At 44.5% G+C, this 72089-nt stretch overlaps 1 protein-coding gene across 4 annotated transcripts; it reads left to right on the top strand.

The window, feature by feature from the left end:
* Positions 1-40190: 40190 nt before the first annotated feature.
* Positions 40191-71858, top strand: CNMD (chondromodulin; the record flags this gene model as incomplete). 4 transcript variants are annotated; one of them, XM_080689648.1, is made up of 7 exons in its annotated part: positions 40191-40265; positions 40677-40814; positions 48609-48749; positions 55656-55769; positions 61042-61195; positions 66435-66601; positions 71646-71858. In XM_080689648.1, the coding sequence occupies 7 exons, from the start codon at positions 40194-40196 to the stop codon at positions 71856-71858; spliced, it is 999 nt and encodes a 332-aa protein (XP_080545774.1). The 4 variants fall into 4 exon arrangements, with proteins under 4 accessions (XP_080545774.1, XP_080545771.1, XP_080545773.1 ...); XM_080689645.1 differs by having other exon boundaries at positions 40194-40265; positions 66423-66601; XM_080689647.1 differs by lacking the exon at positions 48609-48749 and having other exon boundaries at positions 40194-40265.
* Positions 71859-72089: the final 231 nt, after the last annotated feature.

Here is a 72089-nt window from a genome sequence, read left to right as displayed (position 1 = left end):
TTAAAACAGGAAAGAACCTTTAAAAGTTAGCCAACAGCCGGGCATGGTGGCGCACACTTGTAATCCCTGTGCTTGGGAGGCTGAGACAGGAGGATCGCACAGGTTCGAAGCCAGCCTCAGCTACTTAGTGAGGCTCTCAGCAACTTAGTGAGACCCTGTTTCCAAATGAAATATAAGATAGGTCTGAGAGTATAGCCTGGAGGTAGAAAGCCTCTGGGTTCCACCTCCAGTACCACACACACACACAAAAATGTTAGCCAACAGAGATTAATACCCACAGCATATAATGAACTCCCTACAACTCAACAACAACAAAACCAGCTCAATTAGAAAGTGGGCAAAGACTTGAATAAACATTTCTCCAAAGAACATACAGATGACCAGTAAGCACATGAAAGAATAAATGGTAATCATTAAAGAAATGCAGACCAAAACCACAACGAGCCACCCACTCACACCCATCAGAATGGCTATTATCAGCAGGGCCTGGTGGTACATTCCTATAACCCCAGCCACTCCGGAGATGGAGACAGAAAGATTACAGGTTCAAGGCCAGCCTGGGCAACTTAGCAACATCCTGTCTCAAAGTAAAAAATAAAAAGGGCTGGAGATATAACTCAGAGGCAGAGCACTTTCTAGCATGTGTGTGGACCTGGGTTCAATCCCCAGCATCATATACACAAAAAAGAATGGTTATAAAACTGGACCTGGTGGCATGTATCTATAGTCCCAGATATTTGACTAAAGCAGGAAGATCACTTAAGCCTAGAAGTTTGAGACCAGCGTAGACAATATAGTGAGACCCCCCCTCATAAAATTAAATCAAATAAATTAAAAATACAAAAAAAACAAGTGTTGGAGAAGATGAGGAGAAACTGGAACCCTTATGCTTTGCCACTAAGAATATAAAATGGTGCAACCACTATGGAAAACAGTATGACAGACAGTTCCTCAAAAAGTGAAATATAAGCCGGGCGTGGTGGGGCACACTTGTAATCCCAGCATTCGGGAGGCTGAGACCGGAGGATCACAGTTCGTGGACAGCCTCAGCTACTTAGTGAGGCCCTCTGCAACTCAGTGAGACCTGGTTTCAAAATAAAGAATAAAAAATAGGGCAGGGGGTGTAGCTCGGAGGTCGAACACCCCCTGGGTTTCATCCCCAGACCCGAAAAAAAAAAAAAGTGAAATATAGAAATGATCCAGCAGTTCCACTTCTGGGTATATACACAGAAGAAATGAAAGCAAGATCTCAGTGCTATAGTGTTTCTGGCAGCATTATTTCACAAGAACCTGAATATAAAAAATAACCTCAATGTCCATTTAGGGATGTTACAGTAGTCTGAGATGTTCTCCAAAGACTCAAATGCTTTGGAGTTATTCTCACCAATGCTCAGCTTGGTGCTATTGGAAGGTGGTATAAACGTTAAGAGGTGAGGCCTAGTGATAGATCTTCTAACATTGTAGGATAAGCCCTTGAAGGGATACCCGCACCCACCCCTTCTTTCTTCTCTTCCTTTCTTTCAGGTCCCAGCCACAAGGCAAACAGCTTTGCTACTCACTGTTGCTGTGATGTGTTGCCGTAAAGCAATAGGTCTAACCAATTATGAACTGAAACCTTCAAAGCCAGGAGCCAAAATAAACCTTTTCTCTTTATAAGCTGATTGCCTCAGCTATGTGTTACAGTAACAGAAAGCTGACTAACACAACGGATGGATGGGTAAGCAAAATATGATAAACATGATGCAATTTTAAAAAACCAAACATGATAAAATTACATACAAAATGAAATATTATTCAGCCTTAAAACAAGAATACCATTCTGACACATGCTTCAACATGGATAAACTTAGAAGACATTATACAAAGTGAAATGTGAAATAAGCCAGACATGAAAGACCCAAAACTGCATGAATCTACCTATATAAAATACCTTCAGTAAGTAGTCAAATTCACAAATCAGAATGTAGAAGGGCAGTTTCCAGGAGCAGAGGAGGAAAGAGACCAGGGTGATCATACACCATATCTCGCCAGGCAGCTTAAGTACTGCTCGTGGTGGGGGCTGCGTCTGGCCCATGTAAGGACAGAAAAGCCCTTAATGGCTTCAGAAGGGCCCTAGACAGAGACAGGCTCAGGCTGCTGGAAGTTAGTCTCTTGTGCTAAAGTACTGAGGTTGAGATCAGAGTGATGTATCAGTACGTTAGCAGCTTCGGCAACATCAGTGTTTCCAAACTCCGGTGACCACCGAGGGCTTCCTCCTTTATTTCCTAACACTTAAAAATAGCCTGTAAATTTTTGGGAAGCTAGACAATATCTAAGTTACCTCTGGTTCTAATGTCCTAATGTCCTCTGATTTAAGTGACTTAAAATATAAATTGCAGCCAGACAGGGTGGTGCATGCCTATATCCCAGTACTTGGGAGGCTGAGACAAGAGGATCAAAGGTTTGAGGCCAGCAACTTAAAAAGATTCAAAATAAAATAATAACAAGAGTAAAGGGTTATAGCTCAGAGAAAGAATGCCCCTGGGTTCATTCCCCACTACTACTACTACTACTAATAATAATAATAATAATAATAATAATAATAATCTTGTAATGCCTGTTCAGAGCTGAATTGTCTGTATTTCTCAGCCCTGTGCCTGCTCTTCTCTCCCCCACCCCTACTTCATGATAGGCAAGGCTGGCCTCCTGCCAGGGCTGGTGGGGAGACAGACTGTCCAGGCCTGGACAGATCCTTGCCCTGTGCTCCCATGCCTCTCTGCCTCAGTTCCATGGGTCTGTGTGTTAGGCTTTGCCTCAGAGGTGAACACACACCATCTATGGAGCACTGGCAATCTCTTCTTAAGCATGCATGTGCCTTTAGAAAGGAGAGGTCTCCTTAGCAATCAGAGAGATGCAAATCAAACTACCCTGAGATTTCACCTAACTCCAATTAAAATGGCAATCATTAAAAATACAAACAACGACAAATGCTGGCAAGGATGTGGAGAAGTGAGAACTCTAATACATTGTTGGTAGGATTGCAAATTAGTGCAACCACTTTGGAAAATAGTATGGAGGATCTTCAGAAAAACAGGAATGAATTTACCATATGATCCAGCAATACCGCCCCTGAGTATCTACCCAAAATGATGGAAACCAAACTACCAGACTAAGGCATGCATATCTACGCTCATAGCCGAACAATTGGCAATTGCCAAACTATGGAACCAGCCAAAATGTCTATCAACAGATGGATGGGTTACAAAACTATGGGATATGTACACAATGGAATTTTACTCAGCCACAAAGAAGAACCAAATTACATCATTTGCAGGAAAATTGATGGTACTGGAGAACACTATGCCAAGTGAGACTAGACAGTGACAATCACAAAAAGTAAAAAAAATCAGACGTTCTCCCTAGTATGCAGAAGCTAGGGAGAAAAAGGATCATAGGAGGAACTCTGGATGAGGAAGGAGAAACCATAGATGAGCAAATAAGGGACCTAACTGAGGGGAAGAGGAAACTCCCTATGTACATGATGCACATCACAAACATACCAATCACCAAGCCAAACATGAGAAGGAGGGAGGGGAGGGAGTGAGGGAGGGGGAACTGAGGAAGGGCTAAATGAGTGATGTGTGCATGTATGCCTCTACCATCTCGTATCCCATTAAGATGTATGACAGCAATGCACCAAAAAAAGAAAGAAAGAAAGAAAAAGAGAGAGGTCTTGTCTTGGTTCCTAGGTTTGCATACTGGAGGGTTTTTTTTTTTCCAACAGCAAACTAACCACCTGAAATATTTTATTGTACTAAAAAAAAAAAAAAAAAAAAAAAAAAACCTCTTACAGGGCATGGTGGCGCATACCTGTAATCCCAGTACTTGGGAGGCTAAGATAGGAGGATCGCAGGTTCAAGGCCAGCCTCAGCAAGTAGCGAGACTCTCATCAACCGAGCAAGACCCTGTTTAAAAATAAAAATTTTAAAAATAGGGGTGGGGGTGTAGCTCAGAGGTAGAATGCCCCTGCGTTCAATCCTCAGAACTGTCACAAAAGAGAGGGGGGTGGAGGGAAGGAGGGGGAGAGAGAGAGAGAGAGAGAGACAGAGAGAGAGAGAGAGAGAGAGAGAGAGAGAGAGAGAGAGAGAGAGAGAGAGAGAGAAAGAGAGGGAGAGAGAGAGCTCTTAGGGCTGGGGGTGTAGCTCAGAGATAGAATGCCCCTGGGTTAAATCCTGAGAGAGAGAGAGAGAGAGAGAGAGAGAGAGAGAGAGAGAGAGAGAGAGAGAACGAACTGTTAGGGTTGGTTGGGGGTGTAGTTTAGTAGTAGAGTGCTTGCCTGTCATGTTCAAGGCCCTGGGCTCTATCCCCAGGACCACCAAAAAGAAAGAGAGAACTGTTATCTGAGACTTTGGCTAATTGCAGGCCTGAAACTACACAAGTCTAATACCACACATGTTTTGTTTGGGTTTTGATTTTGGTTTTGGTTTTTGTAGGACTGACATCACACCTGTTTATAATGAAAAAAAGAAAGAAGGAAAAATTCTTAGCCAAGAAACTTGGGCAATCTCTCTAGACAAATGGGCTGTCACTGGTTGGTTGGTTGGTTGGTACCTGAGATGGAACCCAGAATCATTCTCCCTTCGAGCTATACCCTCAACCCTATTTTACTTTTTATTTTGAAACAGGGTCTCACTAAGTTATAGAGGACCTTGCTAAGTCACTGAGGCTGGCCACAAACCTACAATCCTCCTGTCTCAGCCTCCTAAGTACTGGGATTACAGTCATAAGCCTTAAAGAATTCATAGGCTGACAGTCAGGCCCATGCAGCCTAGCCATCAGCCTTTTCTCTCAGAGCCTGGCAGTTTGAAAGATTCCTTTGGGTGGAAAAAAATTACGCTGGCCTCGGTTCAAGCCTTCTCACTCTCTTTAGCTGACAAGTCTTAAAAAGAAATCAAGAACCAGAAAGAATCAGAGGTTTGCCTATTTTTCCTCCGTCAGATGCTGTACGACTTCTTGAATTCATCTTGAAGTTCCATTTTCAATCTTTTTCTCTCTGCACAAACATATCAATAACTGTCCCATTATACACATACCCGAACTATATTTACCAAATGTGAGTATAAATTATCCTGCAAAATCGTATTAACACTGCGAATAAATAGATATTCCTGTGAGACAGGAAGCCGCCGGCCGCCCATTCTAAATCCCAGTGTCAATGTGAAATCGATGCAAGTTACAGCCAAGAGCCTGGCACGGTGCTGAGTGTGGAAGAAAAGAAGGCTGGACTCCACGACTCCACTGCTTTTGTAGACAGGAAGAGGTCAGAAGCCGGAAACTTCTTATGCTTCACCTCAGGCCGAAATGAGGCTGAAGCCCTGAGTTCGAGTTAACAGTTCAGGAGACAGAAGACGAACTTGTTACACAACCAAGGTTGAAACAAGGACGTTAAATGGTGCAACCAGGAGCCGGCGTGGTGGCGCACGCTTGTCATCCCAGCCTTTGGGAGGCTGAGACAGGAGGATCGCAGTTCGCACACAGCCTCAGCTACTACTTAGTGAGGCCCTTTGCAACTCAGTGAGACCCTGTTTCAAAATAAAGAATAAAAAATAGGGCGGGGGGGGGGGGTAGCTCCGAGGTAGGATGCCCCTGGGTTCATCCCTAGTACTGCAAAAAAAAAATGGCAGTGTGCAACAGAGCTGATGGGCTATAGAGTCGAATGCCGTAAGGAAGTAGAATTTTGTCTTATAAAAAAAAAAAATCAAAGACAGCCAGGCATGGTGGCACTTACTGGTAATCCCAGCATTTGGGAGGCTGAGACAAGAGGATCACGGCGGTTCGTGAACAGCCTCAGCTACTTAGTGAGACCCTTTGCAACTCAGTGAGACCCTGTTTCAAAATAGAGAATAAGAAATATGGCTGCGCATGTAACTCAGAGATAGAATGCCCCTTGTTTCCATTCCCAGTACCGCAAAAAATAAACAAAGTTCCCCAGAGCCCTATCCTCCAATATATATTATTAGTTTAGTTTAGACATTTTCTATATCTCTGCTTTTATTTCTTCATTTTGTTTCAAAGAAAATCTAGTCATACAGCCTGTATCATTTTACAACCTGTTCCATGTCTTGTTCACTTAACCTTATAAACAGCTGGGTGCAGTGGCTCATGCCTCTAATCCCAGGAATTTGGAAGTCTGAGGCAGGAAGATCACAAGTTTGAGGTCAGCTTGGGCTACTGTCTCAAAATAAAAAGGGCTGGGGGTCTAGCTCAGTGATAGAGCATCCCTGGGTTCAACTCCCAATACTGCAAAAACAAAATAAAAACTTCATACAAAGGTGCATCACGTAAGGTCAGGAATGTATTATGAGAAATGTGTCATTACAATTTCATCATTGTTCAAACGCCAGAGAGTGTACGTACACAAACTAAGATGGCCATGATATTCCTAGTCGATATAATCTCACAGTACCAGAGTAGTATATGACCAAAATACTCTATTGACCAAAATACCATTATTTGGTTCATAGTCGAGTGTATCTTGAACGTCTCATTATTTTTCAAATTGCTGAATGTTATTCTATTGTGAGGAAGTATTGCAATTTATTTCACCCTTCTCTGTGAATCAACAGTTAGGTGGTTTGTACTTCTTGCCATTTCAAACAAAACTGCAGTTGCCGGACATGGTGGCGCACGCTGGTAATCCCCGCGCTTGGGAGGCTGAGACAGGAGGATCGCACAGGTTCGAAGCCAGCCTCAGCCACTTAGTGAGGCTCTCAGCAACTTAGTGAGACCCTGTTTCCAAATAAAGTATAAAATAGGTCTAGGAGTATAGCCCGGAGGTAGAAAACCCCTGGGTTCCACCCCCAGTACCATAAAAAAAAAAAACTGCAGTTAATATCCTTGAACTTAGACCCTTTACATCCTTACATCCTTTTCTAGTTTAAAATCTTAAGAGAGGACCTGCCTCAGCCTCCCAAGTACTGGGCTTATAAACATGATCCACCATGCTCAGCTTGGTTTCAAAGGTAAAATAAAATAAAATAAAATCTTAAGAGAGGAACCATTCAAGCTGGATGTGGTCGCACAAGCTTATAATCCCAGTATTTGGGAGACTGAGATGGGAGGATCTCGGGTTCAAGAACAGCCTCATCATGTAGTGAGACTCTCATCAACCTAGTGAGACCCTGTTTCAAAATAAAGAATGAAATAGGGCTGGGAGTGTAGCTCTGGGGTAGAATGCCCCCGGGTGCAATCCCAGTACCACACACACACACACAAAGAGGAAGCATTCTATCAAAAGATGCGAACATTTAGCATCTAACAAATACTGCCACAGTAGAGGACATCGATTTTTAACTTGGCCTTAAGGATCAGGAGAAAAAGAGAGAACAGGATTTTCTGAGAAGGAGCATAAGACAGTGAGAGTATGTGGCAAGCTTATTCCCATCACCCACAGTACAGGACAGTGGCAGATGAGGTTTAAAAAATGTAGCTTGGGGGCTGTGTTTGGAAACCTCCAGACCTCCACAACCCTCATCGCAACTCAGTTCTTCCCTGGATCTCCGATCGTGCCAAGGACAGTGGATGTGACTGTAAACCATGTTGGCGGTAGAGGAAGAGGGAGCACGTGTGTGTTCTTACCATCTAACCCAGAGCCCTCTGCATAGGACTGGCCCTTGGCTGCCCACCCAAAATGAGACAGCTGGCACTTGACCCCACCTCCAAAAGTCACTACGAGTGAGGCCTTCTTTGGGCCTCAAGAGACAGGAGGGGTCATCCAACTCCACGCTCCTTAGGACTGTCAGGGAAGGAACAAGGCCTTGCCAAGAGCCCAGCTCACCGGCTCTTGTGGTTTTAATTACCAGGTGACAGGCTGTCTTCAATACCTCTCCCTCTCAATGACAGTGGCTTAACCCCTCTCGGTGGAGGAACAATCAGAGACCTCAGCGTTGTGGTTCAAATGTAAAAGGTAGATGGTACCTCTGCCTTACAGGGTTGTTATGGGGATTCAAGGTGAGATAGGTAAAGAGCGGCACAACTTACTTGGACTAAGAATAATAATAATACTGCTGAGCCAGGGATGGTGGTGCACAATTGTGATCTCAGTACTTCGGAGGCTAAGACAGGAAGATCACAGTTTTATGGCCAAATTCAGCTACTTAGTGAGGCCCTTTGCAACCTGGTGAGACCATTTTTCAAAGTAAAAAATAAAAAAATAGGACTGGGGGGTAGAATGCCCCTGGGTTCAATCCCCAGTATCACAAAAAATAATTATGATGATGATAATGATGGTGTTGATATTGTCATAAATGCCCTTTCACTGAAACAGTTACACACACATGTCTCTTCCATGGTCTTCATAGGGCGTTAATTTCCTGCGCTCCTTAAAGTAGCTGACAGAACCAAAGCCCACAACAGATAGCCATTTAACAATAAGAGAGCAGACAGTACTTAAGGTGAGCAGCAGTAGTTTGGAAATCAAGGAGGTTGTGCTGGGAACCGAAGTGGAGGAAATGGCTGGGGGGATGATGGGAATAGAATTAATAGGGGCAAGTGGCAGCTTACTGAGGCCCTGTGTTGGAGGAAGGCTTTGTTTTGGTGTGGTTTTGTTTTCTGTAGAGGGTCTTCCCTTAAATTTTGAGGTGAAGTGTTAAAAAAGAAAGGAATACCCTCAGATGCAGAGGAGAATTTGAGAGACAAACAGTGTGTGGAGAGCAGCAGTGCCCAAACTTAAGGAACCCAAGCCCTGCGGGTCTATGAAGGCTTCTCAAAGGGTAAGTGGGCTCCGGTGGGTCTGGGGGTGTGTCAATTCCACAGCCTAATTTCCATGCATGAATCAGCCTGAGGATGTATCTAAGGCCAGTGTCCTGGAGCTTTCCCTCCACCTCCCCCCCAAGGGCTCAGCCCCATTGCTAGCTATTTCATTGTTGTTGTTTTTGTTTAAACCACTTTTCAGTCATATATTTTTTATATTGAGGCACAATTTTGGCCAGAGGAGACTCTTACAAGACTCTAGTAAGGGAAAGCAAGGAAAAGTTATTATCTGTAAATGTCAAGAAACCAGAAGAGGTTTTCTGACATTCTGTGTGTGATGAGAGATAGCTAGATAGGAACTTTTATTACACTCTGTCTGATCAGCGTATCGGAAGGGATTCAACCACACGGGCTGCATTCTGTAATCGATGATAAGTTGTCAAGAATGTTTTTTTAAATGAATTGCTTAGGCTAGATTGTGCCTGGAGAAAAATGGCCCTGTATTCAGAAAATCTTTTTTTTTTTTCAGAGAGAGAGGCAATTTTAGTAGCTAAATATTTGAATGTGGTTAAATATTTATAGATTCACAATGTTAAATATTCAGGTTACCTCTGGTAGGCAGATATTTCTTATCAGTCATAGACTTACAGATCCACGTACTTCTCATTACCTGCTTCTTCAGTTAATCTTGTAAGTCCTTCCAAGTGATCTAATTGCTCCAGTAACCAGGACATTTTTATCAGTTCTTGTTAGTTAAAAGATTCCACCTCCAATGCACCATACCTCACGCTGGAGAAAATTTGGAACAGGTGCCTTTTCTTTTTCTTGGTTCCTTGTCCACCTCTCCTTGCCTACACCATCATGACCACCATCATGATGTCCAGCTCTAGTCCTGAGCTCTCTGCGGCTCATTTCTTCTGTCCTCTTTGTCTTAGCCCATTCTGGATTTTATAGCAAAATGCCATAAACTGGGTAGCTAATAAAGAACAAAAACTTATTTCTAACAGTCCGGGAGGCTGCCGTGGTCCAAGGTCACGGCTCCCACAGATTTGGTGGCTGGTGAGAGCCTGTACCCTGGTTCATAGATGGTGTTGCTCACAGTGTCCTCAAGCAGAAGAAGGAGCAAGACAGCTTTCTGTGGTCTCTTTTTAAGGTCGCTAATCCCACTTTTAGGGCTCTACCTTCATGACTTAAGAGCATCCAAAAAGCCCCACTTCCTAATAGTTTCGGGTGGGGATTTCAGCATTTGAATTACAGACACAACCATTCAGACCATAATACTCCTGCTCTCCTGCCCATCTGCAAAAGGAAGAGACAGGCTGTCCCTGTGGGTCTACTTTCTCTGTAGGAGGCAGAGGATAAAATTAGGGACTCTGGGGTTGTCTTCTTATGAATCCTACAGTTGGGACCCAAAGCAATAGGACTGAGAGATTGGTCGTTCACTTAATCACCTTATTTGATCATATGTGACCTGGATGAGCCCAAGCCTAGCCCTTCATTCTTCCTCACTGCTCATCCCCTCTCCCAGAGACAAATCAAGATGAGAGGCATATAGGGTTTGCAGGACACACACAGCTGTCAGCTCAAGTCCCTGAAGCCCCTGAAACTACCCCGTTCCTTCATCTGTCTCTCAGTTCTGCAAACCATGTCCTTCCAATTATTCTCCTTGTTGACTAGCCTAACTTGTGTAGGATTTCTGTCCATACATCATACACTGTGAACGTGTATGTAACATGTGAACTTCCATTGCTGTATCATCACACTGGTAGAAGATCCAGGAGTCTCAGTTCTATTTTTCCACAAGATGACGTCATGGCCCCTGTGATGGGTACTACCTGCCAGGAATGCACAGATGGGCCAGCTGCTCCATCACCAAAGTCATGGGAGTCACTGGGCTCATGAGATGCTATCCCAGGAGGGCACCCATTACTAAGTATGACAACTGTCATTAGAAAGGGACAAAGTACTTGCTACAGTGCTCAAGGTGGAGCACCATGTCACTGTAGAAGCAGGGGGGGGGGGATTCATGACTGAGGATGCATTTTGTGGGGAATTGTGTTCCAACAGGCGGTGATCAGGACATGGGACATTCTGACCAGTGAGTCAGGAAAAGCCAGAACAGAGGAACACAGGACAAGCCTGCAGGACATGACCCCCAATCTGGCTGAAGCATCATGCGTATGAAAGTGTGTGTGAAAGCAAATACGGCAGGGGAAGCTTTGGCTACACAATGGGGGGGGGGGGCTGTCTGAGCCAAAAGAGGGCTGTCTTCATTTGCTAAACAATGGGAAAATAGCATAAATTGTATCTGAGTCGGGATGACTCGATCTGAGATATAGCTCAAAAAGATTAATCCATAGCATTATGTGGGATGATTTTAAAGGCAGAGAGAAAACAGACACAATAAGCTTGGGCAGGAGATAATAAAATAGGACAGGGGAGATGGGAGGGAGGAAATTGACAGACGGAAGAGATTCAAGCAGAGGTAGAAAACTGACATGATTTGACAACTCTAAGTGAGAAATCCTTCTCAAACGTGTATCATTCGTACTTGGTGTTACTAAGGGTAGTCAAGATCTGCAGGCCATCTGTCATTAGCGCTAATTAGCAAGTCCAATTTTATCCCTATTTAAAGCAGGCTGTCAGAAATTCAGAGATCCCCACGTTCATAGGACTGTGCAATAAGGGAATATTGTAGGACTGAGCATTACCAGGATCAGTCACCTACTTAGGACAATGCTTGGGACCAAAGCAGTCTCTTGTACCCCAATATATTCCAAGCAGAACACTCTGGCAGGTACATGAGTCATCACCATGTTCATGAGCTGTTCATCCTAGGACCCAGCTCAGGTAGAGACAATGAATAATATATATATATATATATATATATATATATATATATATAGAGAGAGAGAGAGAGAGAGAGAGACATTATATATATATATATATATATATATATATAGGATTGAAGCCAGGGGCATCCAAGCTACACCCCTGGCCCTTTCTATTTTTTATTTTGAAACAGGATCTTGCTAAATCTTGCTGAGGTTGGCCTCAAACCTGTGATCCTCCTGTCTCAGCCTTCCAAGTGCTTGGATTACAGGCCTGTGCCATTGCACCCAGCCAGAGAATAATCGTTAGAGGACAAACAGTAGGGTTGTCCATTTCTTATTACCTGCATCCCTAGCACCCAGAACGGAGCCTGGCACGTATGGAGACACAGCTAACTGATGACTTAACCATAGAATGAGTTACCAGATTTCTAGAGTATCCATGTGCTGTCAGCAGGCCGCAGCAGACGCCGTCCCTCCACCAGATTCAGATTCCTGCACATTCTGAAGGGCCCCAGAGAAGCCGAGCTGAGAGGTGGTGGAGCATGACCTTCCCTCCAAAAGAGAGGAGGGAAGCAGGGGCCAGGAAAGAAGGATGCGAGAGGAGGGCCTCGCAGAGACAAGATTCCACGGAGAAGGTTATAATGCATGTTCTCTCAAGGGCAGACAGAAGATCCAAATGTATATAATGATCATTTTTTAATTTAAGTCAGTAAAGCATTTGGGAGTGTCAACAGCAGGAACAACTCTCACAATCAAATAACATTCAAGGCGCCCGCCACAGCAACTGCTTATGTCTCAACACTTGTTTTCTTCCTTATCATCCCTCTGTTGCTTTAAGCCACGATTTGATGAATCTCAGTGCCAGAAATAAAAAACAAAACTTATTAAACTTATGCTGTCAGACTGCTGTGATTTTACTTTGGCATGCTTCCAGCTATTTATAAACAATGTCCTCCCAATCCTTGGACCCCCAGCTTGCAAGTGACACCTTGCTTGGGTCCTTCTGCTTCTTTCTTGTACACACAGACACCTCTCATATAATATTGGGGTCCACAATGGTTCAAAGAGAAGACTCTCTTAACGATTCTCTCACTAGGTATGGATTGTCATTACATATGTGTGAAACATTTTGAGACTGAACAAGTACAGCAATCAGAATTCTGCTGCCCCACACCTCAGGAGAAGCCCCTGAGAACATGAGAAGGGGAATGGAGAGAGATGCTGTATATACACTCAAGCAAAAAGCCTCGTTGTCTATTGGATTATGGTCTAGTCAATCATCTTGTCCCAGTAGATGAGCTGAATGGAAGAAACTGAGGAACTCCCAGGAGATCCTCTGTAACCTTAGAGGGTGGGAAGTCTGGAACCTCCCAGACTTCTTCAAATGAGAGTAGGCAGTTATGAAAGGGTGATTGCGCCCTCTCTGGGGACCAGGCACCCCCACCCCAAGCCTTTGTCTCTGTGACTGACTAAACTAAGCCCACTCAAACGTGGAACCAGCCTGAGGAAGGAGCAGGTGAGCATGCCTCTGGGAAACGATGCCAGGCAATGCTGGGGAATGGAACAAGACGTTCAGGAGCCCAGCAACAGCAGCAAACTAGATGGTGGTGCAGCTTTAGAGAGAACGGGATGAGCAATGACTCTAATGACATTCAGCCCCCCACCCCCACCCTTACGTCTTGTGTGTTTGGCTTAGATTTTTTTTTTCCAATGCATTTCCTAGTAATGATGTAGGATAGAAGAAATAAATACGTAGAAGGGAGACAGACAAGAAGGAAAAGTAAAATATAACTTTAATAAATAAGAACCTGATGCTAAAGTACCTCAACGTTTACTCTCCAAACCAGTTCTCTTTCCCCAGCCTGTTTCCCAAATTTCTGGGGAATCTGTAGATCCTAGAATTAACTGAAAGAAACTCAGTAATTGCCCCCTGCACTGTTAACAAGACAGATATGAAACCTCTAATTTAGAATGCTCTCCAGTTTATCAGTTGATCAGATAATAATGATCTTGATCAGCCTGAAGACCCTAAGGATGAACAGACCACCAGAAACTGCCTCTGAACTACGGGACTGAGGTCATCCTTGCCTACCTCCCCCTACCCACCCCTCACAAAAGCCCCCAATAAGAGGAGGCCTAAATCCCCAAAGGCATCTCCTCCTTCTCTCTCTCCTTCTCTCTCCTTCTCTCTCTCTCTCTCTCTCTCTCTCTCTCTCTCTCTCTCTCTCTCTCTCTTTTGATAACCCATATGCTTCCTTGAATGTGTATTTCCTACTTTCCTAAATAAACCTCTGTCCACATCTCTGACTGGTACGTGCTGAAATTCTTTTCCAAAACTGGTGGCACATGCTTGTAATCCCCTCGCTTGAGAGGCGGAGACAGGAGGATCACGCAGGTTTGAAGCCAGCCGTGCTGGCTTAAGAGACCCTGTTTCCAAAAATAAAAGAGTATAAAATAGGTCTGGGAGTGTAGCCCCGAGATAGAAGGGCTTCCAGGAACCCCAGTACCACCAAAAAAAAATCCTCTTGAAATTCTTTTCCATCACATTTGCCAAAGGACCCTGCATACGCTGTTTCCTGAGTCAAGGAATCAATCATCCCTCTTGACAGGAAGATTCCTTTGGGAAAAGTCCAACCTCACTTCTTCTGACCTAGGGGCAGCAGAAGTGAGGTTGGATGCAGGTATATGGACCAACATGGCGCCCTGCCCCACCTCGCCCTGCAGCAGCTCCAGTGGAAGGGAAGAAAGCAGACAGGAGAAGGGTAGGTAGGCAGGAAAGAGAGAAATGTGAAAAGAGCTTAGGGACCTTGGAGCTCCTTCTCACCCTCGTTCATTCCCTGAGCCTCGAGCCTTCGCTGGCTACACTCAAGAGAGTGGGCTGCAGACTGTGGACAGAGGAGAAATGAGGAGCAGAGTCTGCACTCAGAAACGGGCTCAAGGACTCTCCTCACTCTGCCACACTCAATTGTGGGACCTCGACTATCTCTAGCCTCTTTTTCTTTTTTTCATTTGTCAAAAAAGGTTTCTCTGTTTTCATTTTTTTGGGGGTTGTTACCGTTGTTTGTTAGTTTTGTATTGTTTTGTTTTGTTTTTGTGTGATAGAGGATTGAGCCTAAGGGCGTTCTACCTCCAAGCTACACCCTCAGCCCTTTTTTAGTTTTTGTTTTGAAACAGGGTCTCCCTAGGTTGCTGAGAGTCTCATTAAACTGTGGAGGCTCGGAGGCTCTCAGTAACTTAGTGAGATGCTGTTTCCAAATAAAATATAAAATAGATCTGGGAGTATAGTCTAGAGGTAGAAAGCCCCTGGCTTCTATCCCCAGTAATGTATGCACATGCACACACACACACACACACACACACACACACACACACACACAAACACGATTGCAGAGGTTGGCTTAAAACCTGTGATCCTCCTATTTCAGACTCTCAAGTACTAGGGTTATAGGCATGAGCCTTCATGCCCAGCTGAGTTTTTATTTGTACATTACAGTTGAGTAGGATTTTGCTGTTCCGTCATCCCATCACCCCTAGCACTCCTGGGAAAGCATTCCTCCTCCTCCAGGGAACAACCCTTCCTCCCACGCCTTCCCCATGAGGTCTGAATGGACACCTTTTCACATGAAGTTGACGACAGTGCCCATCAAGTGCCACTGCCGGGTAAACGCCAGGCATATAGTATATCCTCTGTCAGGTCCATCGCTGCTCTGTGTCCTAAGCAAGTCCCCGGCACTCTTCAAAAAGAGCAGGGAATGCAGATGTTGGGTCCCTGGCTCCAGTCCTTCTATGGCTTGGCTCTCTGATTTGATTGTGGTTTTTGTCACATGCAGCCATAAGAATCCTGTATGGGTCAGAAGGGGGGTATTTAGAGTGACAGAGCCTAAATCGGAACTGGCTGAGTTAAAGTCAGTACAGTTGTTGAACACAGGTCTGCAAATTCTTTGACAGGCCTCCCAATCATCAAAAGGTAGAATCTCTCCTTCCTCCTCTTGAAATAAGGCAGATTTTGGCAACTGTCTGGATGAGGAGAATATGGTAGAAACGATACTGTATGGTGTCTGAGGTCAGGAAAGAAAAAGCCATAGATTTTAGCCAGTTTCTCACTCCGGAAGTCTTCAGTCACATGGAAGAGATTCAGATACCTCCAGCACTTTGGAGGCTGGGACAAGAGGATCGCAGATTCAAAGCCAGCCTCAGCAACTAGTGAAGCCCTCTGCAACTTGGTGAGACCTTGTTTCAAAAAGATAAAAACTAGCTGGGTATGGTGGCACACGCTTGTAATCCCAGCATTCGGGAGGCTGAGACAGGAAGATCGTGGTTCGTGACCAGCCTCAGCTACTTAGTGAGGCCCTTTGCAACTCAGTGAGACCAGGTTTCAAAATAAAGAATAACAAAATAGGGCTGGGGGTGTAGGTTGGAGGTAGAATGCCACTGAGTTTCATCCCCAGTACCACACACACACACACACACACACACACACACACACACACACAAAGGTAAAAACTAAGAGGGCTGGGATTGTAGCTCAGAGAGAGAATGATGTTCCTGGGTTTAATCTCCAGTATTAAAGGAACGGAAAGAGGAAGGGAGGGAGGTAGAAAGGAAGGAAGGAAATTCAGATCCCTGAGGATGCCAGATGCAGAGACCATAGAGTGAGAGTTCCTGAGGAGCCCAGCAGCTAGAGGCCTCCCAACCCAGGACCTTGCTGGGATAAAGAAGCTTTTGAGAGGATCCAGGCCTTGTCTCATCTGTGACAATGAATGAGAATACCCAGCATCATGAGCAAAGCACAGTTGTCTATGTGTTAGCCACCATGTGGGTGCTTTGTGGTGCTGCACCAGATAACCAGAGGAACAGGCAAGAGGTTGGTCAAGGCCCCTCTGCTCTGACAGCTACCTTTGATAGGAAGTGATTACCTGCCACATCTAGGAACTCAACCCACTGAGACAGAGCTTCAGGGACTTGGGCAAGGTGAAGACAACTTAATGTATCATACTGCTTATAAGTTGCAGCATCATAAGAAGCTCTTCCTGGAATGGATGAAAAGAAATGGACCTCGCCAAAGATGTAGAGCGGTGTATAGTCATTGAATATGACTTCGGAACATTTCAAAAAGCTGTGGAGATAAGATATGTGTGATTTTTCCCCCCATGGGATATTTGTATTGAATTGGATGAGACATTTCTAGAAATGTCTTGCAGAGAAAGAGAGTATTCACACTTAGGTACTGATTAACCAAGGTGTGGGCTGTAATGGATTTGTTTTTCTTATTACCCAGTGTTCCTGTCTTCTAGCAAAAGCAATCCTTTACCCCCTTAGGTTCTCCTTTAAGACATCCATCCATCCCTCTCCACTCTTTCATTATAAGATTTAAAACCGGGTGTGGTGGCACACTCCTGTAATCCCAGTACTTGGGAGGCTGAGCCAGGAGGATCTCAGATTCGAAGCCAGCCTCAGCAGCTTAGCAAGACCTTGTTTCAAAATAAAAGAGAAAAAGGGCTGGGGGGTGTAGCTTGGCAGCAGAATGCCCTGGGTTCAATCCTCTGTACCAAAGAGAAAAAAAGGCCTGAAGCTGACAGCATTTTCTAACATCCTGCATCACATGTCAGGCTGGGTCAGGAGGTATAAACCTGGCCCAAGGGGGCCACCCAAGGTCCCCGGCACTGTCAGTACCTGAATGGGATACAACAATGGAGAGGGAAGAGACGGCTTGAATCTGGAAAGAAATAAGACAGAATCTGATGGTGGAAATAGTCCTAGCCTCATGAAGAATAAAGCCAGCACACAGGGAAAAGAGTTGGTGGGAGCCCAGGAAAGCCGGTCTGGACCTGGAGCCCCGGGCTTGTCACCATTGATTTACACAGCCAAAATCCAGGGCCAGAGCTGTTTGATGCGATCATGTGCAATTGAAAGAATCTTTTAACACAGTTGCAAGGACAGAGAGAGTACCCAATAAATGCTTTTCACACCTGCTCACACCTGCTGTGCTTCCAGGAAGGAGGAAAGTCACCTATGTGTGAAAAAATGTTCAAAGCCACACTCCATTGGGGCTCAGTGGACCACAAAGCCTGCTCACCCCATGGCCTCCTGGGAAGCCTGTAAGATGGAAGAATGGTCAAACCCACCCCAGCCCCTCCCCACCGTAAGACTCTTTTAGGGATGAAGCTGGTGCCTGTATGTTGTTAAAAATTTCACGGGTGGGCTTCTGATAAAGTAAACACAAGCATTTATCTTCATCTCCTTCTAAAGCCCAATAAAATGACAGCAAAAGAATTAATGAGCTAAAAATACCCGAAAGCAGAAAGAACGGGAGGAAAGCCAAGAGCAGATGAGAAATGGCCTCGATATTCTGTACTGTGGAAACTACGTCCAAGAGTGAACCAAGAGCACCGAGTCTCAATGGCTGCAGAGGGGAACACATTCACATCCAGGCACTGAGTGGCCAGGGTGAGGGCTGGAAGGGATTATCTCTTTACCCAGCATTCCTCCCCTCATCTGAAAACAATCCTTCCTTCATCCTCTCCATTTCTTTGCTCCTTCACTGGAAGATCTGAAGTTGCCACCACCTTGCAATATTCTTGAAGGCAGAGGCTCAGGGTAGGGCTGAAAACAGATTGGTCAAAAGCCAGCAGTGTGTGCCTGGGTGAACATCTCACCACCTAGCCAGGCAGTGCCCTTCCCCCGCAGGCACGGGAGGAGGGTCACTCTGCAGATCAAAGAGCCAGGTGCTGGAATCTGGGACTTAGAGGTGAAGACAAAATTAAATGCCTCTAAAAACAAGAGAATCAAGGGCAATACTGCAGGCTGTGTGGACAGAAACCCTGTCCCTGAGAGCTGGAATTAAATTTAAACCCTTAAGACAAGAGTTTAAATAAGAATCTTCTCAAAGAAAACTGAAGTCCCAAGAGAAAGACATGTACGTGTCTTCAACTAAAAGCTAAATCCCCATCCCTTGAGCACTTCTGCTCATAGTCCTGCCCAGGCATATTAGCCTCAGGCTGGCTTTTCAGGGCCTCACACATATATATGAAAGAGAGTCAAGGGTGCCTATCACAGGAAGGGAAACTGCTTCAGGAAGAGATGCAACCAACGCACAAGACAAAGAAGGCTGGAGGAAATAAAGACAATGCAGAGAGTAGAAGGAAAATTCTCTACAAGATGCAATTAATATCCCCATGGATATAAGAAGATAATACCTCGGTGAAATAAAATGCTATTTCTAAGAACCATTTGAGAACAAGAAATGTTATAACAGAATAAAAAAAAGAAGATACAAATGTGAAAAGCTCACAGAAATTAAAATTCTTTTAATGGAGAATAAAAGATAAAAGATGAATGACCATTCAAAAATTATTCCAAGAAGTAGAAGCATAGAGAAAGAAATTGTCCAAAGCAAAAAGTATAAGAAAAATTCTTGGAACAGAGGACGTGTATTTCCCTTTTATGATGGTAAGAGGCAGGAAACTTCATCTTAACTCCCCCCAATCAATCATTGGGTAACTATTCATTTTATCTGTAAAATGCTTACATTCATAGGAAATACGTGGAGATAATAAAATAGCTTCTACTTGCTGAAGGCTTACTCTATGCCAGGTACTTGCTGTGTTTTTTATATTTCATTTAATCTTCATGATTGTCTTAGAAACCAGGTACTATTTTTTTCCTACTTGGAGATGAAAAAGCTAACATCAAAGAAGGAAAGTAGGGTATATTCATTTGAATTGCCCCCTTGTGCCACTCTTGGGTACAGGGCTGTAACTATCTCCTGTATTTCTATCTTTTTAATAAACTTCTTTAAAAAAAAAAAAAAAGAAGGAAAGTAATTTGGGGGCTATGACTCAACGTAAGACTGCCTGTGCCCCTAATCATTGTGCTTTCTGACTCTTTTTTATGTTAACACAACTGCATATGTGTCTGTACACACACACACGTGCACAGACACGTACACACAATCTTTGCTTTGTGCCCTTCCTTACTCTAATGTGCTGGAGAGCTGCTAACAGGGTCTGTTATTTGCTTTGCTGTTGCTGTTGTTATTATTTTACTTCTCAAAAAGACTTGGTCCTTTGTGCCACTTCATATTTTCAATTCTTAACTAAATTGGCCATTTTCTGCTTTTCATTTGGGAGTTTTGTACGCAAAAATGTGAAAAATGGATCAGTCCTCGGGTTTGTCCTACCCACTCATACGGCCCTTTTTCCTCCCACTCATTCTTTGGAAGTCAAAGTACCTCAGGAAAGAAGTTTGTTTTTCCCCCACATCTGACGAGGGAAGGCCTGCAAAGAAAAGATTTTGCAGAGATGCAGAAGAGCGCCTTCCCTAAACGGGGACGACCAGCTGGGAGCCAGTGTTGATGGATCTTCAGACAGGAACAAGATTACTTTCACCAAGGAAGTTTTATTTGCAACTGTGAAGATAATGTCAACAATGTCCATCTTTGGGCTGCTCTCTAAAGAAAGGGTATGTATTCAGCTGGGTTCGACCAACCCTTTTTGAATAAAGCCAATGACAGAAATTGTCAAGGCATGTTGGTTTGGCTCTTCTGTGAGCTACAGGGGCACCAAAAATCTCATTATTAACTGCCTCAAAGTCCACATTTCTGCATAGAAAAAGAGAACTCTCTTCAAGGGTACATATTTGTGCAGGTTCTTAAGTTCCATCTGTCTGTCTAGATATTCTTATTGTGTCTGTTTCCATAGTGTGTCTGAGGCTGTCTTTGGTTTTACAAAGATTGTGTATAATTAATGTCTACCTTCTAGCAAAGAGCCTCTTTTTCAGTGTGAAAGGGGCAATGAAGGAACTAGGGTTGGCTCCAGGCCAGTTCACATCATGCATTTATCACTGAAGCAAACAGTAGGACTAGAAAACAGGCAGATGTGGGGGTAAATGTCTATTGTGGGGAGCCATTAAGGTTTTCCCCTAGCCGGGCGTGGTGGCGCACGCTTGTAATCCCCGCGCTTGGGAGGCAGAGACAGGAGGATCGCGCAGGTTCGAAGCCAGCCACGTGTGCTGGCTTAGGAGACCCTGTTTCCAAATAAAAATATAAAAATAGGTCTGGGAGTGTAGCCCAGAGGTAGAAGGGCTTCCAGGAACCCCAGTACAAAAAAAAAAAAAAAAAAAGATTTTCCCCTAAATTAATTATCTCTGACTCAGCTGACTGTCCTTCGCCCAGAGTCAACAAGGTCTGGATAGAAGACCAGATGGTGATGACATGAGGGTACTGATAGGCCTATCTGTAAGTATGTGTTTTGTATTGGTCTTTATTGTATTCTGGTGGTGGTAGCACAAGAATGTTGATTGACCTGTAGCTGTGTATAAATACCTCTGGAAAAACAAACCCGGCATTGGCGCAATAAAGATGAGATTGACCCAGAAGTTGCATTGGCCAGGAGCATCGGCACAGTAGAGAATACTGACACAAGCGTAGCAGTCATCGACTAGTAGAAAATATTGACCCAGAAACAGGGGTAGGCCAGTAGAGATAGTAGGCTGGCGGCTCCCCCACGTAAGAATTAAAAATTCTTCATCCTCACGCCTCACTTCAGAACCCGTACTCTTGCCGGCTGGCTCCGGCAGTCTATAATCCCAGGCCTTGGGAGGCTGAGTTAGGAGGATTGCAGATTCAAGGCCAGTTTCAGACTCTCAGAAACCTAGCAAGACAGGAGGACCATGGTTTGTGGACAGCCTCAGCTACTTAGTGAGGCCTTCTGCAACTTAGTGAGACCTTGTTTCAAAATAAAGAATAAAAAATAGGGCTGGGTATAGCTCAGAGGTAGAATGCCTGTGGGTTCCAACCCCAGTACCACCAAAATAAATAAATAAATAAAATAGGGCTGGGGTTATAGCTTGGAGGGAGAATGTTCCTCTGTTAAATCCCTAGTACCACAAAAAAGAAAGAAAGAATGTTTCTTCCACATAATTTTGAGAGCAGAAAGTTAAGCTGGATTCAGTGGTACATGCCTGAAATTCTAGTACTTGAGAGGCTACGACAGGAAGATTGCAGCTTGGAGTGAGACCCTGTTTCAAAATAAAAAATAAAAGTCGGGTGTGGTGGCGCACGCTTGTAATCCCAGCACTTGGGAGGCTGAGACCCTGTTTCAAAATAAAGAGCAAACAATATGGCTAGGGTTGTTGCTGAGAAGTAGAATGATCCTGGGTTCCATCCCCAGTACCACGAAAAGAGAGAGAGAGAGAGAGAGAGAGAGAGAGAGAGAGAGAGAGAGAGAGAGAGAGAGAGAGAGAAGAAAAGAGGAGAGGAGAGGAGAGGAGAGGAGAGGAGAGGAGAGGAGAGGAGAGGAGAGGAGAGGAGAGGAGAGGAGAGGAGAGAGAGGAGAGAGAGGAGAGAGAGGAGAGAGAGGAGAGAGAGGAGAGAGAGGAGAGAGAGGAGAGAGAGGAGAGAGAGGAGAGAGAGGAGAGAGAGGAGAGAGAGGAGAGAGAGGAGAGAGAGGAGAGAGAGGAGAATCACCTGTAGATCAAACTAAATGAATGTCAGCATAGAGGCCACTGAATTATCCCAGAGTGGATAATACTCGAGACATCTCCCTTGAATATTGTTAAACTAATATGAAAACATTGCATCTAGATAGCTTTTTCACATAATTTCTTTTGGGGCTTTGAGATGCTGTCATGAAGTGAATGGACCTGTCATAACTTGCGCCATTTCACAGAGAAGAAAACTAAGTTCAGAAATTTCAGAAAAGCTAAGAAATTTGACTAAAGGCACATAATTATTAGTAGGAATATTGGCTAAATTGTGATAGTACTTACTATAGTTTGGATCCAGAGTGTCCCCCAAAGGCTCAGTGCTAAAGGCTTGGTCACCAGCCTGTGGATCTATTGGGAGGTGGAAGGATCTTTAAGAGGTGAGGCCTCAGCCGGCGTGGTGGCGCACGCTTGTAATCCCCGCGCTTGGGAGGCGGAGACAGGAGGATTGCGCAAGTTCGAAGCCAGCCGCACGCTCTGGCTTAGGAGACCCTGTTTCCAAATTTAAAAAAGTATAAAAAAAAATAGGTCTGGGAGTGTAGCCCGGAGGTAGAAGGGCTTCTAGGAACCCCAGTACCACCAAAAAAAAAAAAAAAGAGGTGAGGCTTTATGGGAGGGAGTTAGGTCACTGGGGTATGTCCTTGAAGGGGCTATTAGGACTCCATCCTCTCTTAACTCTTTGCTTCCTGGCCACTGTCAGGTGAACAAACCTCCTCCACAGTGTGCTCCAGCCAGGATGTGCTGTGGCTCCGCAGACCCAAAGCAATGGGCCAAGTGTCCATGGACTGGAACCAGGAGCCAAAGTAAATCTGTCCTCTTGATAAGTTGAGTATCTCAGGTATACTGTCACAGTGACGGAAAGCTAACTAACATAATACTTCACAAGATACAAAGCACTTGAATACACTGTGTCCCACGAAACTCTCCCCACTGTCCCATGGAAACAAATATTACCGGTTGGCCCAATTCTCAGAAGTAAGCAGGCTCCAAGAGCTGAAAATTTGCTTTCATCAGGTCTTACAATTGATAAGTTTGCCTACAGAATATACACAGCCCAGGTTCCAAATCTCATCATCTTCCCATTGGAATTCAAACACAGATTTACTGACCACAAAGCCATCATAAAAAATATGGAGAAGAAAGCCCGGTGTGGTGGCATAAGCTTGTAATTCTAGTACTTGGGAGGCTGAGACAGAAGGGTTGTCATGGCCAGCCTCAGCTACTTGTGAGGCACTCCAAAATTCAGTGAGACCCTGTTACAAAATAAAAAATAAAATAGGGCCGGTCATGGTGGCGCACACTTGTAATCCCCGCGCTTGCGAGGCAGAGACAGGAGGATCACGCAGGTTCGAAGCCAGCCATGCATGCTGGCTTAGGAGACCCTGTTTCCAAATAAAAATGTAAAAATAGGTCTGGGAGTGTAGCCCAGAGGTAGAAGGGCTTCCAGGAACCCCAGTACCACCAAAAAAATAAATAAATAAATAAATAAAAATAAATAAATAAAAATAAATAAAATAACAACTTATTTAAAAAAATAAAATAAAATAGGGATGAGGGAAGCTGGGCATGGTGGTACACGCTTGTAATCCCAGTATTTGGGAGGCTGAGACAGGAGGATCATGGTTCGCAGACAGCCTCAGCGACTTAGTGAAGCCCTTTGCAACTCAGTGAGACCCTGTTGTTTTGTGTATTTTTTTTGTTTTCGTTTTTGTTTTTGTTTTGTGGTGCCAGGGATGGAACCCAGGGGCATTCTACCTCCAAGCTACATCCCCCAACCCTATTTTTTATTCTTTATTTTGAAACCTGCTAAGTAGCTGAGGCTATACTTGAACAGTGATCCTCTGGTCTCAGCCTCCCAAATGCTGGGATTACAAGCATACGCCACCACGCCTGGCTTATTCTTTATTCTTTGAAACAGGGTCTCACTGAGTTGTGAAGGGCCTCACTAAGTAGCTAAGACTGTGCACAAACAGCGATCCTCCAGTCTCTGCCTCCCTAATGCTGGGATTACAAGCTTGCACCACCACGTCCAGCCTGAGACGCTGTTTCAAAAATAAATAATAAAAAATAGTGCTGAGTGTGTAGCTTGGAGGTAGAATACCCCTGGGTTCCATCCCCAGTACCACAAAAAAAAAAAAAAAATAGGGCTGAGTGTATGGCTTGGAGGTAGAATGCCCCTAGGTTTCATCCCCAGTATCAAAAGAAGAAAGGAAAGGAAAGGAAGAAAGAGGAGAGAGAGAGAGAGAGAGAGAGAGAGAGAGAGAGAGAGAGAGAGAGAGAAGAGGAAGGAAATAGAGAAATTTCTTGAGTGGATTTCATGAGCCAGATACTTTGAAAGCCTTAGCAGCCTTTGACTCTGGGTTGATTCTTTCAGCTCAGTGGGTATTCAAGCAATAGTCTACCCAACAGTGAATTTAAACTGATTTACAAATAGAAGATCCCTTAGAAAATACAGATGTCTAGAATTGGGGATATAGCTCAGGGACAGAGCACTTGCCTACCACAAGGTCCAGAGTTCAGTCCTCAGCACGGCAGAGAGAGAGAGAGAGAGAGAGAGAGAGAGAGAGAGAGAGAGAGAGCGCGCGAGAGCGGGAATTGTCTCTATGCAACACAATACCTGGAACTTTAGATACAACCAAGAAAGGCCATGGCTTTAGAAGAGTCAAGTGTGTCTCAGTGCCAAGCCCTCCACCAGATCAGAGTGCTGAAGTGAAAACTCATGAGCGAGGCAGCATCAAGCAGAGCAACACTCAATGTCCACCTACAAAATACCCAGTTATCCCACATGGCCTGAAACACCACCCTGAGTTATCTAAGTCAAAATCCAATGTGGAAGATATGAATGCCTCTATTAGCACAGCCCGAGGTTATTAGTCTGAACTTAACGTTGTGACACTTGGGGTTTTTATTCAAAGTTAACTTTCTGCGGGTATTGACTTTGGTATCCAGTCTAATTTCATTTTTCAAGCAAAACCTAAATACTGTCATTTCCACATACTTGTATCCCAATGAGAAATAGCTTTGGTGATGACTTTTTTTTTTTTATTAAAGTTCCTCATGACCAAACAGTAGTGCTTTATTCATCTGAATTGAAAGACAAAGTTGTCAGAAAATCCCTAAGCTATTTCTGCACAACTCCCCAAGTGCTGTGAATAGTGCCTCTGTCCAACCCTTTCCACAGATCTGGCTTCAGCACAAAACCTGGCTCAGTGCGTTTCCTAAGAACAATTTTCAGATTCCATAAACATCCAGTGGGTTTTCTGTTGACTCTGGAAATGCCAGGTACTTTATTGAATCTTTTCATGTGAGATACTCTTTAGTTTCTACATTCCTGAAATATTAGGATCTTGTGTGCTCAGGGTATTCTTTTTTTTCCCTTTTTCGCAGTGCTGGAGATCAAACCCAGATCCTTGAACATGCCAGGCAAGTGCTCTGCCCCGGAGCTGCATCCCCAGCCATAGTTTGTACTGTGAAATCAAAAAGCTTATTGCTTTTTAGGTTTTGTACAAAATAGTAAGTACCACTTTTCCTTTCAGCATTTTTACCTTTCTAAACAAAGTGAAGGCAGAAATAAGATAAATAATAGCAAAAACAAAGCCAGGCTTGGTAGTACACACCTGTAATCCTAGTACTGGGGAGGAGACAGGAGGATCACAGGTTCAAGGCCAGTCTCAGCAACTTAGTGAGACCCCGTTCCAAAATTAAAAAATCAAAAAGAACTGAAAATATATCTTGGAGATAGAATGCCTTTGGGTTCAATCCCTAGTGCCAAAAATAAAAAAAAATGAACATTTTTCTGTTTTCGCTTATCTAATTCTTACATAACACTTTTTAATTAATACTGGATCTCAATGTCAGTGGAAATCTTGGTATCAAGAGAACTGCCAGGGATTTAAAACAGAAAAGAGTTCACATGATGTGTGGAGCTGGCAGCCGTCTGCAGCGTCAACTTTTAGGAAAGTTTCTCTCTGAAAGGCAAGAAGAGGCTGACCTAGTCACAGCAGAGGAGCTCTCCACTTAGAAAAGGGGGAGCAGGGGAGTGTGGTGCTTCTCAGATTCTGTATCTGATTTTTTCTGGCAATTAAATAAAAAATTAGGAGCCTCTCGATTGCTCACGTTTGTTTTTGTTACAACTGTTCCCAAGAGAAACGGTATTTTTGCCATCTGTAAATTGGACGTAACTTCCAGCTTTTCCTTTATGTTGCAGCATATGTTAGCAACAGTTTTCCGTTTCTCACACACTTGATATGCTCCTTGAATCCCCATGTAAAGCTCACTTTCCCTGCACTTCCAGGAGCCAAAAGCCCACCAGTTTGCTTCGGTCGTGGCCACCATTGAATGTCTCCATTGAGTGGAGCATCTCCTACATGCCTGCCACTCTGGGCATCTCAATGCATCCACTCACGTCATGATCTCAGCATCCTTCAGGGATAGGCTTTTATATCCCAGTTTTACAGATGCCTAAACTGAGGTTCAGAGAAATAAAAAGGGACTCATCTGTGGTCATAGTTTGGCAGTGGGAGAACAGGGGTCTGACCCCAGTGCTGACTCCCCAGTGACCTGACTCCAGAACCTAACTTGTCTAGCCAGTGTGATTTTCTTTAGATGATGCGCCCTATCTTCCAGGAGCTGTAAGAGGGCTCCAATATCTGAGCCTCAACACTGCGAGTGTAAAGGTCACATGGGGCATAAGATAGACCTGGCAGGCCTTTGAAGTCAATTAGTCAACCTTCTGCCCCCCAAAGCAGTTTCCTCTACAACACTGCAAGTAAATTTCTCAGCCCGTGCTTGAGTTGCTTTTAATGAAAAAAAAAAAAAAAGTGGTGAGTGGCTGTAAGTATAAGTATAAATATTCATCCTGTGGTTGAGTTTCTGCAGCAACGTTCTATTTGGGAACAATTGTGCAAACAGCCGAGCTCAGGTTGGATCAGAGAATTCCCACCAGCAGAGCCAGGTACCCAGGAGAGACCCAGCAGCGAGGTGTAATCAGGAATCATAGTCCTTGGTGCTGTTTATGCACCTTCCTGGGGCTGACAATCTTGAAAGTGGTCCCCAAAAGGGCTGAACGACATCACTGTAAAACTGCACAAACAACGTGATAAACACAACACAAATCCAAAGAGAAGAGGAATCCCTCGCAAACCCACCAGCCGAACTAATCATCTGTTTTCATTCTTCTTGTTTCCTGCTAGTCCTTGCCCACATGTAAACATGATTTTTAGAGTTGTAATCAAGCATACGTGCAATTTGCTATCCCGCTCTGCGTGCCTAACATTATATCATAAGCATTTTGTGTTCTTACACAGTCTGCATAATTACAATTTTTAGTGACTATATGATAGTCCATCAAAATGACACGACGTAATTTACTTAACTACTCACTTGTAAGTTGTTTCTGGGTTTTCTGTATTATAAATTATTCCACAATGATCATCTTCATTTTCATTGATTTCCACCTTCTCTTAAATTACTTCCGTGGAGTCAAAGATTGGTATACCCATTAAAAAGTAAATTTAGCTGGGCGTGGTGGCGCACGCTTGTAATCCCCACGCTTGGGAGGCTGAGACAGGAGGATCACGCAGGTTCGAAGCCAGCCTCAGCTACTTAGTGAGGCTCTCAGCAACTTAGTGAGACCCTGATTCCAAATAAAATATAAAATAAGTCTGGGAGTATAGCCCAGAGGTAGCAAGCCTTGGGTTCCTACCAAAGTACTACCAAAAAAAAAAGTAAATTTAAGCTGGTCATGGTGATGCATACCTGTAATCCCAGTACTTGGGAGGCTAAGACTTGGGAGGCTAAGATTACAAGTACTGTAATCCCAGTACTTGGGAGGATTGCAGATCCAAGGCCATGCTTAGCAACTTAGAAAAGGCCTTCCGCAACTTAATGAGATCCTGTCTCAAAATAAAAATAAAACAGGGCTGGGGATGAAGCTCAGAGGTAGAATGCCCCTGGGTTTAATCCTCAGTACCACACACAAAAAGAAAGAAATTTAAGTAGAATCTGTTTTAAGTTCTGTGATTCACAAAAGATCCAAAGCCTTAATAGAACTGACATTATATGTGGTTAATCTTTTGTATATAATTTAGCATTTATGTATCTAACAAGTTTGTGTCATAAATTGATAAAAACATGCTTTCACTGAGCTGAAAGTCTTAAAAGAAAGTAAAAAAAAATTTTTTTTTTTTTTTTTTGGTGGTACTGGGGTTCCTGGAAGCCCGTCAAACTCCGGGCTACACTCCCAGACCTATTTTATTTTTCGAAACAGGGTCTCCTAAAGCAGCACGCGCGGCTGGCTTCGAACCTGCGCGATCCTCCTGTCTCTGCCTCCCAAGCGCGGGGATTACAAGCGTGCGCCACCATGCCCGGCAGTAAAAAATATTTTTAACTGTAAGATTATTTTTCTTTATTTTGTCATCTCCCCTCACTTTTGTTTTTAGGTGGCAGCCTCACTATATTGCTTAGGCTAGTCTTAGACTCATAGATTCAAATGATCCTCCTGCTTCAGCCTCCCCAGTAGCTGTCAGGGCTCATCTTTGCCTTTGTTTGTTTGTTTGTTTGTTTTTTGTGGTACTAGGGGTGGAACCCAGAGGCTTTCTACCTCCGGGCTATACTCCCAGACCTATTTTTGGAAACAGGGTCTCACTAAGTAGCTGAGGCTGGCTTCAAACCTGTGTGATCCTCCTGTCTCAGCCTCCCAAGTGCGGGGATTACAAGCGTGCGCCACCACGCCCGGCTTTCATCTTTGCCTGTGTGTGTGTGTGTGTGTGTGTGTGTATGTGGTGTTACTGAGGATTAAACCCAGAGGCATTCTACCTTCAAGCTACATTCCCAGCCCAATTTTATTTCTTATTTGGAAATAGCATCTTGCTAGGTTGATGAGAGCCTCAGTACTTGCTGAGGCTGTCCTAGAACCTGCGATCCTCCAGTCTTAGCCTCCCAAGGACTGAGATTACATCCGGCTCTCATCTTTAACTTTTTTGTCTGTTATTTCTCCTCTTGCTCCTCTCCTTCCTCCTCCTTCTCCTCTTTTGCTCTTTATCTGATTGAACCAGGGGTATTCTATCTCCAAGTTACACCCCAGGATTTTTTAAAATTTTTATTTTTGATACAGGGTCTTGCTAAGTTGTTGAGGGTCTTGCTAAATTGCTGAGGCTTGCCTTGAACCTGCAATCCTCCTTTCTCAGCCTCCCAACTACTGAGATTACAGGTGTACACCACCACGTTATAGGCTTGCCACATTAACTTCTTAAAGCTCTTCAAACACAGGTTCTTAAGCAGGAGGTTGGTGTTGCTGGATTTGTTATCCTGGAGAACACTTCAGGAAATAAGTGGCCTGGACAGGGTAGGGTTGTAGCAGAATCCTTTTAGGACATCACAGCCATAGTCCAGAAAGACAGGCTGAGGCTCAGGAGTTGTGGGGATGGAAATAAAGGTAGTCAGAAGGGTAAAATATAAAATAGCACGTGACATTTTTTAGAATGGCCAGAGGTTGACAATCAACTTGTACAATGTGTATATTTGGCAAAAACATTGCCTGGCATGAATTTGGGGGTTTCAGAAGAATGATTCTGCCCCAGGCTTGGGTGTAGAAAAGATACCTGCCAGCCCAGATTCATTGGAGATACTCCAAAATCCGTGTACTTACCTGACAAAGATACTATCAGGGGAAATCTATAAAACTGTAAGCTGATATTTCATCTCCCCACAAGCCTCCAGTTACACCACCACCTGCTCTCAAATGACTGACACATTGTATTATCCGCAAGGAGGCACTCAGGAAGGGGCACCGGGTGAGGGAGTCAGAGGACCCAAGACCTGGTCTTGGCTGCGAAGTCATGGTAAGGCACTCGATCTTGCCAAGACCCAGCTGAGGCACCTATGAAATAGGGCCAGTAATGACCATTCTGCCAGATGATAGGTTGGTTTTGAGCATTATGTGAAATCATGTGTGTGAACTCTCTTTGTATACTCTGATGGATTTACACGAATATTGTCGAGGTGAGGGGTCAGAAATGGGGAGGGGAGCCGGGCATGATGGCGCACGCTTGTAATCCCAGCATCCGGGAGGCTGAGACCAGAGGATGGCGGTTCGCTGATAGCCTCAGCTACTTAGTGAGGCCCTCTGCAACTTAGTGAGACTCGGTCTCAAAATAAAGAATGAAAAATAGGGTAGGGGTTGTTGCTTGGAGTTCAAATGCCCCTGGGTTCCATCCCCAGACCCACAAAAAAAAAAAAAAAAAAAAAAAAAAAAAAACAAGATATGGGGATGGGGCAGATCATGTCACCAACTGAGGAGGAAGTGGGATCAGTCACACTTTCGAGTGAGCCTGAAGCTCCCTGGTCACCTCAGGCTGCTCTTACAAAATACCACACAGCTATCAGCTCTCTCTCACAGTTCTGGAGTCTGGGAAGTCCAATGTAGAGATGCCAGAAGATTCGTTCTTGTGGAGAGCCTCCTCTGGGCTTGCGAATAGCCACCTTCTCACTGTGTCCCTGCCTGCTGGAGAGAGGGAGCTTTGTTATCTCCTCTTCTAAAGACATGAATCCTATCATGAGGGCCTCACACCCATGACCTCATCACAATCTAACTCCTTTCCAGAGACTTAACCAGCACATCGACGGTTCGGGTTTTACATATGAATTTTAGGGAGACACAGCATTCGATCCATGAGAAGTGTTAATTTTGGAGGACAGGGCAGTGACAGGACCAGGCCTGAATTGGAGGCTGGTGGGGCCTGAGCTCCTGGGTCAGGAGGATGCCTGAGGGTGGAGGATGAGCTGTGAATCCGGCTTTGTCACTTTCTAAAGCCATCCAACCCGAAGAGGCGACCTACCACCTTGCCCCACCTCAGCCACCTTGTCCAAAACAGAGACTCATTTCTTCACTCACCAAAAACTTAATTGAACCACTACTGTAGACCAGGATCTGTTCTAGGCACCGGGGATAAAGGGGCAAATGAAACAGAGCAAGGCAAGGCCCTCCCTTGAGAAGCATAGCCCCTCCTGGGGTGTTAACGGTGCCGGGTTGCTCAGAGGAGTCAATGGTGTGACCCGCATGGTTTGCAGCTGCGCATAATAAGTGCTCAGAGTCGTTAACTGCTGTTATCATCTGTTTCACCACTTTTTCCTGGGACCAGTCTTGTTAAGATGCTATATGAAGAGAACAAATGAATAGAAATCAGGGGCATTAACCCAGAGGTCCGCTCATACATCGCCTCTGTTTGTATTTGCCTCATGGATGGAACTTCCAGGGTCACCCCACACTGCTCCTCGCGCCAGGCATCCAGTATCCGAGCTGTTTAACTATTCTCTGGTCTCCCTTCCCCAACGAGTCCAGAAGGGCATTGCTTATTTAGGAAATGACATGTTCCGAGTTATTAATACATTGCAAATATTAAAATTTTAGTCGAAGCGCTGGGAAAATCATGGCAGGATCATAATTTAGGGAGGCCAGGTGGCTAATGAATGCTTAGTGCCCAGGAATATCATGATTCCTCTGCCCCTCTCTCCCAATTAACAAAAGCGCTGATGATCTCAGGGCTGTTTCTGGCCAGCTGGGATAAATCAGCCCTCTGGCAGCTGCCCAAATGATGTATTTTAAGGGCACGGGCCATGTGGCTCTCTATTGCAAAGCAATTGGGGTCACCATGTTTGCATATGGATTAACTCTCTGCACAGGGATCCTACCCACTCACCGCACCCACTGTGGGCTGACACTCAATAGCTACTCAGCAATGATAAAGAGGAGGCCGACCTAAGGACCCTTCAGGACGCTCCCATCTTCGTTTCCCTCCTTTCCTATTTTTATTACTTTCAGCACAGAGAATTCGATCTGCTTTCCCTATTTGCACCGTCCCTGTTCTTCTTAGAAAGAGTTTCTATGATGGACAGAAGAAGGTGAGTATACCTTCATTTGCATACCTTCTTCTCCTTGAAGAAGACCATAAAGCTCCATGCAGGAAGGATTGAAAATTAGCCACTGAAACTGTTCTCTTTAGTGACTCCAAGGCAAGATGTGGTACAGTTAAGAGCCATTTTGAATAAACTATTAATTGGCTGTGCTATTCTCTGGGGGAAACCTAGGGTAAATCCCAGTGAACAGGCTCAGGTGGTAATTGTTCTGTTGTGAACAGTGTCTAAGTTCCTGAATATTCTGTCTTCATTCCCCTGAGCAATCATCGGTGACACAGAGGAGGTAACTGACTTGGTCCCTGTTCAGCCACTCAATAAATATTTACCAATGGCCTATCATGCTCAACACAACATGCGAAATACGAGAAGGATCCAGAAATGCAGAAGACAGTTCCCAGCAAGCCAGTGCTGGCTGTCATAAAAGATATTATGAGCCTGGTGTGTTGACACACAACTATAATAATCCCAGTACTTGGGAAGCTGAGACAGGAGGATCACAGTCTTGAAGCCATTAGAGAGACCCTGTTTCAAAAGAAAAGGGTTGGGAGTGTGCCTCAGAGATAGAATGCCCCTAGGGGTTCGGTCTCCAGTATGAAAGACAGAGAGTTTAGAAGCTGGGCATGGTGGCACACACCTGTAATCCCAGTACTTGGGAGACTGAATCGGGATGATTGCCAGCCTCAGAAATTTAATGAGACCCTCAGCAACCTAGCAAGACCCTATTTCAAAATAAAAACTAAAAACTGGGCATAGTGGCACACACCTGTAATTCCAGTACTTGTGAGACTGAGACAGGAGCATCTCAGTTTTGAGACTAGCTCACAGTAATTTAGTGAAACTCTGTTTTTAAAAAATAAAATAAGAGCCAGGCGTGGTGGCACACGCTTGTAATCCCAGTGTTTGGGAGGCTGAGACAGGAGGATTGTGCAGGCTCAAAGCCAGCTTCAGCTGGTTTAAGAGACCCTGTCTCCAAATAAAATATAAAATAGGTCTGGGATTATAGCCCAGAGGTAGAAGGCCCCTGGGTTCCATTCCCAGTACCACCAAAAATAAATAAATAAATAAATAAATAAATAAATAAATAAGAAAGATAAAAAAAAAAGTAAAAGGGCCATAGGAGTATCTAAGAGGCAAAAAGCCTCTGGTTTCAATCCCCAGTATAAAAAGAGAGAGAGATTCGAAATTCGCAAAAGGACTATCACGTGAGGTTACACCACTTGGTGCCCGCTGTCCCGTATCATGGTGATCTGTGAAATGAATTTAGGGGGCTTACTTAAATACTTAATTTTCCCCATAAATTTTTTCCTCAAAATAATTGAAGTATCCTAAAGGTTTCTGTTGCAGGGGATAGGTTGGGGGGGAAAGGTGTGTGGTGTGAAATAATCCCCCCACCACCACCAGACACACAGAGACAAACAGAAAAACCGTGGATTCTTGTCCTAAGCTAAGAATAAGTATTCATCGCTTGGACAGCTGCTGCAGATTTAAAGAAGTTTATTAAAAAGATAGAAATATAGAGATAGTTACAGCCCTGTGCCGGAGCGAGGCACAGGGGGGCAATTCGAATGAAAATGCCAACGAACTCCAGTTTACTGAATTTTTATCCTGTCTAAGTCCAGCAGGTCCCTTTGATTTTTGGATATCATGTTACACCTTATCGCCAGCCCCTGCTCTGCTTCTGTTATCTCTCCAGCTGGGTTTATGGCCTGAAAGGGGGAGACATCTCTGTCTCCAAACACAGGCCCAGATTTATGGCCTGAGAGGGAGGCATCTCTATCTTCAAACACAGGCCCCCAAACTGTGTTAAATTGTTCTTAGGAATGCAAGGACATGTTGGCTAACCTTGGCTTTCTTAGTAAAGAAGATATGTTTTAAGGTTGGACATCTTTCCCAGGACTGATACATTAATACTTTTTAAACTCTCTTCCCAATACCAGTACAGTTTCAATAGTCAAGAAGCCAAACTACATTTCTCAGACTGCCTCATCTACTTGGAAGCAAGACAAAAGTCCTCTGTCAAGCTCCAAGCTGTGCTTTCCAGTGAAGATGCTGGCCATCAGTGTCACCACCAGAACATTCTAGAGAGCCTCCGGCTGCTCGAATGGGACAACTGTGTGTGATGGACACCGTGGAGTCCCTCAGCGGTTCTTTATCTTCCACCACATGTCCCCAAGCTATTCCCATTCCCTTCATCTAAAGGCCAGAGTGGACAGAAAGCAGCAGGGATAGAAAACTGTATATAGCCAGGTGTGGTGCACACTTGTAACCCCAATACTTGGGAGGATGAGACAGGAGGATCACAGGCTCGCGGCCAGCCTCAGCTACTTCGTGAGGCCCTCCACAGCTTAGTGAGACCCTGTTTCAAAATAGAGAATGAAAAATAGGGCTGGGGATGCAGCTCAGAGGTAGAGCGCCCCTGGGTTCAATCCTCTGTACCGCCAAAAGAAAAGAAAAACTGCGTATATAGGTAGCTATAGCTGGGCGTGGTGGTGCACAGCTGCAATCCCAGCAACTTGGGAGGCTGGGGCAGAAGGATCACAAATTCAAGGCCAGCCTGGAGAACTGCCTTAAAATAAAAGGGCTGATGCCGGGCGTGGTAGTGCACGCTTGTAAACCCAGCGCTTGGGAGGCTGAGACAGGAGGATCGCTCAGGTTCGAACCCAGCCTCGGCTATTTAGTGAGGCTCTCAGCAACTTAGTGAGACCCTGTTTCCAAATAAAGTATAAAACTGGTCTGGGAGTATAGCCCAGAGGTAGAAAAGCTCCTGGGTTCCACCCCAGTACCACCAAAAAATAAATAAAATAAAGTAAAATGGCTGCAGATGCAAATCCATGGTAAATCACTCCTGGGTTAAAGCCCCAGTGCCAAAACAACAATACGATACAGTAACAATAAAGGTAGCTGCAATAATAGTGCCAAAAATGCAGGCTGTCCACAGCAGTCCACACCTCTCCTGGAAGGAGAATCCATGTGTATTCCCCAGAGGCAAGAAAGAGGCCATTTCAAACAACAGTTATCAGCCCGCTCCTCACTCCAGGAGCTCTCACCAACCACGAGTCTTCCATCTCAATAGACACTCTTCGCTTCTTTACTGACACCATGACACCAAGTACAACACCACCATTAAGCTCTTCAACTTAAAGTGCCCAAACTTAGCCGCCGCTTCCTACATCCACCTGGTTGCTTGTGCTCGGTGGGTGTGCAGAGGGGTGGTCCTGACGTCTGCCCCTCTAGTGTTGGGGTCTGCTTAACTGCCTAACAGAACTTCCGATGAATTAGCTACATGTAGCGCCAAGCGCGTTGGCGTCTGCAGAACCGCCTGAACTTCCGATGAATGAATCTGCAACATGTAGCGCCGAGCGGATATGGAAGGCGTAACTACTCTCCTTGCCCCCGCTAGCCCAATTTGGTAATGTTGAGCCTTATTGGCTCAAATAATGCTTCTGTGCTCGTGAACCCCTCGTGCATTTATTATGGTTGGCTACAAGTTATGTGCTTTGCGCATGCAAGAGTGACCTTTACCTTGATAGGTTAGAATAGTTTCCTGTTGGAAATCCCCCTTGCGGTTTTTTGCTTTAAATTGGGTTGCCTGAAAAAAAAATAAACGAGATCCTGCTTGACACGTCTCCCGGCTCGTGTGATTCTGTTCAGGCCGTCGGCACTCAACCTTCCTGTAAGCCCCACCACTGACGAGCTGGACCCGTCACTCTAGCACAACTCATCCCCCACAGGCTTGTCGTTTCTACCTCCAGTGTTGATTTCAAATCCATTTATTCCTTCCCACCCTGTTTACAGTTATTCTATTCTAACCACCATCACCTGCAAAGCGTCCCCCAAAATCTTCCCTTTTACTCTTTCCCCCTAGCGTTTGCTCATTCTACCCCATAGTACCCAAAATTGTGGGGGGTTTACGTTTGAGGTACTGGGAAATGAACCCAGGGGCATTCTATCTCTGAGTTATACCCCCAGCCCTATTTTTTAATGTTTTGAAACAGGGTCTCGCTGGGTTGCTGAGTCTTGTTACATTGCTGAGGCTGTCTTCAAATCTGTGACCCTCCTGTCTCAGACTCCCAGGTACTTGGATTATAGGCATGTACCACCATAGGCAGCTTAAAATAGTAGGTTTTTTTGTTTTGTTTTTGTGGTACTGGGATCTGAACCCAGGGCTATTCTACCTCTGAGCTACATCCCCAGCGCTATTTTTTTTTTTTTTTTTGGTGGTACTGGGGTTCCTGGAAGCCCTTCTACCTCTGGGCTACACTCCCAGACCTACTATATATATATATATATATATATATATATATATATATATATTTTTTTTTTTTTTTTTTTTTTTTTAATTTGGAAACAGGGTCTCTTAAGCCAGCAAGGCTGGCTCGAACCAGTGCGATCCTCCTGTCTCCGCCTCCCAAGCTCGGGGATTACAAACATGCGCCACCACGCCAGCCCTATTTTATTTTGAAACAGGGTCTTATTAAGTTGTGGAGGGCCTCACTAAGTAGCTGAGCCTGGCTGAGAACCTGTGATCCTCTGGTCACATCCTCCCAAGTACTAGGATTAGAAGCATGCACCACCATGCTCGGCTAATGGTGCTTTTTAAGCGCAGCACTGATTGTGCCATCCTGCTATTTGGAGCCGCTTAAAATGACTTCCCAATACTAAGAGGAAAATTTTACAAATTCTTATATAGCCTAGAAGACCCTATTAGCTAAGGCAACAGCCCCATCTCTGGCCATGCTTTCTTCTGCTCTCTGCAAGGCTCGTGGCCTTTGAATATACTGTCCCTCCACATTTCCAATGCGCGCGTGCACGCACGCGCACACACACACACACACACACACACACACACACACAACCTGCCAGAGTCCTCTTTTCAGTTCTTATTGGAAATGCTCCTTCCCCAGGCGCTGTCCCCCTTCCCCTCCCAGGGCCCATTAGATGTCGTATGATCTGAGGTTACCTGTACCAGGTATCTCAAGAGTGTGCATCACAAATACAATGACCTCGTGGCCTTTGTGATTACCTGCCGAGTACCTGTCTTTTGCACTATTCCATAAGCTCCTTGAAGGCGGGAGCCAGGCCTGGCTTCCTCGTGGCTGTGTGCCCAGCGCCTTCCCTGAGGGCGGGGTTGGATCCTAACCCCCAGGGAAGTGCCTGCACACTGGGCAGCAGAAAGCAAGCCTCTGACCAGCAGCCTTGCTTCCTGGCTCCTTTTCCTATGGTCTTCCTCATTCTTAATCATCATCCTATCAAAACATTACCTTAAAGTGATAAAAAAAAATTCCACTTCAGCAAAATGGAAGAGGAAGCCATGGTCTCCCTGCCAGCGCCTCAGTCAGCTACTCCCTGTGTATCATTTGCTGAGAATGCATCACTGCGGTGAGGTTCCGCACTCCGTACCGCCCACCTCCTCTGCGCCTCCTCCGGGTTCTCGTGTCCCCTGCGCACCCATTTGTCACTTGCATCCTCCAGTCCTTCCCCCCCAAGGTTCATCTCACTTGCTTTGGGTCCATTCTGTCCTTCTCTGTCTTTCTGACCCCGCCCCTTCCCCTGTATCCTTCAGACATCTTTCCAGCCCTGCGGGGCCACCCCTGGTCCTCTGACTCCCTCCATCTATCCTCCTGATGTTTTCTTCTTCCTCTCGATGCCAAAGTTCTTGAAAGAATCGCTCAATCTGCAGCATTTGCTTCCTCCCACCCACTCACCATTATTTATTATTTTATTCACTCACTTCTTGAATAGCTAATGCGTGCTCACAATTCAGAATTCAAAACATGCCAGAAGGTACACAGTGAAGCATCTTCCTTCGGCCCTTCTCTGGATCTCAGAAGCAACCCCCACTTCCAACTCTTGTTTATCTTCCCAGAGAGCACATGCATACCTATATTCTGGCTCGTGTTTTTATTCAAATGGAGGCATTTATACACATTTTCTACCCTTTGCTTCTTTCGCTTAAAATATCTTTAGAGGTTGTTCTATATCAGTATATCCAAAGCTGCCTCATTCTTTTAAATGGCTGTCAAGTTCCCGCTGTGAGAACACACTATAAATTTTCTACTCTGGACACTGAGTATATTTCTAGCCCTTCATTCTAACAAACATGCTGCAGTGCGCATCCTTAGACATATAGGATGTTTCCACCCTTGTGAGTGCATCCGTAGGATAAACCCATGAAATGAAATTGCATCTTGCATTTTGGAATTAAATTGCTCTCCATAGAAGTTGTACCAGTTCATCCACACAGGGCAAGACCTGGAAAGGCCTGTTTCCCCTTGGATTCTCCGACAGGTTTCTGTAACAAATGTTTGTTTTTGCCAGTCCAGTCGGTGGAAAAGTATACTTTTAATTTGCATTCCTTTTATGAAGGCAGTCAAGCATTCTTCTTACATTTAAGAGCCATTTGTGTTGCTACTTCTGTGAAATATCTGTTCTCATCCTTTATCCCCCCTTTTATCATTTAATTGTTCCTAGGAACATCCTATATTAGAAAATGAACTCTTTGTCTGTTGTATGTGTTGCAAATATCTTTAGTCACTCTGTGACCTCTTGCAATATGTCTTCTGTGCCCAATAAAACAAACGCAACTACGATGCTATTCGTTTCCTCCTATTTGCCAAATCCAAAGGCCTTTCATGTGTGCTTATTTATTTATTTATTTTTTGGCATTTGACACATTGACCCATCACTCATTTTGAACGCTCTGTTTTAATTGTCTGCACTACTTTGTCTGGGATCATCTCCCACTTTTCTGTTTTTTCTCTTACTCCTTCACAATTGCCCTTGCAAAAGGAGATATTGAACTCTGCTTCAGCAAGTGCCCAGAATGAGCCCTGGCTGGAGATCTCACTGGAAGCTTCTCTAACTGTGCACCTGGTAGGATGTGGAGGCGAGTACCGTGGGCCCATCCGCGGGGACGTGCAGGGATGCGTAGACAAGGCAGGCTCCGCATGTTTCCTCAGAATCTCCCACGTCAAGCTCAACACGTCTGAGAAGCGTTCCTGTCCATTCCTCATCTCTGCGGGGAGCCTACAGCTCTCCTCATCCTCCAGGCCTGAAGCCTCAGTCTCTCCCATCCAGGAGTCGCCACATCCTACCAATTCAATGGGAATCTCTTCCCTCCTTCCCAGCTGAGTCTTCAAACTAGTCACCATGTCCATCCTGCCTTCTGCATCCCCTCATAGTTAAAGAATGGTCCATGAGAGCCGGGCGTGGTGACACACGCTTGTGGGTCCCACATTTGGGAGGCTGAGACGGGAGGATCGCGGTTCAAGGACAGCCTCAGCTACTTAGTGAGGCCCTTTGCAACTCAGTGAGACCCTGTTTCAAAATTAAAAAAAAAAAAAAAAAAAAAAAGCCGGGTGTGGTGGCGCACACTTGTAATCCCCGCGCTTGGGAGGCAGAGACAGGAGGATCACGCTGGCTTAAGAGACCCTGTTTCCAAAAATAAAAAAAAAAAATAGGTCTGGGAGTGTAGCCCGGATATAGAAGGGCTTCCAGGAACCCCAGTACCACAAAAAAACAGACAAAATAATAATAATAATAATTTTTAAAATAGAGCTGGGGGTGTAACTCGGAGGTAGAATGCCCCTGGGTTCCATTCCCAGGATTGCCAAAAAAAAAAAAAAAAAATTGGTTCATGATTCTTCAACAACTCCCCTGCTACACAGTTCCTGCACATCCAGCCTCCCTCTGCTCCCGTAAAACTTGGTTCCTCCCATGCACCAGCCTCCTCACTCCTCAGCAGAGGGTTCTGCACAAAGCTAGACTCCATCCTGAACTGAGACAGCCTGGGTGAGCGCTGTCCTTCTAGTAGAGGCAGATGGCGTTCCCCAAAGCGAAAACAGCTGCCTGCTGCACTTAAGAAAGCTAGTTCCCCTTAGTTAGAGCCCTTGACATGCTAAAAGCTGCCTGGGTGACTGGCTGACGACTCTGGCCAGGGAGCATTTTGGGGGGCCCCAGGGCTCAGCACCCCTGCTCGGAGGATGCACTCACCCTTAAGAGCTCAGTTTTTTCCAGATGTTAAGTGGGGACCTGTAGAGGGGAGAGAGTGGAAAGAAGCCAGCATTTGGGGATGTGGGGCCAGCTCAGCCGGCGCCCGGGGCGGGAGAGGGAAGGGAGGAGAGAGGCGAGGCGCTGGACTGGTGGGTGGGGACCGTGGGGCTGGCCGGGCAGGACTGTGCAGTGTGTGCGTGCAGCACGTTGGGCAGTGGGACCGAGCCCAGGGCCGCAGCAATGGCAGAGACCTCAGACAAAGTCCCTATCACCCTGATGGGGCCTGAGGACATGGAGTTTTGCAGTCCCCCGGTGAGTACTGCCCAGACCCCGGGTCCTGAGGCGGGGTCGGTGCAGGGCCCGGGCTGCCATAGGGGTCTGCGTGCGCTGACCGGGTCAGGGGTCTGTGCCATTGACGTGTGGTGGTGATGGGGGGCAACTGGGGTGCCCACGTGTGTGCGTGAGTGGCGCCCCCACTATGAGTGTGCAAGGGCCGGGCACGCACAGGCGGGTGTGGGTCCCGGCAGGGGAGAGTCAGACCCAAGTTTTCTGATGCGCCTCCACCCAGAGGACCAGGGAGGATCAGGGGCCCTGGGGAGCGAGCGCAGCGGAGAGAGGCTCCCAGAAGGAGCCACCGGAGCGGTTCCCACCCCCTCGAGACCCTGGGCGGGCTGGCGGGCGGGGTGCGGGCGCAGAGCGAGGGGTCCCCCAACCGGCCCGCAGGCGTACGCTGTGATGGTGAAGCCCTCCAGCCCTGCACGTCTGCTCAAGGTCGGGGCGCTGGTCCTCATCTCCGGGGCGGTGTTGCTGCTCTTCGGGGCCATCGGGGCCTTCTACTTCTGGAAGGGGAGCGACAATCACGTAAGTCCAAAGGGAGTCGGGGTGCGCGGGGCCGGGAGGCGCGCGGGGCGGCGGGTCCAGTCACACTGTCTCCCCGCTAGGTGGCGCCAGTGCGCTGGTGACGGGTGGGGGCTCCTCTCGCCGCAGCTGCGGTCTCCCTGTATGGGCTCTAGGGACACCTCTGGCCCTGCTGCCTTCTGCTCCTAGACAGGATCCTGGGAAAGCAAGGAGTTTTTGTTGTTTTGTTTTGTTTTGTTTTGGGCTTTTTTTGTTTTGTTTTTTAGGAGGGAGGTAGTATTGGGGATTGAACCTAGAGGCATTTTATGTCTGACCTCCATCCTCAGCACTTTTTGTGTTTTTTGAAATAGAGTCTCTTAGCTGGGCTTGGTGACCGCCTGCTTGTAGTCTTAATACTTGGGAGGCTAAGACAGGAGGATCGTAGGTTCACAGCCAGCCTCAGCAACTCAGGCCCTCCACAACTTAGTGAGCCCCTATTTTAAATTGAAAAAAACAAGGCCGGAGTGTAGCTTAGAGGTAGAAGTCCCTGGGTTTAATCCTTAGTACCCAGTAACACACACACACACACACACACACACACACACACACACACACACAGGAGGCCGGCAGGCAGGAAGGAAAGGAGTAAGGAAGGAAGGTGAAGAAAGAAAAGATGAGAAAGGAAAAGAAAAGTAAAGAAAAGAGGTCTCTTTACGTTGCTGAGAGGCTTGCTAAATTGCTAAGGCTGATCTTGAACCTGCAATCCTCCTGTCTCTGCCTACCAAGTACTGAGACTGCAGTTGTACACCACCACACCGAGCTCAGACAAGGTTCTAAGAAAGGATGTTGAAGCCCTGTGAGGAGGAGAACACAGTGGGTGCTGGATGAGAACTGTTTTTTGGGGGTTTTTTTGTTTTTTTTTTTTGTTTTTTGTTGTTGTTGTTGTTGTTGTTGTTGTTTTTGCGGGTCTGGGGATGGAACCCAGGGGCATTTGACCTCCGAGCTACACACCCTGTCCTGTTTTTCATTCTTTATTTTGAAACCCATTCTCACTAAGTTGCAGAGGGCCTCACTAAGTAGCTGAGGCTGTCCGCTAACCGCAATCCTCTGGTCTCAGCCTCCCGAATGCTGGGATTACAAGCGTGCGCCACCACGCCCAGCGAGAGCTGTTCTTGTCCTTGTGCTGGTGCTCCTGGTGCTCAGGGCTCGGCTGTGAGCTGTGAGCGTGGGTAGAGACATGGCCTCTCTGCACTCTGTTTACTCATCCTTAAAGGAAGAAATGGAACTGAATGACCTCTCAGGCCCGATTTAACTGAGAAAGACTATCAATTCAAGACCTGGGAGAAGCGAGGGGGGAATGTCCAACCTATCATTGGGGGTGATTTTTTATCTTTCAGGAAGATTCTGTATGTGATCTGTTTTTACTAATACTCCCTTTTCTTCCTTTCTCTGGGAAAAAAAGTCTCAATTTCTTAAAAGTAGCAAATCTCTTTAAGCATCAATTCCAGCCTCGTCCGTGTGGTTTAATGGCAAATGTCTCACTAACTACTATCCTACCTTCTTTGTATGCAACTGTTTGTGTTAAAGCTCCAAGGGCTCTCAAGGAATATAAAAACTGCTTCTGCCTTGACTGGGCAGAACTCCAGTGTGTTCCCTAAATACCTGAATGTGCTCACCTACGTAAAAGGGGGCATTTTATCTTGATGACCATCGCCGGGTCTGCTATAAGCTCATTTCTACTAATGGAAAAGAATTCCATCCCCAGGGTGCACACAAAGGGCTCTTTCTTAATCGCTGTCCTCCTAGGATCTGTGACTGCTGCTTTCCCCCTCTCTCCCACCATGAAATTCAAAGCATGAACGAACTCCAGTACTTAGAGAAAATGGTGCTGAAAGCAATTCAACCATTTTACACATCACATCTTCTGCAGTCACTGCATAATTTGTATTTTTAACTCAAATGCCTAATGTAGATAAGCATGCCATTTAGCACTGAGTCTGTTTTAGAGACTATATCAAATTTACAAGCATCAATTTGTAAGATCAGAATTGCACTGTATTTTGCGTGGATTTGAAAAGTGCCTTAATGTATTTGTATTTTAAATATAGAAGCTGGGCCAGATGCTCATATTTGAAAGCAGCAAATCTGAACATGAGAGCGATTTCAATATCTACATCTCCATTCGTGGCAGGGTTTAGATTGCCATCCCTTTGGGAAATCTGATGGTATTAGAATATAAATGTTATCTTTTAGATAACAAAGCCTCGGTGGTATAGGTCATTTGGGGATAAAACTATCTATGCTTTTTCATTTTGGGATAAATATTTTTGGTCATGATATACATAAAAAGAATACCATTTGGCATTTAATTATTCAAGGCAAACATGGCTAACTGGCAAGCCTCTTAGAGTGAACAATCAGAACAAGCGAGCCTCCCTCATATTCTGTCTTTCACTTTCCTGTAAGATGTTGGGTTGCCTAGTTGAAGAGAGCAGTATTCAATTCTAAGAATACAGAGGAATAGTGAATCACATTTTATTACCAAAAATCAAAATTATTACTATTTTTTACACAAACAGGAGAGTGAAGAAGATCATGGCAGGGTTGTGTGTGTGTGTGTGTGTGTGTGTGTGTGTGTGTGTGTGTGTGTTTCCCAAAATGTCCAAAGTTGATCCATACTATTTAAGTCTGAAAAATAAATTACAAAATTCTAAATATAGAAGGTTTGGCACCACCTAGGCATAGTACAGGCACAGGTCTGCCTTCCCTGAGTACAAATCTAAATTGCCCAAGCAAAACATAATCAAGCTGGGCATGGTGGCACACGCTTGTAATCCTAGTACTTGGAAGGCTGAGACAGGAGGATTCCAGGTTCGAAGCCAGCCTCGGCAAATTATGAGGCCCTCCACAACTTAGTGAGACACTGTTTCTAAATAAGAAATAAAATTGGGTTGGGAATATAACTTGGAGATAGAATGCCTCTGGGTTTAATCCCCAGTACAAAAAAGCTAAGTCTCTGTCAAACAGGAAGATGTGTCATGCTAACGGGCTTGTCCTCTCTGGGCATTATTGGTGCCTCAGCTCCTCTATATTGGTTTAAGATGAAAACCAGCTGAAATTTACCTCCTTTCCCTTTCATATGGGTAAATCCCTGAGGATAAGCCTGCTCAAATTTAGCTGGAGCACCGTGAAACATGGGATCCTAATAATCAGAGGATAACTGGGCTCAAATATTGAGGCCATTTTTTCATCCACATCATTTCAAAGGGAACAAAGCATTGAAGTATGGGAAATTCTCACTAACACGAAATTACTGACGACCCCGCCCTGTGGGATGAGGGGAGGAGACCATTGCTTGGGGCCTTTCTTCCCAGACTCATTTTTCTAGATATTTTCCCAAACATTATGTAATTAATCTTATGGAACTCAGGCCTTATTAAAAACTCATTAGCAAATATCCTTGGCTGTAAAAGGCACCATATTGAGCAGAATTTTGGCAAATAATAAACTTTGTTGAACTTGGATAGAAATAGCCTCAGGTGCCAACAGCTCCCTGAGCTTAGAATAGGTCATGTAATTGCTGCTGCCCCAGCATCCCAGCATCCCAGCCTTTTGCCCAGCTCTGAGCCCAGAACTTGAGAAACCAAAGACTGGCTCTGACTGCTCTGTTCCGGCCCCCGGGCTTCAGGAGGGCACAGGCTTCTCACTGTGAACCCCATGGGGACTGTGCATGGGACAAGAGCTGATGCCACTTTCTGAAGGAGCAGTAGGTGGAGGTGGAAGAAAGTGAAATTAGGACCACAAGCCATTTTTCTAGCATTTTCCTGCTTCCTAAACAATTATGAAGAACTTGGAAATGGCTGAGTTGTTAAATGTTGCATTGCTTTACTAGTCCTTATGTGCAATGCAATTAAAAAAATAAAATCCTGAGCCGGGTGTAGTGGCTCCCAGTACCTTGGAGGGCTGAGACAGAAGGATCATGAAGGTTAAAAGACAGCCTCAGCTACTTATTGAGTCTCTCAGCAACACAGTGAGACCCTATTTCCAAATAAAACATAAAATGGGTCCCATAGTATAGCCTGTAGGTAGAAAGCCCCTGGGTTCCATCCTCAGTACCACCAAAAAAACCCCTGATGTGATGCCTCACACTTGTAATCCCAGTCCTTGGGAGGCTGAGACAAGAGGATTGCAGGTTTGAAGCCAGTCTCTGCAACTTAGCGAGGCTCTCAGCAATTTAATGAGACTCTTGTTCCCAAATAAAAAAATAAAATAGAGCTGGGGATGTAGCTTGAAGGCAGAATGCCCCTGACTTTAATTCCCAGCACCACACACACACACACACACACACACACACACACACACACACACAGATTCTCTTGTCACCTGAGTGAAGGATATTCGTGCCAGGGGTAATGCACACTGGTGCTGTCTGCCAGGCGCCTTTCAACAGTCATCATTCAGCCATGTGAACAGTGGTTGCTCAGAGAGCACGGGGCAGAACAGAGGCTGCCTTCTCAGCCCCACCTGCAGAAAGCCCCAGCTCAGCCAAAGAAAACAGGTTTCCCAAACGTGGCTGCTCATGAGGACCACCTGAGCGGCGAAGTGAAAACAGACGGCCGGCTCTGCTCCAGATCTACTAAACTGAAGCCCCAGGAGTGGCCCCCTGATCAGGCCAGCTTGGGAGACTCAGCTGCAGCCACTGGAGCTCCGTAGAGGAGGAAGGAGGTGGCGTGGTGAGGTGGTCCGGCTGAGACAGATGCTGATAGTCGTGCTGAATGAATCCCGCTGCCTAAAAGGGGGGGGGGGGCATTTCTCCATCTCCGATGAGAAGATAAAATAGTGCTCTGTGGGTCTTGTAATAATGAGTTTTCCCTAAGCAATGATCTAATAACAACAGAAACATTTTCCAGTGTTTGTCCATGTTGCAGCCATTCTTCATAATGAGGGAGAAAAATTAGACTTGAATTGAATTGGAGCTATTTGCAATTCTGACTGGCTGACCTGACATAGGGTAGAAACTGCCTCTCATTGCTTCTCAATCCATCCTCTTTGAAGATGTATGCGTATGTCTGTGTGTGTATCATACATACATACATACATATATGAAGATGTAGCTATGGATATGCCTCTGCATCCAGAAAAAGAAAAAAAGAAACCCCCCTGCTAATCCACCACACACAGAAAGGTGCAGCCGGGCAGGAGCATGCTGAGCAGGAGCAGCATATGAATTCGTTTTAAACAAATTTAAACATAGTTTAGTGATTTCTTTTTTTTTTTTTGGGTGGCACTGGGGGTGGAGCCCCAGAGGCTTTCTACCTCCGGGCTATACTCCCAGACCTATTTTATATTTTATTTGGAAACAGGGTCTCACTAAGTTGCTGAGAGCCTCACTAAGTAGCTAAGGCTAGCTTCGAACCTATGCGATCCTCCTGTCTCAGCCTCCCAAACGCAGGGATTACAAGTGTGCGCCACCACGCCCAGCTCATAGTTTAGTGATTTCTAAACTAAGGAAGCTCTTTAGATCATTTAACTTTTTTTTGGGGGGGGGGCTGATTACTAGGGATTGACCCAGGGGCATTTTGCCTCTAAGCTACACCCCCAGCTCTTTTTATTTTTTATTTTGAAACAGAGTCTTGCTAAATTTCAGCAAGTTGGCCTCAAACCTGCCATCCTCCCATCTCAGCCTCCCAAATACTGGGATTACGGGTGTGTGTTACCATGCCTGACTTGGATTATTCAATTTAGTGGCCAACAACAACAAAAATTAAGTGGAAAAAATTTCTCTCTAACAAAATCTTATTCATAAATGCAAGAGAGTCAGGTGTGGTGGCACACGCCTGTAATCCCAATACTTGGGAAGCTAAGACAGGAAGATTGCAGGTTTGAGGACAGCCTCAGCATAAACCTAGTGAGACCCTGTTTCAAATAAAATAAAAATAAAATAGGACTAGGGTGTATCTTGGAGGTAGAATGCTCCTGAGTTCAATCTTCAGTACCACGAAACAATACAAATAAAAAAATAAATGCAAGAGAGAGAGCAGGAACAGTAGCGCTCTGGCTAGACTGTGGGAGGGCCAGGCCCGGAGGCCTCAGAGCTGTAGGAGGTAGATGGGACCACTGATGAGGACCAACTTCTTCATTCCACACTCTAGAAACTCCCAAGACCAGGGAAACATGGCTCAGCCGTGGCTGTTCTGATGCCTGGGCCAGCGCTCCTCTGGGCCTCCCCTCCCCTCACACGCCACCTGTCTCATCATAACAAAATGTCACTACACCATATGCCCATCCCATAGGGCGAAGCAAGTGTTTCCCTTTCGAGCCTGAACAGATGTGCCACTGACCTTGCTCTCCACAAGTGCTTCTCTACATTACATAATCCCAGTCTTGTTGACAGTTTTTATTATATAGGTTGCACTCCAAGATGTGTGTGTGTGTGTGTGTGTGTGTGTGTGTGTGTGTGTGTGTGTTTACTGGAAATTGAGCCCAGGGGCCTTATACCTCTGAGTTAGACCCCCAGCCTTTTTTTTTTTTTTTTTAATTTGGAAACAGGGTCTCACAAGTTTCTGAGGCTAGCCTCGAATCTGTGATCTTTCTGTCTCAAGCACTAGGATTATAGGCCTGTGCCATCATGCCTGACCCATGCCTAATCTTGATTGAAAGATGTGTGTGTGTGGTACTGGGGGTGGAACCCAGAGGCTCTTCTACCTCTGGGCTATCCTCCCAGACCTATTTTATATTTTCTTTGGAAACAGGGTCTCACTAAGTTGCTGAGAGCCTCACTAAGTAGCTGAAGCTGGCTTTGAACTTGTGAGATCCTCTTGTCTCAGCCTCCCAAGTGCGGGGATTACAAGAGTGTGCCACCAAATGTGGCTCAATTGAAGGATTTTTAAAAATCACTTTCCAAAGTAAGGTACCAATATGGACTTCTCCAGCTGAAATCCCAGTCAACCTTTAACTCCTCAGCTTCCATTTATCCATTAATACCTCTCAATCCAGCTGCATAAGAGAACTGAGTGTTAGAAAACCACATCCCCACAGATTATGATTTGATTGGTCCAGAGGAAACCTCAGGCATGGGACCTGGTGAGTCTGCCTGCCCAGTTGCTTTGGTTTTTTGTTTGTTTTGTTTCGGGGTTTTTTTTGTTTGTTTGGGGTGTGTGTGTGTGTGTGTGTGTGTGTGTGTGTGTTTTAAGTACTGGGGATGGAACTCAGGGGCATTCTACCTCCAAGCTACACCCCCAGCCCTGTATTTTTATTCTTCATTTTGAAACAGGGTTTCACTGAGTTGCAAAGGACATAAGTAGCTGTCTACAAACCATGATCTTCCTGTCTCAGTCTCTCAAATACTGGATTACAAGCGTTTACTACCATGCCAGGGCGGTTATAAAGTATTTTTAAAGAAATTATTGATGCCAGGCACCATGGCACACACCTGTAATCCAAGTACTTGGGAGGCTGAGACAGGAGGATCCTAGGTTTCAGGCCAGCCTCAGCAATTTAGCAAAACTCTGTTTCAAAATATAAAAATAAAAAAATAAAAAGAACTGGGTATGTAGCTCAGTTATAATGCCCCTGGGTTCAGTCCCCAGCACAAAAAAAAAAAAAAAAAAAAGAAGGAAAGAAAAAGAGAAAAGAAAAAAATCATCGTGTTAAGTGATTGGTGCATGAATGAAGTCCTCATACATTCATGCATTATTATCAAGGATGGTTCCGTGTATCTCAGGAAAGTCTGGAAGCCACTTCACACATTGCAGGTCTAAGATAAGCCCTGGATTGCTGGAAAAGGAAAGCACTGCTAACTCTTATGTTCACTTCCAGATTTACAATGTCCATTACACCATGAGTATCAATGGGAAATTACAAGATGGGTCAATGGAAATAGATGCTGGGAACAACTTGGAGACCTTTAAAATGGGAAGTGGAGCTGAAGAAGCAATTGAAGTTAATGATTTCCAGAATGTAAGTATATTTCATGCATTTAGAGAGTTTAACCAGGCAAGCCTGGGAGAATTTTCCAATTCAAGAAGAAGCCGCAGTCCTCTCCTGTACCCCATGATAACTGTTCTTTATAGTAGTCACAGTGCCACTAACCCGCAGGTGTCACGTAGAAATTCCTCTGAGAAAAAGTATCACGCCTTGTCCTTCATATTTTTAAAAGAAAAAAGACAAAATCTACGTGGTAACACAAGCAAACAAACCTACTTCACAAACAACTTCAGGCACAGTGGCAGTAGTAGTCCCAGCTATTCGGGAGGATGAACCAAGAGGAAGGAAGGAAGGAAGGAAGGAAGGAAGGAAGGAAGGAAGGAAGGAAGGAAGGAAGGGAGGAAGGAAGGAAGGAAGGAAGGGAGGGAGGGAGGGAGGGAAGAAGTACCTTTATTAAAACCATGAGTTCATGGACTTGAGGAAATAACTTTTGTGTATGTGTGATACTGGTGATTGAACTCAGGGACATTCTACCTCCAACCTACACTTCCCAACCTGTTGTTTTGCTTTGTTTTTGTTTTGAAATAGGGTCTCACTAGGTTGCTGAGAGTCTTGCTACCTTGCTGAGGCTGTCCTCAAACCTGTGATTCTCTTGTTTCAGCCTCCCATATATTGGGATTATACCATGCCAGCTAGGAAATAACTTTTTTTTGAAAAACTGACTGCTAGGAAATAGAAAAAATATGGTTCTAGAAATCAAAATAAAGCTTGATTTTTAAAAATAAAAAATACCATTGAGGAGGTCAAATGCCTCTGGGTTCCATCCCCAGACCCGCAAAAAAGAGAAAAAGAAAAAAAAAGAAAAAAGCAAGCTCCTCTTGGAATTATATGAAATCTTGGCAGAAAGATTTTTTTTAAAAAACCTATTCTTTCCAAGTAATTTTCTATAATATGGTAAATAAAATGCCCAAACTATTTAAGACTGTTTTAAATTCTGAAATTTGAACTTCTAGAGAGGAAGAAAATGTTAAAGATCTAATAGTCTCATCAACAAGAGATGGGATTTACTCACATGCTTTTCTCAATTCTTCTGGTTTCCTATTTGATCCAGAAAATTATCAGGGGCAAATTCCCTACGACAGCCTGTTTTCTGGCCATAGTCTATTAGAGAAAAACATTCAAATCTCTTTGAAAAGGAGACCATTTTGTTTTACAAAAATTTAATTGACAGGTAATTTGAGACATTAAGCTATTCAGTGATGCTTCCATGTACATCTGCAAACCAAAGTGCCACTCCAGGCCTAATTTTCCATGGGCCAACATCAGTATCTTATTTTCTTTCATGTTCTGTGAGGAGGAAGAGGCATCACTATTTGGCTTCTCCTGTTAACTCTGCAGATGGAGTAGGTGAAACTTCGCAATGCAAAAAGGTTCTTGAAAATAATGTTTCTTCTGATAGTTTATTGGTCCACAAACATCTCATTGACCCATCTTCCTCTAATTGATAAGAAAAACTAAAGATGCTTTTCACTTGCGTAAAAGCATTCCTCCTGTTGGAACCAAAACTCACTTCACAAGTACCTCTGAATACCCAACAGATGCTAATGCTGGAGCCCTGGGACATTGCACATTGTTTGAGGATGACAAAGACTGGCTATGTTCAGAATAGCCTCCGCCCTGGGGACAGGCTCTGCGGCTCTGAATGTACCCAGCTGCACTTTGTTTGGTCCTAGCTTTACAAATGGCTCTGGTCAGTGCACAAGTATAATTTCTCTGGACCTATTAAAGGCTTTTACTGCAAGACTCAGGACAGGTTAAAAGCATCTTTTTTTCCTTGCACTGCTCGACATAAACTAATAAAATGTGACTCCCACACACACATCATTCAATCCAGAACAAAATTGAACAGCTATAATATGCCACAGTATCAAGATATGCAAAGGGAGCCACAAAGACAAGTAAGAAAAGATCCATCTCTCTCAAGGTGTCCATGTATCAAGAAGACCCTTTGGAAAATTTTTTTAATCCCAAACCTATATATCTGTTTTATGATCTTTGGGTTCTTTCTAATAATGGTATTGATTGTGTTTTGTTCTCATAGACCAACAGGGCCACAAATATTTTATAAACTGATCAATTCCCTTTGATAGCTTCCACATCTCTCTAAGTCAGGACTGGTGAGTAGAACATTTTTTTGATGGATAGTACCTGTTATGGTTTTAAACAAGCCTGGACTCTTGAAACCACATGAATCAGCCTCTCTGGTCATGCACTATTACTTTCTCCTCCATTTTAAACCATCAGTCAAATTCAGGAAGTATTGACTGAGGCTTACTGTGTGCTAGGGATGGTGCTCATCTTGGGGGACAAGTGTCAAAGACCACTGACACTCAGGCAAACACACACACACACACACACACACACACACACACACACACACACACGGTGCCAGGTCCACCAGGGAGACATGCTGTGATGTGCTGGGACCATAGTACATGGCATGCCAGAGTCATCACTGCCCATTTGGGGCTCTGAACAGGTTTGAGAGGGGTAACAACCATGGAATCAGGTTCTGAGGAATGATATGACTTTCAACCAGCAGAGAGGAAGGTGCACGAAGGAAGGAATAGGAAGAATATCAAACACTAAAGTACAGTACTGCCAGGATTGGTGGTGAATGCCTGTAATCTCAGTACTTGGGTGGCCAAGACAGGAGGATTGCAGGTTCATGGCCAGCCTCAGCTACTTAAGGTGAGGCCCTCTGTAACTTAAGGAGACCTTGTCTCAAAATAATAAATAATTAAATAAAATAGGGCCTGGGTGGTATAGCTCAGAGGTAGAACACCCCTATATTCAATTCCCAGTACCATACACACACACACACACACACACACACACACACACACACACACACACACACACACCTCCAGTACTGCTACAGTGTGCTTCGTTGAAAAAGGGGACACAATAGGGACACAATGGAGATGTAGTTGAGGCCAGATTAAAACAGATTCTGAACTGTAAGTGAATAGTCTCTCCTGTTTGCTTGGTACTCCACCAAGATTTTAATAGAACCTAACCAAGAAAAAAGAACTCCAAGAGAAAATAGCACTAAAAAGAAGCTTAGTACCTTCAGACACAAAACCATGTTAATTCATAGCTCATGAGTTATAGTCTAGAAGGCTATACTCTCACCACCATCTGTGCTGTTGGTTTGAGCCAAGCCTCTCAGACCCATTCAAATAACAAAAATTCTGTTTAGAAATTAAAAGAATATACTGGTACATATACAGATATTCATTGTACATTTCTTTAACTTGTGAATATTTGAAACTTATCATTTAAAGAGCTGGGAGGAAAAAAGGATAGCATAACCTACCAAAGTAGGTAGGTTATTGATTTCACAAATCAATATAGCCCCCAACTTTAACATAAAGGAAAAACAAAATGAAGGTAATCTCTAGTAAAATATGTAAATGTTCAGCTAGATGCATTAGAAGACACAATAAAGGGAAGGCATACACTGGTAGCTGGATGACTATCAACCCACAGCCTGAATGCAGATGGACACCAGCATGTTTGGGGAATTAGATTTTGTATAATTTTCTCAAACAAGAAACATATTTACCTATTCCTCTTCATTTTCACAGCGATTGCATTTCTAGGAAATTCATTATATATGAAAACTATGCCCCAAATCACTGATGATATGTAAAATGGTGTTAGGTTCTAGGTGCAAATACCTACAAACAGCTTTATCGTTGGACCCAGCATCACTGAACACTGCCCACTCAGGCCATGAGCACCTCAATCTTTATGACAGAAGAGGACTCCTTCAAAGATTTCTAGAATGCTCTTTGGAGGTGGGGCTCCCTGCCTCCTTGAGAGCCCTCTGGAGTCTCGAGTGAGTTGAGATGCCCTAGAAAGAAGAAAATATGCAGCTAAGACAGGATTACCTGACAGACTTGATAAAAGGATTTTTGAAATCTTCACTCGTTGCCTCTACTAGTGAATCTCTTAATTATCACCAGCTTCTAAGGCCTTGTTTATTTGCAAAAGCAGGGGTTTTGCATGGCTTTCTTGTGCTTCTTTTAGTTCCCTTTCTGTTTAATCTCTTAATGTATCTGGCCTCTTGATGCAGACTGGGAGCTAGACATGGTGGTTAATATGTGTGAATTCTCTCCCACTGGTCCCTTCCCTTTGGGGTTTTCAGTGCTCTCTGCAGTGTGCACGCTGTCAGAACTAGCTCAGTCCTAGATCCGCATTTGTGCTGTTGAACTTTCAGTGGAATCATTGCTCTCCTTGGGGGGGCACAGTGTCTCCTCCCACACATCTCACATCTGGAGGTACAGCAGTGTTTGAAGTTTAGAGAACGTGCATCTCACAGGGAGGCAGTCTTCTCCCTCCCCTGCCTTCCGCTTGGCAAACAAGAAGTCCTAGATTCACATGCAGAATAAGCGAAGCAGAACTTAGGGAGAGGGCATAGCAGAGAGCAGTGGTTCTCAGAGTGTGTTCCTCAGGCCACCAGCAGGGCAGCATCCCAGAGCTTACTAGAAGGGCAAGTTTTTGACCTACCGAACTGGGAAATCTGGAGGTGGGACCCAACCCAGTGCCATCTGATTTGGATACAAGTAAGCATGCATGAGCCATTGGTCCGGAAGAAAACTTGAGTCCAAATTTTAACTATTTAAATGACTATTGCAGTCCTTTAAAAACGAAGGTACCCCGAGTAAGTTCCTATTGCCCTAAGCTGGTGGCCCTCAACTCTGGCTGTATATTATGAATACCTGATGAGCTTTTAAGACTCTTAATGCCAATCTCAAGGGCACAAGGGTGGGGCAGCCTGTGTGTTCTGAAAATCTGTCCAGGAGAGTCTGATGCCTGAGACTCTAGTCAGCCTTGGGGCTGCTCTTCTGTGGCCCTGCCCCTGCCTCTTCTGAGTGACACCCAGGGCCAGGAGAAATAGGTGAAATGTTGTGTCTGCGAAGGTGGCCAGTTGGCGCTTCTCCTCCCCAAGGCACCGATCTGTTACCCCCAGCTTCTGTAGAGCTCCTGAGCTTGAATAAGGGAGAACCTTCCATCAATCTCCTCCAGGTTGACACACATTTTATCTTCATTCTTAATTTAAAAGGAGTGACTTAGCCAGGCACAGGGGTACACGCTGTAACCCAGGTTCTGAGGAGGCTGGGATAGGAGGATTACAAGTTTGAGGCCAGTCTCAGCAACTTAGTGAGACCGTTTCAAAAAAAGGGGGGGGGCTGGGGGTGTAGCTTGGAGGTAGAATGCCTCGTGCTTGGGAGGCTGAGCTAGGGTTGCAGGTTCGACACCAGCTTCAACAATTTAAGACTCTCTGCAACTTAATGAGACCTTGTTCCAAAATAAAAATAAAATAAAATAAAAAGGCTCTGATGGCACATGCTACTTGTAATCCCAATACTTGGGAGACTGAGACAGGAGGATTATTGGCTTGAGGACAGCTTCAGCAAGTAGTGAGAACCTCATCAACCTAGCAAGACTGTTTAAAAAAAAATTGGGGTTGGGATGTAGTTCAGAGATTAAATGCCCCTGGAGTCCAATCCCAGTACCAAAATAAAAATAAAAAGGGGCTGGAGGGAGTATAGCTTGAAAGTAGAATGGCCCTGGGTTCAATCCCCAGTACAAAAAAAAAAAAAAAAAAAAAAAAAGACTGAACTCCTGAGCTAGGATCCAGAGATTCCCACACGTTTTTCTCCTCCGTTCCTTAGCACTGACCCTGGAGCCAGTTCCAAATAATCCCGATGTCGTCTTGACACACAGAAGTTGTCAAGGTTCAGGCTTGTGGTGGTCATGCCATTATTATGGCATAAAATGTGTATGACCTTTAAGGATGGTTTTGGCCACTCATTTATCATGAAACTAAACCCCACAGAGTGAAAGGAAATACTGCAGGGACAGAACATACAGTTAGCCCTTGTGTCCTCTGTGGTAGCAGCAGAGCGGATCTGTCACCTAAGCTGGGGCCTTGTGGCCAATTTTCCCTCGAGGTTGGTCCCCAGGCAGACACTAAAACACTGTTTATATCTCACAGGAGACAAAAACAAAGCATCCAAGTTCTTGGGTGAGGTTTAGGAGCAGGATTCAGCTCCCAGTGCCATGGGAAACCCTTCTGTTTACTTTGGACTCAGTTACCTAGGAAAATTCAGAATTAATGGAATTAATTTGGAGGAAGGTGGTGCTGAGGATTGAACCCAGGGGCATTCTACCTCTGAACTAGGTCCTAGCCCTTATTTTGTTTTTCATTTTGAAATAGGTTCTCACTAAGTTGTTGAGGGCCTCGTTAAATTGCTAAGGCTGGCCTCGAACCTGCGATCCACCTGTCTCAATCTCACAAGGATTAGAGGTGTGCACCATCATGCCTGGATTAATGGAATTACTGAGTTTGACCAACATCTTTTAAAAACCTTTGTAGGATCACCAAAAATAAAAAATAATAAAAGATTCAGATGCTGCTCCAAGAAGCTTGTAATTAAATAAGCAGTGTAGGCTAAGTGCCTAATGAGAAATAGAGCTGAGAGGGCTCATGGGAAGTGGAGGCAGGAGCGAGCTTGAAGGTTTAGAAAAGGTGGCAACTCATCTGGCCTGGGGCATAGAGGGGGGTCACTAACAAACTCCTCAGCTCCCATGTCACTCCTGGTGGTCACCTCTGCTGACTGTGCTGCCTCACTGTCCCGTCAGTCTTGTCCTCTTTCTTAGGCTTATCTTCTTTATAACACTTATTTCTCCCTGACTTTCTTTTATTATTGGTAAATAATGATAAAAGGGGTAAATTCCGTAAGAGAAGGGATTTTATGTCTTGTCCAGCCCTATTCCCAACACCTGGAATGGTCCCTGGGCAGAACAGACAGTAAGTTGAATAAATGAATGGATGGATGTATGGATGGACACACTTTTGTCTCGCAGGGCATCACAGGGATTCGTTTCGCAGGAGGAGAGAAGTGCTACATCAAAGCGCAGGTGAAGGCTCGTGTTCCTCAAATGGGCGCCGTGACCAAACAAAGCATCGCCTCAGAGCTGGTGGGTACCCATTGTGTCCACGGGCATTGCCTGGAAACTCTCGGCTCTCTAGTTCCTTTATAGATTCAAGACCAGAACCTAGGTTTTATTTCTTTTCTTCTAAAGGAGTCTGAACTGGTTTTGTCCTACTGGGTTCCAGGGATCATTCTTACATGATTTAGCATATTTAAAAGTTGTGGAAGCTGTATTTTACAGTGCATAAAGAGACTTGGTGCTCACATGCGCCCCTCCTCACACCTTTTTTTTCTGGTGATTGAACCCAAGAACATTCTACTTCCAAGCCCTATTTTATTTTTTTATTTTGAAACAAGGTCTCATTAAGTTGCTGAGGCTGACCTCAAACCTACAATCCTTCTGTCTCAGGCCCAAGCAATGGACCATATTTGTCTCGTGTTAGCATACTATCTGATTAGTGATTAAGACCCCACAGTAAAGATAAAGACTCCAGAAGAGAGCCTCTTAAGCCTTCTAAGGGGCCTCAGAAGCCTTCTTAGCCTCAGCTTGACAATGTAGGATTTCCTCCAAATATTCTGGGTAGCTGGCCAATGGGAAGCTGTAACAGGGTGCACTTCCCGCGGGCCAGCTGGCTGCATCAGGAGGGGTTCTAACTTGTGCTCAACACTGAGCTGCGGTGGCTCCCCGCAACCTCTTTTCTATAGTTCAAGCCAATGAAGCTATAGGAGCCCTCTCTAAGTCCTTTTCTATGTGTCAGTTTATGAGTTCTTTTAACATAACTTCCATAGTAACTTACTTTTAAGACTTGCATAGAGTTCTAAAGACACATTTAACAATATCTTACATTTTTATGATACTTTTGGCATCTTACAAAGAGGTCACACCATTATCATCTTCTGTTTGAGTTGCAGCCAGTATAAGAAAACAGACTTTTAGCCGGGCATGGTGGCTCACACACTTGTAATCCCAGCATTTGGGAGGCTGAGACAGGAGGATCATGGTTCGTGGACAGCCTCAGCTACCTAGAGAAGCCCTCTGCAACTTAGTGAGACCCTGTTTCAAAAGAAAGAATAATAGGGCTGGGGGTATAGTTCAGAGGTAGAATGCCCGTGAGTTCCACCCCCAGTACAAGAAAGAAAAGAAAGAAAGAAAGAAAGAAAGAAAGAAAGAAAGAAAGAGAGAGAGAGAGAAAGGAGGGAGGGAGGGAGGAAGGAGGAAGGAAGGAGGAAAAAGAAAAGAAAACAGACTCTGGAGTCAGAAAAACATGGGTTCAAATCTCAGCTCTGATACTTGCTATGGAAGTGGCTTTACCTTGTTGAGTCTCACTGACTGTGAGGCTCATCATGTGTGGTGAATGGAAGTCTGCTGCTCATTATCATTAATTTTATTATGATGCCTCTGAGCCTCCCTGTATCCTTTGGAGGGAAGGGAAGCAAACACCAACTCCCTCGAGGCAAAAGAGGGAAGGTGACAGGAGCAAAGGCACCTGGAAACCGTTTATTGTTTGCCCCCACAGGAGCAGCAGCAGGCTCTGTCTCCAAACAAAACAAAGGATAAGTTAAAAACAAACCTGTGAAGCTGGGAACTTGGGAGGCTGAGACAGGAGGATCTCAGGTTCAAAGCCAGCCTCAGCTACTACTTAGTGAGGCCCTCTGCAACTCAGTGAGACACTGTTTCAAAATAATTAAAAAATAGAGCTGGAGCCATGTGTGGAGCCAGGCATGGTGGCGCTTGTAATCCCTGCTCTTGGGAAGCGGAGATAGGAGGATCGCGCAGGTTCAAAGCCAGCACGCTGGCTTAAGAGACCCTGTTTCCAAATTTTAAAAAAACATAAAAATAGGTCTGGGAGTGTAGCTCGGATGTAGAAGGGTTTCCAGGAAACCCAGTACCACCAAAAAAAAAAAAAAAAAAAAAAAAAAAAAATTTAAAAATTAAAGAATAGAGCTGGAGGTATAGCTCAGAAGTAGAATGCCCCTGAGTTCCATCCCCAGTACTATGCGCGCGCGCGCGCGCGCACACACACACACACACACACACACAGAGCTGGTGTATAGCTCAAAGGCAAGCCCCTGGTTTCAATCCCCAGTACAAAAAAATAAAAAATAAACAACAACAACAACAAAAAAACCAAACTGTGAGTTTTGAAGGAGCTGCCATAGGCTCTGTTTTTCTCCTTCTTCCTCCCAGTTTCCCCAGTCATCCTTTGAGATGGTTTCCAGAACTCTCCTGTCCTCTTTCTCCTCTGACCACATGCCATGGTTGTTCTTTGTGAGCCTCTCAGAATTAAAGGTCATGGTCCCAATGGGAACTCATTCATGCGAGTTTAAATGTGATCCACACCTCCTATGTTGTGACCCTTGGACCATCTCTGCATGTGGCAGGGGTGGGGGCACTGGGGATTGAACCCAGAGGCTTTCTACCTCCGAACTACACCCTCAGCCCTGTTTTATTTTTATTTTGACGCAAGGTCTCACTAAGTTGTGGAGGGCCTAAGTTGCTGAAGCTGGCTACAAATCCGTAATCCTCCTGTGTCAGCCTCCCAAGTACTGGGATTGCAGTCATGCACCGACTCGTCTGATGCATTACCATTATTTTTTTATAGTTGTACCATTCAGTTTGATATGAAGATTTTAATAAACTATAATCCTTTTCATATTTCTCATTCATGGACATAGAACTCCTCCTGGCTTGCTTCCACAAGGACCAGCTCCCAACCATAGTTTACCCAGGTCTAATCCTTTTCATGTTTTTCAAAAATAATACTTTTGTCACTGTAGAAAATTTAGGAAATACATAAAAGTATAGAGAAGAAAATCACTCCCAATTATATAGTCCACAGATAATGTTAACATTTGGGTGGGTTTTTCACGTATGTGTATATGTGATTTTTTTTTTTTTTTTGCAGTACTGGGGATGTTACCCAGAGGCATTTGACCTTCAAGTTATACCCCAGCCCAATTTTTTTATTCTTTATTTTGAAACAGGGCCTCACTGAGTTGCAAAGGGCCTTATTAAGTAGCTGAGACTGTCCGTGAACCTGGATCCTCCAGTCTCAGCCTCCCGAATGCTGGGATTACAAGCGTGCGCCACCACGCCCGGCTGTATGATATTCTTTTCATAAGTAAAATTAGATTGCTATACATGCTTATGATTTTTGGGGGTGTGTGGTACTGGGGGTGGAACCCAGGGGCTTTTCTACCTCCTGGCTATACTCCCAGACTTATTTATACTTTATTTGGAAACAGGGTCTCACTAAGTTGTTGAGAGCCTCACTCAGTAGCTGAGGCTGGCTTCGAACCTGTGTGATCCTCCTGTCTCAGCCTCCTAAGCACGAGGATTACAAGCGTGCACCACCATGCCTGGCTACATGCTTATGATTTTAACTTAAATTTAGTTCTTACACAATGTAGATTATAATGTATTATAGATCACCACTGATTATAACCTTCTTTTATTCTTGAATACTTCAGATATCTCCAATTTTTCACTATTTCAAATAATAATTTAAAAACTATTTCTTGAATGAAATAATAATTCACAGCTGGGTGCACCTGTAATTCCAGTACTTGGGAGGCTGAAGCAAAAGGAGTATAAATTCGAGGCCTGTCTCAAATAAAGTAGAGCAAAAAATAAAAAGGGCTGGGGGTATAACTCAGTCATAAAACACCCCTGGGTTCAATCAGCAGTTACACACACACACACACACACACACACACACACACACACACACTTTACTGTGATGAATATTTTTGTATTTCAATCTTTGTACCTGATTCTTAGGCTATAGAGATAGGTTATTCATTCTGTTTTAGTTTCACCATGGTGGACCCACTGATGAACAAAAACCAATTCAGACAATACACTTGTGTGAACTGCGCATGTGCTCTGCTGTCACTAGCAAATACCTTCACTCGGAGTAACTTGAACAAGGAGGGACTTGTTTCTCTCCACAGTAAGCAGTGCAGCGGTCAGCAGCCGCGGGCACTTGCTCTGTGGCCAGCATCCCTGTGATTCTTACTTTTTTCTTGACTTCCAGCATTACACAACCTCTTCCTTAGTCACAAAGAGCTTGAGCAGGGCCAACCAGGACCTAACTTTGCTCAGGAGAAGCAGGCCTCTCATATTTCAGCCTTGCTCTCAGTGGCCAGCACTGGCCGGCCAGGCAGCTCTGGCCACTGGAGACTTTGGGAAAGCAGGTGTCTGCCGTGGCACTGGGCACATGGCTGCCTCTGACAAAAGTAGACTGTGTGGTAAGGAAGGGAAAGCTTGAGTAGTCAACTAAAAGTATGTGCCCCAAGATTTATTTAACACGCTCAGCTTCGAGGATGCATCTACACACATTATCCCAATCATCCCCCTCGTCCACACACTGTGATGGGGCAGATTTATGCACCACTGGCTCTCATAAATTTCTCATCAGTTTGGTACAACTTTAAAAAGCTACTGTACTCAAAGAGCATTCATTTTTTGGATGGAGCCATTTAATTTAAGGTAAATAACTGGATTACCTGAGCGTTAGCTCCCTCCAATAACTTTAAGTTGTTTTAATGCAACCATAAGCCTGAGGGAGAAAGCATAAATGAAGTGCTGCTTTTAGCTGGAAGAAGGAGAAAACATTTTAATTTCTCCAACCTACTGCAAACTAATAAATACATGAAAGGAACAACCTGGCAAAAATAAATTCGTCTCCTGGGTTATCAAACCGTCCTCTGCATCTCACTGTAGAAGAAAATCCAGGGTTTAGCTTTGAAATCTCAGTGGTGTGCTCGATGTGAGGAACATCTGAAATATGTTTCATTATAGCTGAGAAATGGGGAAATGGTTTATGTTAAATAATACTTTGAACTGGAAACATTAAAGAACCAATCACTTGCTTTTTCTTTTGTTGTTTGGAAGCTGCAGAACAAAACCCCCAAAGATTTTTTCACTTCAAATGAAGGGTTCCTCTCTCCTTTATAGGATTGCAGGGTCTGTTCAATTGCTTTCCCTCAAAAAAACATCTTTGATCGAAAACATCAGATTAACCTAAATCTCAAAGTTGGTATCAAGTAATTTTCACTTCGACTCAGAACACGATGGTTTACACATTACAGCTATGCAGAGGCAGGGCCCCTGGAGGAGTGTGCTCCTCATTGTGAGGCGAGCCACAAAGAGACTGGAACATACACACACACACACACACACACACACACACACACACACACACACACTTTTTGTAAACTTTCATAAGGCAAAATAACCTTTTAGCAATGCATGGCTCACTATGAAGCATATACACTGCCCTCTTTGCTCAAGTGCATTTCATTTTTACTTACAGGAAGGAAAGATCATGCCAGTTAAATATGAAGAAAATTCTCTTATCTGGGTGGCTGTCGACCAGCCTGTGAAGGACAACAGCTTCTTGAGTCCTAAAGTCTTAGAACTCTGTGGTGACCTCCCTATCTTCTGGCTTAAACCTACATATCCAAAAGGTAACACTTTAAGTCAGGCGTGGTGGTGCACGCTTATAATCCTAGTACTTGGGAGGCTGAGACAGGAGGATCGCAGTTTCAAAGCCAGCCTCGACAATTTAGCGAGGCCCTCTGCAACTTAGTGAGACCCTGTTTCCAAATAAGAAATAAAATTGGGCTGGGAGTTTAGCTCAGTGATAAAATGCCTCTGGGTTCAATCTCTGATGCCAAAAAAAGAAGAGAGAGAGAGAGGGAGGGAGGGAGGGAGGGAGGGAGGGAGGGAGGTAGGTAGGTAACACTTCAGGTTTGCTAAGGGTTCTTAGAATTATTTTCCCTGTTCCTGCCAGGTCCCTCCCAGCCCTCCACCTGCCTGAGCCTGTAAGGAGGAAGATAAAATCAGGATGCATGTGGTGGTATCTTTGTAATTAGCATGGAAAACACAGTAGGAGAGCTGTGACTTCGATGTGGAAAGGAAGGAGGAATAGGGTTGACAGGGTGTGGACAGGAAGACAGAATGCCACAGCATTACCTGCAGCTTATATTTATGACCTTCCCACTTCGTCCCACACTGCCCCTTCATCTCAGTTGTTTGCACCTTCCAACTTTACATTTTTTTTTATTCCTAAGGCATAGAATCAAGGGACTAAGAAGTTGTCGTACTACCGAATCTTTATGATGTTCAAACCTAGAATTATGGGACATCCGGAAGGTGCTGTGGGTAGAGGCTAAGATTCTTTAAGTTCCAGGCTTGAGCATCAGCTTCCAAGTCTGGAGAAAACAGATGCAGGGTCCCTGGGGGCTCAGAGCTAGGTTGGAGCACATCTTTAAGCTATTTCCAAGTGACAAAGGGTGAACCCAGTGGGCCTTGCTCATTCCTCGAGCTTCTCCCATCCCCAGAGGGTCTCTGGCTTCAATTCTATAGCAGTCACCACGATGGCCTCCCCATGATCTACTCTGTAGTTCTGGCTCAAGTGTGTGTGTGGGGAAAAAAGACCTTTCTGCTAGCATAGCTGAGATTTGGTGAGACCCTGTTTCAAAATAAAAAATAAAATAGGGCTGGTGGGGTGGGGGGAGCTCAGAGGTAGAATGCCCCTGAATTCAACCCCTAGTGCCAAAAAATAAATAAAATAAAAGCCACTGGGCTTGGTGAGTCTGGGCAGGGGAGTAGAATGGGTAGTTAGCACTTAATAGGTAGTTTCAATGTTTTAGGGATGGTGGTGACAGCTGTGCAGCATGTGTATGTACTTGATGCTACTGAATGGTGTGTGCATTTAAAAATGGTTAAAATGAGCCGGGCGTGGTGGGCACGCTTGTAATCCCAGCATTCGGGAGGCTGAGACAGGAGGATCGCGGTTCGCAGACAGCCTCAGCTACTTAGTGAGGCCCTTTGCAACTCAGTGAGACCCTGTTTCAAAATAAAGAATCAAGCCGGGCGTGGTGGCGCACGCTTGTAATCCCCGCGCTTGGGAGGCAGAGACAGGAGGATCGCGCAGGCGTAAGAGACCCTGTTTCAAAAATATAAAATAGGTTTGGGAGTGTAGCCCGGAGGTAGAAGGGCTTCCAGGAACCCCAGTACCACAAAAATAAATAAATAAATAAATAAATAATCAAAAATAGGGCAGGGGAGCCGGGCATGGTGGCGCACGCTTGTAATCCCCGCGCTTGGGAGGCGGAGACAGGAGGATCGCGCAGGTTCGAAGCCAGTCATGCTGGCTTAAGAGACCCTATTTCAAAAATATAAAATAGGTCTGGGAGTGTAGCCCGGAGGTAGAAGGGCTTCCAGGAACCCCAGTACCACCAAAAAAAAAAAAAAATAGGGCAGGGGGTGTATGTGGCTTGGAGGCAGAATGCCTCTGGGTTCCATCCCCAGTACTGCAAAGATAAACAAATGAATAAATAATAAAATAAAAAGGTGAAAATGGGAGGTTTTGCTTTTTTTTTAACCTTTATTAAAATAATACCCCACCAAACTGGGTGTGGCAGTGCACAGGTGTGATTCTAATATTTGGAATATTCGGGAGGCTAAGACAGGAGGAGGTTTGAGGCCAGTCTCAGCAATTTAGTGAGACCCTGTTTCTTTCAAAATAAAAAAAGGTCTGTGGTGTAGCTCAGAGGTAGAATGCTCCTAGGTTCAATCCCTAGTACCATAAATAAAATAAACACTACCCACCAGCCTGAGAAAGTAGAGGCTTCTGATCCTACCATGACTAACTTATTCATATGGTTCACAAGAACTGTTCTAACCCAAGGTTGAGCGGAGATGATACTCTCCAGGCCAGCCCAGGCCAGCCCAGGCCAGGCCAGGGGGATCCAAGGTGCAAGCCGCCAGCAGTGGCAGCCTGGGACAGCGAGCCAAGAAGGATCCAAAGGCCATGTGTGAGCTTGGTAAATGAATACCCTGTCAGCAAGTGGTGTGCCTCACTAAGGGGCTGGAGGGCAGCTGCCTAGTGAGCTGTGCTTTGCTGTTAATGCTTTCCCTGCGGCCTGCTTATCACAAAGTTCTACATGGCTTGCCGAGGCCACTTTCCATTCCCAATCCGCATTTTTTTCCAGTGGGCCTTCTTGCTTCCCACCATCCAGAAGCCATAATCTCTGCCAGTCAAGACAAGACCCTCCCTTACTGCTACCACACAGAGCTCCTCCTAATCTGGCCTGTTTCAGGACAAGCCTTTATTTATTTATTTATTTATTGTACTGTAAATCTAACTCTGGAGCATTCTACCTCTAAGGTACACCCCAGCCCTTATTTTTTATATTTTTTACTTGGAAATAGAGTCTCTTAAACCAGTGAGGCTGGCTCCGAACCAGCGCAATCCTCCTTTCTCCGCCTCCCAAGCACGGGGATTACAAGCGTGCACCACCACGCCCGGCTCCAGCCCTTATTTTGAAACAGGGTCTCGCTATGTTGCTGAGGCTGGCCTCAAACCTGCAATCCCCCTGCTTCAGCTTCCCAAGTACTGGGATTATAGGCTACCATGACAGGTAAGGACAAACCTCTTACCCAGATAATTCACTCATTCCACAAACATTTAGAAAGGCCTATCATGTGCCATATAACTTGTTCTAGGTTTTTGAGGTGCATCAGTAAACCAATAGACAAAAATGCCCTCAAGGAGTTTCACACTGCAACAAGAGCAAGTAAGCATTAATTTAAAATAAGAAAATTGAGCCAGTGTGTGATGGAGCATACCTGTTCAATCTTTGCCAACAAGTGTTAGGGTAAGTGCTCATCTTCCTAATCTACAGATGCAAAAACTAAGGTTCACAGAATATTTTTTTTTGGAACTGGGGGTTGGACCCAGGGGCATTCTACCTCCGAGCTATACCCCAGCCCTATTTTTTACTCTTAATTTGGAAACAGGGTCTCACTAAGTTGTGGAGGTCCTCACAAAGTAGCTGAGGCTGGCCATGAACCTGCAATCCTCTTGTCTCAGCTTCCCAAGTACTGGGATTACAAGGGTGCACTACCACACCCCACTGAGGTCATTTAGCTAAGTTAAAAAAATGGAGCTGTGAACTGAACCCAAGTTTCCCTGATACTTCTCCAACTGAACTATCTGTGGATGCCATCTATAGCTTTAAAGTACATCTAAACCTTCATCAATAACGGGACGATATAGTCATCATTACTGGACATTTGAGTGCTTATTATCTGCCAAGTGGGTGCTAAAACCTTTAGATAAAGATTTTCATTAATCACCTCATTATCTTAACTAGATGCGATCACACCCATCTAACAGATGAAGACGCCGTGGCTCAGGGAGATACCAAAGCACATGTTGTGTGGCACTTTCCATCTTTGCTACCTGGCGTTGGCAGTGCTGCAGGACCCACGAGGCAGTGTGGAAGCCAGAGCACCGGGCGGGAGCCACACAGTGCTCATGCGGCTCCCTTCAGCCTGTGATCTTGGCCGGCTCTTGAGCCTCTCATATATAAAAGTTCTGCCTTAGCCAGCTGTGGTGGCACACACCTGTAATCTCTGTGTGTGGGAGACTGAGACAGGAAGACTGGGGTTTAAGGCCAACCTCAGCAACTTAGCAAGACCCTGTTTTAGAATAAAAAATAAAATAGAGCTCGAGGTGTAGCTTCGAGGTACAATATTCCCGGGTTCAAACCTGAGTACCAAAACAAATAAAAGTTCTGTTTTTTCTATACCATAGGAGATATATACTCAACCAAGATAATATCCCTTGCTAATTGTAAAGCTTTACACCTGTGTACTCAATCCACTAGAAATATACACTGGCTGCAGGACACAAGATCAACAGTGTTCTCAACAAATATGGGATTTATTTATTTATTTATTTATTTTTGGGTATAGCCTCAAGCCTTGAGTTATGAGGTTTCTGGCACCATCGGCTGCTCAATCAGGTCTCTTTCTGGCCATGAGCAGCATGCTGGGTTACCATCCTTGTGCCTAACACTTCATGGTCACAAGTTGGCTCTCAGAACCCTAGATATCATGTCCACATCCAAGAAGGAAAAAGACAGAAGCAGCCAAATCTGTCCTCTTTTACCAAGAAAACAAGAGTTTTCCCAAACTGCACTAGCATATTCTGCTAATGTCTCACTTGGCCACTCATAATTGCATAGGAAGCAGAGAAAACTGAAGAGTATTATATTCACTCAGGTCTCATAGTGAAGGTGGGCAAAGAAAAAGGGAGTCAGGAAGGGAGGCCCACTAGCCATCTTAAAATGTCTGCTTCAATAAGTATTAACAGCCGGTCGTGGTGGCACATGCCTGTAATCCCAGTACTTGGGAGGCTGAGAGAGAAGGATCACAAGCTCCAGGCCAATCTCGGCAACTTAGTGAGACTCTGTTCCAAAATAAATAAAAGGGATAAGGGTATAACTTGGAGGTAGAATGTTTCTACATTCAACACACAGACACAAATACACACAGACACCACAGTATTATAAAACCAAATCGCTGGCTGGGAATGGTGGCACACTCCTGTAATCCCAGTACTTGGGAGGCTGAGACTGGAGGAATCACAGATTCAAGGACAGCCTCAGCAAGTAGTGAGAATCATCAACCTATCGAGTCCCTGTTTCAAAATAAAATAATCAAATTGCATTATCTGTTTTAACTACATAGCCAAGACTCTAAAACATGCTTTATTATTACAAAAATCATCAGTACAAAAAATTAAAAGTATCTAAACATGTTTGTTATAATTTTGTTTTTCGCCCTGAAAAATGCAGGTCTAACTTCCTTAGTCATTTGTATAGAGAAATTAACTTACAGGAATTTTTGCAGATATCCAGAGGGAAAGAAGAGAAGTGTTAAGAACCATTGCTCCAGCTACCACCAGAAGAGCACGCAGCCGGCCCCGGGGCAGCCCCAGCCCTAGAAGGCCAAGTAATGAAAGCAGACCCAGCGTTCAAGAGGATGCAGAACCCTTCAACCCTGATAACCCTTACCATGTACGTATAGGTGTCCTTACGATTTGTTCAGACAAATGCCACTGAATGTTGAGCTTTCATACGGACATTTACTATTTAAATGAGTGTTACTCAATTATTTCTAAAATACATCTGCACCTATTCGGTGCAAGGTTTATAATTAAGGGTAAGAACATTTCGGCATTGCCTCTGTAGTGTAAAACCCTGGCTGGTTGGCAGCCTTCTTCAAAATGGCTTTCTGTGCTCTATTTGTCATAGGAAAATCCATGAAAACACATTCATATTGGGAACTTGATTACTTAAAAATGCCTCCAAGAGTGTGCCCTGGAGGCAACACACAGAATGGAAAGTGTTTTCTTCCCTTCTTTAATCATCCACTCAACATACATTTGTGGAGAACCTCTTTCCCAGGTCCTGTGTCCAGTCAGGCAGGAGTAACCTTTGCCCTCCGGGGCTCTCAGTCTAGTTAGGGGATAGACACCTACACAGAACACTTCAGATTGAAGTGTTGAGAATTGATGTTTGTGAAGATGACACTAAGGTATATGCCCCTTGCCTGGCTCTTCCTTTTTATTTTTTTTTAACAGGGTCTCACTATGTTGTTGCATCTTTCTGAGTTACTAAGGCTGGTCTCAAACCTGCAATCTTACTGTCTCAGCCTCACAAGTACTAAGGTTTCAGGCATGCACCACTATGGCTGGCTCCATGCACATATTTAAAAAAAAAAATCAGTACACAAGGGTTGGGATGTAGTTCAGTGAACACCTTAGATTCGATCACCAGTACCAGAAAGAAAAAGAAAAAAGGACCAAAATATACTAAGAACAAGAAAGCAAACAAAAACTAGTATACAAGGACACAATAAAAAAGGAGTTTCCAAGCCAGGCATGGTAGCGCATGCTTATAATCCCAGCATTTGGGAGGCTAAGACAGGAGGATCGCAGTTTGTGGACAGCGTCACTTAGTAAGGCCCTTTGCAATTCAGTGAGACCCTATTTCAAATAAAGAATAAAAAATAGAGCTGGAAATGTAGGTCAGAGGTAAAATGCCTCTGGGTTCGATCCCCAGTACTACAAATAACTACTACAACAACTACAAAAACAGGGTTTACAGTCAGGAGTGGTGGCACACGCTTGTAATCCCAGCATTTGAGAGAGCTGAGATAGGAGGATCACTGTTTGTGGACAGCCTCAGCTACTACCTTAGTAAGGCTCTTTGCAACTCGGTGAGACCGTTTCAAAATAAAGAATAAAAAAATAGGGCTGAGGGTACAGCTCAGAGGTAGAATGCCCCTGGGTTCCATTCCCAGTACTGCAAAGAATAAAAATAAATAAGCTGGGCGTGGTGGTGCACGCTTTTAATTCCCATGCTTGGGAGGCAGACAGGAGGATCGCGCAGGTTCAAAGCCAGCCTTGCTGGCTTAAGAGACTCTGTTTCCAAATAAAAATATAAAATAGGTCTGGGAGTGTAGCCCAGAGGTAGAAGGGTTCCATCCCCAGTACCACCAAAAATTAAATAAAATGGGAGTTTCACTCCTACCAAGACATCCTTCCCAGAGAAGCCTATTAACAATAGGTTATTGGTGACAGCTATTTCCTAATTATTGTCTATTACTATGTGCCCAGTGTCTGTGGTATTGGGAATTGAACACAAGGGCATTTTATCTCTAAACTACACCCCCAGACGTATTTTTTAAAATATGTATTTTGAACAGTCTCATTACTTGCTGAGGCTGTCATTAAACCTGTGATCCTCCCGTCTAAGCCTGACAAGTACTGGAATTATAAGTATGTACCACTAAACCTGGTTTACGCGCGTGCGCGCGCGCGCGCGCACACACACACACACACACACACACACACACACACACGGAGTCTGCTGCATCCAAGTAGATGGGAATCTTTCAATTTTTCTTTTTTTGTGTGTGTGGTACTAGGGATTGAACACAGGGCCATTCTACCTCTGAGCTACCTCCCTCCCAAACCCTAGTTTATTCTTTTATTTTTGAAGCAAGGTCTTACCAAGTTGTGGAGGATCTAAGTTGCTGAGGCTGGCTGCGGATCCATGATCCTCCTGTCTCAGCCTCCCATGTATTGGGATTACAAGGTGTGTCTGCACACCCAGCTGGAACCCTACATTTTAATGAAGGGTACTAAATTACCTTCCAAAGAATTACATCAGCTACCTATGCAAAAAGTAACAGAAGGATCCATTTAATATCTGTGTGTGTGATGCTGGGGCAGAATCAGACATACATGCTGACCATGTGCTATACCACTGAGCTATATACCCCCAGTCCCAACAAACTTTTAAAGATGTTGTCAGGTAGGCATGGTGGCACGCTTGTAATCCCAGCATTTGGGAGGCTGAGACAGGAGGATCATGGTTAGCAGACAGCCTCAGCTACTACTTGGTGAGGCCCTCTGCAACTTGGTGAGACACTGTTTCCAAATAAAGAATAAGAGGTACAATGCCCCTGGGTTCCATCCCTAGTAACACTAACTAACACACACACACACACACACACACACACACACACACACACACACACACAATATTGCCAGTCTCTTGGGTGTATAAACTTTATCTCTTGGCTGCATTTTCTATCTTTAGTTATGTGTTAAGGCTGAACATCTTTTCATGCACTAAGTCATTTGCACTTTTTTGTTTATTCTATACTGTTTCATGTGTTACCAACATTATTTTCTAGTTTATTTTATTATTTATTGGTGGTACTGGAGATTGAATGTAGGGACACCCCCAGCCTTTTCCTTTTTGAAACAGGGTCAAAGTCACAGAAGGTCTAAGTCGATCAAGTTGCTGAGGCTGGCCTCAAACCTGCGATCCTCACCTCACCCTCCCAAGTACTAGGATTACAGGCATGTGCCACTATGCCCAGCTTAGTTTATCATTTTAGAAAGACTAAGAGCAAAAGGTTATCTTCTAAATAGCCCAAGACTTATCAGAAAATTCAGGACATCATAGCACTTCATTTCCTAAGCTTATAGGATAACAAGAAAAATACAATGTGAATAGGCAAACATGATCTAATGTAGTTTATTCCCCAAGTGGCTGGGCTAGCTGATCAGTTCTGAAGATGAAGACATCAGTTCTTTATTATAGAGGAGCAAGACATGATCTCGTGCTGGTTTCAGGCCTGAGTGACCCATATTCTCTGAAAAACTCCAATTTTATCAACATCTTTTATTATATATTTTGAGCTTTAAGCAAAAATGCTTAAAAGCATTTCTTCCATGACCTGCCCTGCACATATATTCCTTTCAGGACCAATTCTAAGAATAATGACCCAAAATTTCCTCCTGATTTTTAATTCTAACAAATATTTGTTGAACCTTCAGATGAGGAAATGCCTCAACCAGCAGGCCTTTTGACCTACCCTCCCCCTGTCCCAGAGAAGTCTTGTTCCAGATGAACCTATTTCAGGAGATAAGGAAAAATTAAGAGTCTGAAGAATAAAAGAATGGAGTAAGATAGAACATATTTCAAAGACAACACTTGATTATAGGCTCTATCAGATAGCCTTAAGGGACTGCTAATTTTTTGAGTGTGATAAAGGCAGTGGGGTTGTGTAGGAAAATGTTTTTTGTGCATATACATCCTAGTGTATTAATAGGTGAAATATCACAATGCCTTCAATTCTGTTGTGTATTGCACACACACAGTACTAAGGTTTCAACCTCCGAATGCTCTACAGAGATACACCTCAGTCTTATTTCTTACTCTGTAGCACTGGATATTTACCACGAGTGTGCTACCTCTGAGTTAAGCATTCAGCCCCTTTTTATTCGGAAACAGGGTTTCACTACATTTCACAAAGCCTTGCTAAGTTGCTGAAGCTGGCCTTTGAACCCGTGATCCTCCTGTACTACAGCCTCCCAAGTACTAGGACTACAGGCATATGCTACCACACTCAGCTTCTATTTTTTATCTTGAGGCACTCTTGCTCACTTGCCCAGGTTGGCCTCAAACTTGTGATCTTATCTCAGCCTTCCATGTATTGGAATTATAGGCATACCCAAATGTCCAACTACCTTCAATTCCCTTTAAATTCATATCAGAAGCCGGATGTGGTGATACACACTTGTGGCTCAGAGGTAGAATGCTTCCTGACTTCAATTCCCATCACACAAAAAAATTTTTCACATCAGAACTTAACCTGAAAATTCTTCAGAAGAAAAAACAAGTTTAACTATTAGAAATCATCAAGTCTAGATAAGTACACTGATGTTCAAAATTCAATTTTCTCCATTTTCCAGTGTAGTTAAAAAATTTAATCCCTGCCAATTAAGACTAGTGCCCCCTCCCCTCATATATCAGAATCAGCTACCTCTGGGAAGACAATTTGAAGAGGTCCTTGGCAATATAACCCAATACTATATTAAGTGACACAGAGTCTTGACTCCTAGGAATCTTTGAAAAGGTAAACCAAATATGCAAATTGAGCAGGGAGAAGTTCTTTCCAATCTTTTAATTTCCCCAGCAATGAAAATGGAGATTTTCACTTCATCAATATAATCTTGTTTGGTAAAATTAAGGTTTCTTCGAGTATCTACATATTCGCATGGAGCCTTTCCTTGAATGTTACTCTGTCCCCATCCACATTCTGTTGCTGAAATAAAAGCAGGAGAAACAGTGACTTGGCTGTTCCAGGTCAGTGGAACGGGAACTGAAACCTGCCCTTAGCCAGTTCTTAAATGTGCACCCAAGAACCCTGAAAGCAACAAGAAATGACCAGTATTACAGTGACTTAAAATCAGCAATGGCAGAAATCCTACTTTTGATCAGAACGCTTCATTTTATTTAAAAAGGTTGAGTCACCACTGAATGGTAACCCTGGATTGTTAAAGGCACAGAGGAAAGGCAGGGTATCATTAAAAAACTCCACAACATTCTGACAGATTAGGTAGGTGAAGGTTCCTGGATGTCAGAAGAAATTCAGAATGGCAGGTTTCAAGACTGAAAATTCCTTACAGCAGATTATTTTTAAAATACCATACAACCTTCTGGTTATAAAGAAAATACAAGTAATTCTTTAATTTTACAGCAGCAGGAAGAAAGCATGACATTCGACCCTAGATTGGATCACGAAGGCATCTGCTGTATAGAATGTAGACGGAGCTACACCCACTGCCAGAAGATCTGTGAGCCCCTGGGGGGCTATTATCCATGGCCTTACAATTATCAAGGTTGCCGATCAGCCTGCAGAGTTGTCATGCCATGTAGTTGGTGGGTTGCCCGTATTTTGGGCATGGTGTGAAATCACTTCATGTACCAGGTGCTGTGAAGTAAAAACTAACTTTCCAATTGACAACCAAAGTAGCATAAGGGCATGTTGATGCTGAGGGACCACAAAGTATTTCATACTCAACCTAGTAATGTTATTCTAGGTTTTTAACAGACTTTCTCAAATTACTTCACACACTTTAGTATGTGCAAGTGTACAGAAAGGATAGTGTAACTCTACAATGCGATGCCTGTATCAGTTGCT

The sequence above is a fragment of the Muscardinus avellanarius genome (genome assembly GCF_963383645.1).
Source record: "Muscardinus avellanarius genome assembly, chromosome: 2".
Taxonomy (NCBI): domain Eukaryota; kingdom Metazoa; phylum Chordata; class Mammalia; order Rodentia; family Gliridae; genus Muscardinus; species Muscardinus avellanarius.
The sequence above is the reverse complement of the archived record's forward strand: the minus strand, read 5'-3'. Positions and strand labels throughout refer to the sequence as shown.